Raw genomic sequence first — 72,089 nt, forward strand, 5'->3', positions numbered from 1 at the left:
GGGAAGAATAGAGCTGATCAATGAATTAACAAGATACCCTCCTTGTGTCGCTAGGGATTCCCACAGGGCCCCGCAGACGTTCCTGTTACTAAATTCCAATGAAGCAGCCCCAAAGGAGAGATTATATTGAGTGCGTAGTGGTAAATATTATTATCTGGGGTTTCACGTCTGGGGTTCAATATCTGGGGTTTAGTGGTAATAGTAGGAAATGGTCGGTATCCGGCGGTTAACGTACATGTAAGCATATGATCTCATCATTTGGTACGAATGATAATCTCCATGAATGGTGGGCAACCATACCTTGGGATCAGTCAGGAAACGGGAGGGCTGAAAGAATCGGTCGTATGCACATCGACTCATTTGCGAAAATATTAGAATAAGCAAAATAAAATTGTAATGAAAATTTACTAATTCAACAGCAATAGTGTCCTGATTAAATAAAGAGTTTTGAAACAGCGAAGGAGTCACTCCCGTGATAGTGCCCTAACGGGAGGTTCTCATGACAGATTGCTTCAAATAGAGAGGCCCAGCCGAATTCGACCAATCTAATCATGCACAATCACCTCCTTATAATATTAATACTATCTGAGGTTTAACAAGCTAAAACTACAATATGACAATGAGGCACGCCGTAGTGGAGGGCTCCGGAAATTTCGAGCACCTGGCGTTCTTTAACGTGCAGTGATATCGTACAGTACACGGGCCCCTAGCACCTTGACTCCATCGAAATGCGACCGCCGCGGCCGGGATAGAACCCGCGACCTTCGGGTCAGCAGCCAAGCACTGTGACCACTATATCACCGAGGCACATGGACTGCCCTACTAAACAGACGCGAGCGCATGGTAAGGTGTTAAGTTCAGTCGCTGATCTTGCGCTGTCAAACTCCTCTGGATATCCGCCTTTTTTCTCCTTTCGCAGCTTCTGCGATGATCCTAGACTTCTTTTGAAGTGTCAAAAACTCATGCTTTTTAAGAAGAGGCGGAATCTTTCCGAAAGGCCAAGCAGCACTGCAACTAAGAAAAGCGCGGAAGATCTCGGCGTCCACACGGAGATGCGCGCGGCAGCAAGCAGATAGGCAGTCTACAGAACGTCCGTCTGCGCGGCGCCACTTTGGTGGGTGACGTTACTTGAAACGTCATGTGCTCACTTAGTTCCCTACACAGGCGTTAGCATAAGCGTGCGCAGGGTTCCCCTTCAGGGGGGGGCGAAGGTTCGTCGCAGCGCCCCCCCTCCATATTATGTCAATGTATGCGGCTGCCTTTGCGCCCCTCTTCTCGCCCCCCCTACAATGTATAGGGCTGACTTTGCGCCCCCCCTTCTCGCCCCCTTGGCCCCCCCTGCGCACGCCTATGGGCGTTAGCAGGAAGCTGTTTTCAGCGAAAAACCGAAGACCTGTTGCTCTCGTCATCATCCTTCCGAATGTAAACAGCAATGGTCGCACCGATGCTTGTTGACGGAGACATACGAGCCCGACTTCTCGAGTGAGCGGTGCTGGAATTTTCGAACTTCTGGGTTCCCCAACTAGCTCATCGGTTTAAACAATATGTTGTGGATCAATGCCTGAAACTTTGGTTACTGCGGGAATGATTTTTAAGATCTCATGGCTGTCGAGAAGGGGAAAATGCTTTGAACTCTATAGACGTTCGCCGGGGATTGCAGATTATAAGTTGTCGCGAGAATTTCGTTCTTGAGCGCTTTCGTTATTGAAGGATTTATATGTAATTGATGTAGGAAAAATGTGGCCAGCAAATGAAAGGCCTAGTACGTGATGCAACTCATTTGGACTAAAGCTCATTTGCATTGTTCCTTGGCAGCTATGAACGAAAATGAGTCAAGTGATTGCAATGAAACAGTTGTGCCAGCTCAGTGGCCATTAGCGAGAAAAGATAAATTTACAGGAGGGAAGTGGAGCTTAAAAGCGGCAGCGACATTTCTTACTTAGTACTGCAGGTTTTATCCCGACCGCGGCGGCCGCATTTTCGGTGGAGGCGAAAACGCTAGACGCCTCTGTACTTAGATTTAGGTGCGCATTACAAATCCAGGAGGTGAAAATTTCCGGAGCCCTCCAATACTTATATACTTCGATAATCATGTATTTCTGGGGCGTAAAGCCCAAGCAGTTTTTTTTATTAGGGCCGCCGGCTCTTAAAAAGTGGTCATTTCTCTTCTTTATCCTTAGACACTTTTTTACTGCTACATCACCCGTAGTCGTACGTTCGATTCCTGGCGGGGGTACTTTTTTTTACAGCTTTTCTTTCTCATCCGTTAGCGTCCATTTTATCAACGTCATATTCGTGACGCAAATACGGCACTAAAATCTTGGTGGACCCCGTCATAAAACACTTTCGTGTTAAAAAGTGATGTACCCGAAGTGAAATTGAATCCGGTACTTCGGCGTGGCAAGCAGGTGTTTTACCACAGAGCCAGGCCAATGCCTGGAACGGCAGTGAAAGCAACTTTCATGCTTCACAAACATACGGGTCTTGTGTACAGGTGTCACATTACGAGATGTAGGGTAAGGCGCGGCAAAACGCGACAAAAATTTGAACATAGTGAATATATTTTTCTATTTCACCCGTTACCATAAATAGTCAGCAAAGGACATTTGTTTTGGGTACAAGGTATGTGCTACATAAACATGGCCATGCTGTGACGGTTCAAAATATTATTTTAAAAAGAAACAATAAATCCACCGCATGTCTCATTTTTCCCCAACCTACGGGGCAAAACGAGACGCTGCGTGAGGCAACACGAAACAGCGTGAAAAAATTTTATACTTTCAGTTCTTGCAGTAGAAGCACTTCAAGTTCACTCCGTGGTCCGTCATGCAGTCTTCATGCGCCCAGTCTTTGCACTCCACGCATTGAATCCACACAGAACCCGGCGCTGTGCTGCTCCGAATCTCCTGAAAGGCATTCAGTAATTTTTTCATGTCGTTTTCCTACCAAGAAACTCTATATGAGTCCGCACCATCCTTAACAAAAAATATCATATATAATGCCTTTTTGTCGCGTTTTGCCCCTCTCACACACCCGAATTCGAAAAAATTTCCCCTTTGGCCCACGGCACCAAATGAACTAAACTTTTGGTGGCATGTAGCAAGTAGTATAAAGTAACAACATAAATAATTACACTGTTGTACTGATGCCGGAGTAGCTTCATGTACGGATCCGAAGATTTGGCCGAGCAGAATTTTGCCCCTTTTTGGCGGGTCACGAAGACACTGACATCAGCCGCGCAATTTTTCCCGCGCGGACGCTGTGAGCAATCATCAACTTTTACACCTAAAATGTCGAAAACTACCGGCACCTATCGCTGAAATAGAGAAAGAAAGAAAATGTGCTTTTTGTATTAGATGTAGAGGGCGGCAAAGTCAAAATGTCGCATTTTGCCCCCCATCTCATTTTGCCCCGCCTTACCCTAATATCGCAGTAAACAGTGATACAGGCCTGCATCACCATCGGGCGTCACACCGTGTGAAATGCAAAACGAGTTGGTGGTTTAAACCCGGCCACCCATTACAAAAGGCACACACATTACTGTCTGCAATCCCTTACGAACACCTAGAGGGTGCATCGCAGCTTCGAAAAAGCATCACTTGCGTGATTGATGCTGGTTTAAAGCATGCCACCCATTACAAAGGGCACACAGATTAGTGCGTGCATTCTGTTACACACGTAACGGGTACACTGTTGTGATAAACGTGCTCTAGAAGAGGGCGGAAACCTTAAGTTTACTGTAGGTATGTCCTGCGTCTGTGTGTGTGTGTGTGTCTATGTGTGTATCTGCGTGTGTGTGGCTCGCTGGGCGTCTGAACATAATGACTATCGAAACAGAGGAAAATCACGATGGGGCCGGATATCGCTATCGCGCTCAACTCTTAAAGGCGGAGTTTAAGCGTACACTCACAGATGTAGAGGGAGTACTGCGAGGGGAGAGCGACTGTATTACTCTCGCCAGAGTTCTTTAACGCCGTGGGGGGTAGTGGAGAGTTAGCGGCGGAACTTACTCTTTCCTTGAAGGCAAAGTAAAAGAGACCGCGAACTCTCTGCTACTCAGACAGAGTTCCCAATCCACGGAACTCCCGCCCCGACGTAGCGTGAAAAGGGTCGGGAACTCCCTCCTAAGCAGGCGGAGTACAAACTAGCGCGAGCTTCTGGACGACGCCGCACAGCGATATATAACTGTCTCTTAACCATAATCCTCCGAGCGTAAACGCCACAGATGTCACTTTAATGTGGAAGTTAATAGGATAGCTTTCAGTAATAACAAAGGAAAGTGTTTGTGATCGTAAACCTGTGGTTTCTGAAAGGCCAAGAGAGGCATATGCTTCGAAGCCTCGAACATCGACAACTTCTGACGCATCGCCAACTTAGTTTACGACACAAACTAATTGCCACTGGAATAAGGTACACACTAAGGCATTATTGCAATAAAAGAAAGAGCCGTGAGAAAAAAACATGGCTGATCCCTCCGTCATAGGAATCGGTATAACACGAAAGTGAAACGTGTCTTCACAGAAGTAGTGCGTATTGTGTAATGATATATGAGAGCTTGTACAATGTCTATTCGTGTTTGGCAGCTATAGCACTGTTTGACGTGAATGCACCCATGTTGACAGCATGTCTCTATCGCGACGACTAACGCCCATGATCATGATTAAACCGTTGTGGTAGCTGACGGTGTGAACATATATTTGGACACAGCGAATCGTGAATCCCGCGTAAGGATGATATCAGCAAGCTCATAGTGAACACTGGTACCCGGTATGCACTTCTTCAAAGCGCCGTCAATTAAGGAGAGAAACGGCATGGTGTGCGCTTTCTAGTAATGGGTAGGCGACGCCTGTGCTCATGCATAGGTAACACACACTGCGCTTCAGCAACACGGGAGGTGGAGGTTGTAGCCTGAGCCGCAAACGCGTGCGTCCCGCAGGCCTCTGTCTCGCAGGCGCTGCTCTCGCTCCACCAAGGCACGACATTCACCCGTCGAAATCGCGTCCTTTCTGCAACGCATATTGCAGCAGTTTTGTTAGTCGGTGCTCTCGCAATTGAAGCAGTCGGCGGCGTGGTTGGTGCACGTGGAAGCTGCACTACTCCGATGAGCCGACGCACGCTAACACGAAGCCAAAGGCAAAGAACGTAACTGTGTCAAGGGTGCCTCGGCGACGCCAGCGCGCAGGGCCGTAACTAAGGGGGGGTTGAGGGGGTTCTGACACCCCCCGAAATTTTTTCATGCTTTCACTTTTCGGGCGACACTAAAATACTTTCACGCCTTCACAGCGACCACAAGTTGCTAAAGTCAGCTGTTCTGCACAAAAACACCCCCCGAAAAAGATTCCTGGGTACGGCCCTGCCAGCGCGACCAGTCTACCTCTCTGGTATCAACACGCTTTAACCATGACCTCCGATATCGCGTGCAATCTCGGAGTAAGCGCTAGTAAGTGTCGATCGTGAATCATTACTTCTTTTCACGCCTCACAGACGGCGGCACCGCCCCGCTCCGCCCGCCGCGAAAGAGAACGTGTGAAAGATATAAGGCGTGTTCGCGCCGTGTCTAGCACATCCCGAGTTAGGTTAGTCGGTAGGGCGCCGGGCGCTTGCCGTCGCGGCCGCAACGTCGTGGGTTCGATTCCAAGCGGGGTATCTTTTTCTTGGTTTTTTCTTTTTCACCCGTTGGCGTCCATTTTATAACGTCATAACCGTGACGGATGTACTTGGTGGACCCCGGCATAAAACACTTTCGTGTTAAAAAAAAACCTCCGGCAGGAGGAATCGAACCTGCCACCACCAGATCCTCAGCCGAGGTCTCTACCATTACGCCACGTCCCTTTTTTTTTGCTTTATTGCCTGCTTCCAGACATAAACCACATCACAAACACATAGAATAAATAACATCAAATGTTGTCCGTCCTACTGGACAGACATCAATTTTAAAATTCCTTGAGCACTGTCAAGGGTTCCACTGTCGATAACCACTCAGGTACAATAGATAATGAGAATGGATTGCCGTTAGACTTAATAATGTTAACCGGCCTCCACTGTCTATGGCGGGCTCGTATGGTAGGATTTCACCGCGATCCAGATGCAAGGCCCGCAAGAATGTACTTTCGAGAGTGTATGTCGAAATTTGTTGCATTACGCCACGTCCCAACGCAGCACTCTAGCGGTAAAAAAAGTAGTCAAAACAGAGCTCACCGCTCGACTTCATCTTTACGGGTCGCATACTGAACATAGACGCGATCTTCCTTTTCAAATAAAATTCGCGTCTTCATAACACACAAAACAGCTGACGACCACGAATGACATTCAATAACGTGTATTTTCTCGCGCTATCGACTTCGCGCTATCGACGATACACCCGCACAGTGCCCGTGTCAGTGTACTGATTTGCATCTGAATCAATAGGTGCAACTACATACATGACCGATCGAAAACACCAAATTGAACGTGCAAGAAAGTATGCCATCATGTTAGTTCAACAAGGCGTACTAATTGACAAGTCTGTGTCTGCGAAGTGCCGGCGAGTGCGCCCGGCGGCTTTCGGTGGCTGCCGGGGTGCGTTTGCTGAAAGCGGCGTCGTAACGATGCCCATCGCTTCTTGTACGAACACCGTACGCAAGAAGAAATGGTTCATTCAGGTTAACCGATACTAAAGCTCTGCTGTACACTCATTTTTACACGTCGGAATTGCGTATCCTTAAACCCAGAAGCGCCGACAGCATGTACACACGGACTCGGCAGGTGCGCTAGGCCTACCTTCGCTGGGAGTCGTACGGGTGGTACGGGTCATATTGAGTGCAACCGATCTCGGCGCAAGTGTCTGACGAAGGTTGAAGAATGCGCATTTCATCGTCGAAAGCTTTTCACTGTTACATTAAAATGCAACCAAGGTTGAGCGAAAGTGCGAGAATCGCCAGAGATGCGTTTGCATAGTGGTTATGTTGACCGGCGTTGTTTTTCTGGTGTACGTGCCGCGCCTGCCGCGGCACCGCATGTCCGATAGGACGCTAGACCGTAACGTCGTAAAGTATTCATCAGCCAGCCCTGGTAAAAGATCGCCGCAAGTGTATTTGTAAGCGCGCGACTACAACTCTCAGACTTGGGCATGAGGGGCTGTGGTATTGAGGCGATACCATAGAGTCCCAGGTGATATTTGGAATTTAGGAATGAAAACAGTGTTGAATATTATGCTGCTTTGTAGTAAAAGGTCGATGTGCCAACAGTATCCCAATAGATCATTAGATATTTACACGTGTTCCATGTATATTTGCTGTGTAAATACGCACAGCAAAGTGGTTGCCACTGGCACTGGAAGGGGGGCAAGACATCATGGATATATATATAGCGGTTACCGGGTGTATGGTTGTGTGCAGCGCGAGTAGTGCATATGTTCAGTGTTGCTGTGTTGTGTATGAATGAGCGTGTGGATATGAGGTCGTGTATGTGTGAGGTTAGCTTGAGGCATTTCAGCAAGATTCACTGTGAAGAAAACGTACGAAGCATTTCTTTTTTTTTCCCTTTTTTAAACGTTAGTCCTAGCAGCAAGAGTGATTCTACTCTTGGAGGGAGTTCATGCACTCTAGCCCAACCAGCATTGTAAAACTCTGTTAGGGAGTAGCGCAATGCCAGCCGAGAGTGTACGTACTCCATTTCAAAAGCGTGACTTTACTCTGGGGAGGGAGCATGTTCACTCTCGCTCAGCCAGAGTACCAGAACTCTGTCGAGAGAGTGTGCCTACTCTGTGCAGCAGAGAGTTCCCAGCACTCCTGAAAAGGGAGTGAAATACGGGACAAGCGTTTACTCTCGCAAAGAGAGTTGCTAGCACACTCTTGCCGCTGTGAGTGTACCCCAATTTTTGTCCAGTCTAATGCATTTAGTTAATTCCGCCAATGCATAAGGGGAGGACATGCGCACACTTCGGCTGACAGGACAGAAAGTCTTGAAAACAATGTATTTTATCTACGAAGAATTAGAGATATGTCTGCTAATGGGGCCGAAATAGAAGTTAAAGGCAGCTATAAAAAGTCGGGGAGCCAAACTGAAATTTTCGTCGCTAGGCAGGGGTTCACTTAAGTGCTTCAAAAGGTTTCAATACACATTAATGGAGGAAGGGAATTTTCGGGCCTAGTTTCTTTGTTTGACATAACCTTAATGAGAACCAGCAGATCAGGAAGTCAAGGAAGGAATATGGGAAGTTAACTGCACTGTTTTAGTGTATTGTAAAAATTGTGATATAGATGTGAAGAAAGTAAAGTGGCCGAAAAGACAATGTGCCGCAGGCAGGGACCGAACTTTCAGTCTTTGGATTACGCGCCGGCTCCTCTTACTGAATAAGCTACCGCGGCTTCCATGGCTTCCTTGGCTTTAGTATCTGCTTGCTTTCATGAATACACATCAGTTGTTTTACCGCTCCCTACGAGGAACTCGGAGCTTCTCCACGCGGACACCACGAAATCTCGGATCTGATGCATGGAGTGCATTGCTGTAAAAAAAGGTGAAATCCGAGTTGAAGTAATATACGTGACTACCGAGGAGGAATTTTCTACAGCAACAAGCCTAGTATTGCACTTTTTTTGCGTAGCCAGTCACCGCTTGGTATCGGTTAGCCGCTTAGTGTCTTGCTGAAAAAATGCACGCGTTAGGTTTCAACCGTATATAGATTTCTAGAAACCTTCCTGCAATCTCAGTGGCGTGGTTAACTGGGTCAACTAGCGGTTCATTACGGAACAGCGCGAAAAAGTAAAGAGAAGATGGGACATAGCAGCTTGGGATATCAGGACAGCCGAATGAGAAGTCGAGAAATCAAAACAGGAAACAGAGCTTGGTGTACAAGAAAGGACTCGCAGAAGGGTGGTCAGCGCTTAATGGTTCATTGTGGAACAGCGCCAAATAATATTAAACACCAAAGACAAGAAAAAGACGCAAACATGTGCTGGCACACAGCAGTGGGTCAATAAAATTATCTCAATACGCTAGAATCATGGATTCAGAATATTCATATGACGTTGAACGTCGAGAAACGCGCGATTCCTGCGTTCTCTTTTAAGGAGCCTGTCAACATCTCGCTGATTTGTAGTCAAGGCTCATTCCACAGGTAGATTCCCTTAAATATTTCGGCATCATATATAATAAACCATTAAACTGGCAAAGTCATAATGAAGAAGTCTACTCTAAGGCGACATGTGCGATGGGGTGGGTGCGGAAGTTTGGTAACAGTAGAACGAGATTGCGAAGAGATACGCTGGTAATGATTTATAAACTGTATTTGCGGCCTGTCTTGGAATTCGGGTGCGTTTTATTTTCTGGCAGCGCAACTTATACAATGAGACCCCTAGTACTATTGGAAAGGGAAGCTATGCGTTTGTGCCTTGGACTTCCAAGTTTGTTGCTAACAATGTCCTGTATGTGGAGGCGCAACTACCTTTTTTGTGAAATAGATTCAAATTACTTACTGTTCAAACATTCCTAAAGATATACGATTCCCCTCAGAGACGATCACTTTACGTTTTCATTAAAGAACCGAGTTTATTCTTCGAAAGACATTGGTCGCGAATACACAGCCCACAGATTATATTTGTACAAGCGTTGCTAGAACCACTGAATGCAAAAATTAAACATATTGGCTAAACAGGTATTCTTAATTCAACTGTTCACATACAATTTGACGATATTGTCCCTTCTAACGCGAAACAAATGCCATTCCGGTATCTAAATAACCAGTTGGAAGATTATGCAGCTCACCTAAAAATAAGCAATAAAATTGTGACTGATGCATCAGTATCAAAGCAAAGGCTGGGGTTGACATCTTCTCTCCTTTTCTTGACTGGTTTTTTTCCGTTAGACTTCCAGATTATACTCCTATATTCGTTGCAGAATTATTAGCAATTGTTCTAGCATTACGCAAACCTCCCGCAAGTGAATCAACAGCAGTGATAATTGCAGATTCTCTCTCAGTATGTATTGCACTTTCTGCGACAACAAATTTAACACTCATTCGTTTGTTTAGTCACCTCATACCGGGGCAAACTTACAAAAAGTTCAGTTGCTGTGGGTACCAGGCCACCGCGGATTATCTTTGAACGAAATGGCTGACTCATTAGCCACAATAGCCCTGAGTGGACCCCTCATCCCAATTTTACCAGATACGGCTTAAGCGACAGCATTAAGATTCAGAAATACTTGTTTGCAAAGCGAAATAGGCAAATTCTCATTGGATAAATTTCAAGACTTCGCAGATGTAAGATATTGCTGGAATAAACAGTGATGTTTATCTCGCCAGTTAGAAGTTTCGTACACCAGACGACGATGTAGATTTCTGTAATTTAATTATTACCTACATAAAGCTGGACTGAAGGCGTCATCGTTATGCATGTTTTGCAATGAAATTGAAACAATAGAGCATTTCTTTTTATTTTGTCGCCGCTACTCTAATCAGAGTAAAAGATACCTTGTAGCTCAATTTAGGAAGTTAGTATTAGCAATGAATGTTCCAGTAATTTTATCATTTGGCGGCACTTCGTTAGGTTATAGCCACAGGGATGTCTGCTCTGCTGTGTTCGATTACATAAATGAAACAAAATATTACCGTGTTAGTCTGTTTATCTCTGTTCATAGTCTTGATTTGAAATCTGTTATTATTTATCTTAGAAACCGAAACGATAGTCTGACCACTTGCTCCTTCAACAATTGCATTTTTTGACCTAAATTTAAAATTTTGTTTAGTATCATAGGTGTTTATTTTAAGAATCCAGCCGTCCGGTTCTAGGCCCATCCCCATTTGTGGATGAGCGCCAACAGGACGAGGACATCATCATCATCATCAATTCAGGACAGTCGGATTAGCAGTAGCGAGGTCAAAACATGAAAGAGAGCCCGATGCGCAAGAGATAAATAGAAACGTGAACAATTGGGCCAGTTGGTAATGGTTCAAGGCGGGGCAGCGCAAGAGAAGACACAAACACCGAATGTAAGAAAAGGACACAAAAACGCACTGGTACTGTACATCACAATGAGCGAAGTCAGGACAGCCGGTTTAGCAGCACAGAAGATAAGGAACTTGGAGGAAGCTTGAGCTTTGCCTTCAAGAGTAAAACGCGATAGCGTAATCAGGCCCCGTGCGCATCGCCTCCTCAACGGCTAGCCTCATATCGGTACTAGGTGCATGCGTCAACCGTGCCGCGAGGAAACGAACTCCTGTGCGCGTAACATTGGCCGTTTCAAGCTCTCCTAGAATGCCTACTGCATGTACAGTTAAGTGCCCACTACGCCACAATTATTCCTTTTGCGAATCAGCGAAGGGCCCACTACGCGCACGTATAAGGCAAAAAGCGAACCTACGCAGCTGCTCACTTTGTTGATGCTTTGCTGATGATGGTGATTAAATATGTCTGGGCGCTCTCTAATGGGTCGGCCTTTAAAACACCCACTCGTTGTGCAAGTAACGACGCCTGCAGTGATAATACGCTTCTCCCACGCAATAATACGTGCATTAAGAGACTTTTCCAAATAATATTATTCTAGATATTTATATTTAAAAATTATATTCTAGGTATTTATATTGTTTGCTTTCCAATAAAATTTCAGTTGAGAGTCAGCGCTAGTCCTGTTTGTTTCTTCTCTTTCGTCCGTCGCTTACCGTGCGCGCTGCCATTTACGCATGATGAACACTTTCCCCACTATATGCCATTGATATAGTGCTTTTTTTTTCCCGAAGCAGTTTCAAGCAATGGCGTAACGCTGTGGTAGAACACCTGCTTGCCAGGCAGAAGTACTGGGATCGATTCTCACTCGAACTGAAGATTCCTATTATTTATTTTATTGCATCTTTCTCGATTTTCAGTCACGGACAGCGCTGAATTTTTCAAAAAGAAAAACAAAACTCATAACCTACAACGCCGACACCAACACCGTTATATATGCGAAACGAGCTCTTCAATGCTATTCTGTTTAAACATGAAACAGAACCCGATGTACGAGAAATAAATCACAGAAGCGTGGTTGTGGTCTAGATGTTAACATTAACAGTGCATTACGGAACAGCGGATGGTGAGACGAAACACTAAAGGTGAGCGAAATCAGGACCGCCAGATTTTGCTCATAGTCGTGTGTCAGCGCGTCTTGCTGCGCCGTGACTTTTCATTTACTTTCAACATATCTTAATTGGCGAGTATGAATTTTACATATTTCAATATTATGCAACAAGAAATAAGCAATGTTTATAGTTTCTGGCATTAAATGGCACATGTTGTGTGAGGAACGCAAACCATCTGAAAAAGAACTTTAGTGACGTGCGGTTAGACGTAGAACTTGCACAAGTGTTGTGCAACTGCCCCCCCCCCCACCCTCAAAAATTATTTCTGCCTACGCCCCTGGCAAGTTGTGCAAATATCGTGCAGCAAATGCATTAGTTTGGCGTCAATAGCTCTCAACTAATGCACGCTCTCCGTATGGAGCCGTAGGGCTTGGTTCCTCTCAAATCCCCTACAATAAACCTTGGCGTCCAATGGATGCCCTTTCGGCACCTGAAGGTGGTGACAAAATAATAAAATTCTTCTAGACGCCCGACCTAGACCGGCATAGCTTTTAAGAGTCTTCTTGTCTGTTGTACGTTAGTGCTAGCAGGCTACTTATCCAGTCACCATGCACGACACAGTCAAACATGTGGATTGGATATTGAAGTATTTCGAACAGGTTGCCGACACTTGTATATGTAGCGATATGCGTTATATAGGCCGTTATGCAACCGTTTTGTCTGAGTAAACGAAACAGCAAAACGTGATTTTCTAGCAGCTGATGATAAGCGAGAAATCTAAGATTCGGTGACTGATAAAATAGGGTGTCTGCACATCCTTTTCCATTTCTTTTAGGTTTTACTGATCGTGCAATAAAACGCTGAGGCGTAAAATGCGATGTTGAAAAAAGGAGCAAACGCGACGTTGTGCGATGCGCGCACTACACATTCTGAGTTGCATCAAGAGTAGGAAATACAAGCAACACATACTACTCCATTAGACAACAATTTACAAGATAATTACTGTTTATTACTACTAAAATACCAACGCGTAACCTCAATCAGCCAACCATCAAGGAGTGCAAAAGCGGAACTTAGACCACCGTTTTTTTCGAGCGAACGAACCGGCGACTACCGCCTCTTCTGTCACGTCTATATGCAGCGACCGCGGCACGAAAGAAGTGTGCGTTCGACTTTCGGCTGATGTCCAGGGGTAGTGCGTGGGCGGATTGCATCGGCGACTGCTTCGGCTGACCCTTAAAATGCTGAACCATTTCCAGATGTTCAGTCGTCTCTACTTTCTCCCACAAGGACGATGTCTCCGACGTATTCTTCTCCTTCCTGATGGATGCCCAGAGCGCAACGATAACGAAGACAGTGAGGATGCCCAGTGCGACGGCCGCGACGCTAAGGGAACGCACGCTGCAAGGCACGTCCCACTCGTCCTTGTCTCCCAGGCGCTGCTGCCAGAACAACCAGCGAACCCGTTTGCCGTCGCTGGGTCTGCCGGGTCGAATCCTGTTTCCATCGGCGTCTCGGGCCACGAAGATAGGAGGCACAGCGACGGGAGCGACCGTGTAGAACACATCGACTGTGGGCTGCGCGTACAGTGCCTGCAGCGCCGGCTCTCCCGTCGGTGACGGCATCATGCCTCGGTAGAAGTACGCCATGTACCGCGGGTCCCAGTACACGGGCAGGGCCTCGTCAAGATCGAAGGTTGGTTGGTTGGTTGGTTCCTCAGTACCTTGGCTCAACCCACTGCGGGGGATAGGCCATGAAGCGGACGGTGCTTTGCTTAGGAAACTAATTCACTTCGTGAAGGAAAAAGCTGAAATGAAATGTTTAGCCTTTACATATAAACTCGCAAGATTTAAAGAAGAGAAAAAAAAAAACGCCTATATAGAAACAACAACAAGGACACCTCACTGTAGTCCGTCGCCATTTTCGGTGTCTTCTTCTTGCTCCGCCTCTTTGGAGCGGCGGAAATACCCGTAGGTGATGATGGTGACGACGAAGACGATGATAATATCCATATAACGGCGCGTATTTAACCCGGATATTGGCCATGAAGCGAGGGGTACATTTAAAATTGTGTAAAATTGATACTGGTGAATGAAAAAAAGAACGCTGGCTTTCCCGTAATCAAGAGTATATCTAAACAAGAAATGTCTACCGGCAAAGCAGATTAGTGGAAGATTGTACTAGCCGCCGTCTTGCGCATGTTCGCAAGGGCACAAATAAAAAAAAAGTCCACACTACACTGTGCACTTGTACGTATAGAGGCCATGGTTTGCTCTCAATGTGCGAGGTAAATCGTTCGCTTTGCCTAGCGTATGTGGCTGATGCGGCCACAATGCGACAGCAGGGGGGTAGGGAGGGGGGGGTATGCACTTTATTAAAACCAATTGGTATGGGAAAACAAGATCCAGGCTGAACGGAGGGAAAGACTAGGAATCAAGGGGCTGAAATTCTAGAAAACCAGGTTGGTGCACCCCACGGAGCGTGGCTTGATCTCTCGAAGAATGCGGCAACCCGCGCCGCGAGACTGTTGTCTTCAAGATTACCATAGCGCGCCGTTTACTCACCCACCGCTGGCTTTCAAAAGAGCTAGTGTATGGTGCCCTATCATTTTAAATGGGAAGTAACGTTTCAGCTTGCAGCAAGGTAAAGAAGTTAAAGCTTCAGTGACAATGTGAAGAAACAGTAATAACTGTGAAGGAATGTATTTTTGGAACTTGTTTGGACCGTATCTAGTGCATGTAATGCGGTCCTGTATGAACGGTTGACTGCCGAATGCCGCACTTTTTTAAACTTTCGGGCTGATTGCCGGGATGTCTCTTTGAGGCGTCGCCATGATATCCAGAAAGAAAAGTGGGGATATAGGGGAGTGATATGCGGGTGAGAAGGAGGGAAAGGAAGAGAAGGAAATAGGGTAGAGGGCGCCACTGCATCAGAAACGAAAGTTTATATTTAAAGACGAGAGTCTTTCTTGGGATAACCCAGGTTAGGTCTGATCGTTCCCTTTAGATTTTGATGTTACTGTTTTATATTGTTATCACATATTTCTTTGCTCACGCAATTCCTCTATAAACTACTGCGTGGCTAATCCCTCCCGTGGATATGCGGCAGTTTTTCTAGGCAACATCACTAACAATACACGTATCCGGAGGGGTATGCTGCAGCCATGGTTTAAATGCGTCGCATAGTTGTGGAACCGTACACAACGTAGACGTTTGCGGCAAATACTTTCAAAGCGAAATATATTGTTCGCAGTATATGCGTAACCTTTTAGGTGCGGAGCATTTTAAGGGCCCGGGCTGTCGTATGCTGTCGTCGCGTAGCGCGGCGCAGGGAAAACCACATATTAAAATAGAAAAAAGAGAGGAAGCAAGCGAGAAATAGAAAGAGAGAGAAAGGAAGGAAAGAAAAAAGAAAGAAAAATAGAAACAAATAGAAATAAATAGAGAAAAAGAAACAAAAAAACTAGAAAAGAGAGGAGCAAAGAAAGAGAGAACCGAAGAGAAACAAAGAAGCCTGTCCAGCTCCGCACTTTGAGGCTTGGCACCACCAGTCCGAAGCTGCCTCAACTTTTAAATGCGAATGCATTTCTTAGTCGGGCTATGTAAGGCATCCGGCGTTGTCCGCGCGCCCTCTCCCATAGCAACAGCTGCGGGCGCGCGCGCTTATCCTCGCCCCTAGCAACCGGAGCATGTGGTGCGAGAGAGTGTAGGAGAGGGTAGGTGCAGTGCTTCGCCGCTCCTTCTCTCGCCGTTTGCTCTCTCCTCCCTGCGCCCCACTCTCCCGTCCACTCGCGCCTCACTCTCGACCATCCGCTGGCTGGGCGCCTCTCAAGAACATCCGGAAATGTGTGCTCGAGACGCCGCTGTGAAACGCCAACGCCGAGACGAGAACGCTGGTGCCCCACTCTCCCGTCCGCTCGCGCCTCACTCTCGACCGTTCGCTGGCTGGGCGCCTCTCAAGGCGATGGCAGGAGTCGGTGAAGGCGAATGCCTGACGGCAACGGTACCCTCTCTCGGCGCAAGAAATGCATTCGCATTTCCTGACGATTCCCTTCGGGGAGGTGGGGACATTTTTTTAGATTACAGAACGTTAAAGAAATGTCGCAGTTTCGCCACAAGGGCAAAGCAATGAGTGTGATAGCAACAAATGTGAATGCCACATGGTGAATCGCAAGCTGCTCGAAATTTGCAGCGCGCTGCTCAAGCACAAAGAACGCACAAGAAGAACCAACAGAGGACGAACGCGAACTAACAACTATCACAGCTCCACACTTGCGGCGCTCTGCTCAAACACAAAAAATCACAGCATATCCACGGAGTGAATGATGATGAGTGGGCGAAGCTGCGGAGGTTCATCGGTAAACCGTGAATCTTCCGTGAATTCTGCCCAGTACATCATCACCGACGTGAGATCGGGCGCGTTTATACTAAAGGTTCGATGAGTTATGACGACTTGCAGCGCACTTTAATTTTACATGTACGCTGTGAATTTTCATTGTTTAGAAAACCATTGCTTAGAAAACATCTGGCGTCTTTCGTTAAGCAGCTGGCGTCTTCTCGTTTTGCTTTAGAAACATCTGGCGTTCTTTCGTTTTGCTTTTACAAAACATCTGGCGTCTTTTGTTGGTTTATTTCATCAATCAACGGCGTTTTGAACAAAATTTTTATTGTTTAATCACGCACAGGAGAAAAATTTCACCAGGCACTACCTTGGAGGTAAAGAATGGCTGCTAATGGGAATGAGAGACAGAAGAAGTCGGCTTTTAGCTAACGCTGCGAATTTTTTATTGTTCAACAACGCACAGGAAAAATCTCCCACCGGCACCACCTTGCAGGTCAAAGCGTAAGACTGGTTACATACTACGCTACGAGGGACGAACGGGTGCCGCTATAAGGAGCTTCGCCCCTAAAAAATCACAGCATATCCACGGAGTGAATGATGATGAGTGAGCGAAGCTGCGGAGGTTCATCGGTAAACCGTGAATCTTCCGTGAATTCTGCCCAGTACATCATCACCGACCTGAGATCGGGCGCGTTTATACTAAAGGTTCGATGAGTTATGACGACTTGCAGCTCACTTTAATTTTACATGTACGCTGTGAATTGTCATTGTTTAGAAAACCATTGCTTTAGAAAACATCTGGCGTCTTTCGTTGGTTTATTTCATCAATGAACGGCTGTTTTGAACAAAATTTTTCCTGTTTAATCACGCACAGGAGAAATCTCACCAGGCACTACCTTGGAGGTAAACAATGGCTGCTAATGGGAATGAGACACAGAAGAAGTCGGCTTTTAGCTAACACTTACACTTCTACTTCTACTAACGTTTCCTACTGGAACATGACAATGGCTGCTAATGGGGAATGAGAGACAGAAGAATTCGGCTTTTAGTTAACGCGCACGCTGCGAATTTTTTATTATTCTATAACGCACAGGAAAAATCTCCCACCGGCACCACCTTGGAGGTCAAGATCTGGTACTAGCGTTACGACTGGTTACGCACTACTACGAGGGACGAACGGGTGCCGCCTTAAGGAGCTTCGCCCCTAAAATGGACGAACGAAAAGAACACACAGGTATACACTGGACGAGCGCGAACTAACACTTGTCACAGTTGTTACTTCAACTTGCCCCTACTTTAGCTCTTCTAACTCACTCCTTCCGTAAACGCGGCTGCTGCAGCGAGCGAAGTGACCTTAGTGCGGTGTGTAGCTGCAACGTACATTTTGCGGCGAAATCACAAGACATACAAATCCCACCCCCTCTCTGCAAAAGGTAAGCGTGCGAGCGAGGGCGACCACGCCCTATATGTCAAAGTACAAGTCAAAGTACAAATCAAATCTCGAAAATTTTCAAGACGACGTTTACTCGCACCCTTTGCGCCATCGCGCAGGTCATAGCGAACGCGCTGAAGCGCCTCCGAGCCCTGCGTGCAGCTAGCGGTAAATGGTATCTATAAATAGCTCGCCGTTAATGTGCTGGAGGACGTATGCTGCGTGGCGAAGGTTTGCGAACGCAGCTCGCTGCGGAGCGAGGGTTTGCAGGTTCGAATCCCCGGGCACGCGCTTCGGAACATATTTGTTCCGGTTCAGGTCTGGGAGTAGGACAGACGATGCCGATGGCGACGGCAAAAACCCGGCCAGTGTGTACATATAATTGCTCTCGCCATAAATTGAACATTCATTTGTCCCTTATAATTTTGCTTTGTGTAGGTTGACAAGCGGACTGTAGAACAAGACGGGTGCTAACTGATATTTGAACAACAACAATAAGAACAAGGACGAAGATGACGATGACGCACACTTAGGTGACTATATGTGGTGTATACGTTTTAGACCGAAGCTGTCATGCTTTTTGTTATGCCGGTACGCGTTCGCAAAAACCATCATCATCATGAATTGCCTCTGCTTTTATAGCGCGTGCAACGCAATAACTCGGCCGGCGCACGTTCTCTTCGTCCTCTTCATCTTCTGCTTCTCTACGCGAATATCTGCAACCGGCGCGCGCTCACCCGCTGCGCCGATTTGTCCGGCGTGGGATGCAATAGCTCTGATAGAGGGCAGAGCGAATATATATATATATATATATATATATATATATATATATATATAGAAAGTGGAGAGAGATAAATAACATGTCAGAAACAGGAAGACAAAACAGAGGAAAAAAAGAGAATAAATAGAAAAGGGGGATGGAGAGACAGAAACAAGGAAAGAGAGAGAAAGATAGCGAAGAAAGAAAAAAGATAGCAATACAGTAAAAGAAATACACATAGAAAGATATAGGAAGAAACAGACAAGAAAGAGGTAGAAAAAAAGGAAGGAATACAGTGACAGAGAAAAAGAAGGAAGAAAGTAAGAAAAGACAGAAACAGCGACAAAAAGGTTAGAAAGAAACAGACAGAGAGAGAAAGAATAAAGTATAAAGAAACAGAGGCGATAAATAACAGAAAAAATAGACAGAAAGATACGAAGAAAGAGAAAAAAATGTCGTCTGAAGACTATAGAAGAGGCTCTGCGTGAGATATGGACGCCATCTGGCAATACGTCGGGAAACAGAGTGCTGTGTTGGGGATGGTAGTCCCCGCGCAGCAGCAGGCGAAGACGGCGGTGACCAATGCGACCGGCGGGGGACGCCAGCCAGCTCGAAGACGCGGTTTGGCGCGAAGCGCCGAAGCAGAAGAAACGTCCGCACTCAACGAGTACTCTCCACGCTTTTATTTACACGTCGCCTGAGTACAACATGAATGGCAGAGCGGCGCCCCCATGGCATTCGTACAGTGCAAACTGAACCGAAACCCGACACAAACAATGAGCTCGTGCAGAGGGCACGGAGGAAGGCGAGTTCAGCGAAGTCGCTCGCATTTTCAGCGCAGCTTAAGAAACTAGGGTCTCTAGAATTACGTATCTATGTATTTTCTATTAAAGGAACACACCACCTAATACTTAACTAGTGATGTTGCGCCTCAAATATGCGTAATGTTTGCTTTTTGATCAACAATGTACACAAGTATGAACCTAGTCAGCCGTTCAAGATGGCTGGCCTAAGGCAAGTGGTTCAACTTTGGCCGGGTGGCTGAATCGAGTGACGTGCCGACAAACAGAAAGACACACAGACCGAAGTTTCGGCGTTTAAGTTCCCCAATAAAGAGAAACAAAGAAGGCTCTTCAGCCACGCTGTGCAGTCAGGCTTGGCACCACTAACGCGCAATTGCCTCATTTTTTTTAATATTCTGACATAATTTGATTTGTATCCAGACCCGTTCTGGTACGCCTTTCATATTTAAATTTAGGCTAAAATATAAATAGTTTACACACACAACGTAATAAGTAAAGAACACAGCAGATAATTCAGGAAATTCTCTAAAGAGTAATGGTTACTAATGAAGTAGCCAGCAGAAACGACGTTCTTGTTTTTCCAAACAATAAGCAAAAAAAAACGAAAAAAACAAAATAACGGGTAATGAGCGCTTCACGGATTTGCGCCATCTATGTGTGGAGGGACAGTTCCGGAAAAACAAAACTAAAAAAAGAATTGAGAGAAAAGAAATAACGTGGACGTTGTGTTTGCCGCTCAAGGCGCGAAATGCCCGTTTACTTTATATATTTTGTTTGTAGTCTTTTAACGACGGAACTATTGGCAAAAATCCAAGCATTTGGACAAGACTGCTATTGGCAATAAATGAATATTTCGAAAAGCTAAAACATGACAAGAAATGCGGAAAATAGAGAAATATGCACACATACAGCGCTGACATGAAAATATTTTATTGCTACGCACGCAAGGCCTTTTCTGGTATGGCATCAGAGGAACAGAAAGACGATTCTTAGAATACTTGTGATGACTTTGACATTCATCGAGAGGTTGCAAAAGAGATATACAAGGAAATGTGGCAGCGCCGATAAAAACCTAAAATATGAAGCACGATGATGTTATGTACGGGAAAAGTAAAACAAATATGTATAAATATGGACTTTGTAAACTACTGAGAAACAAAACAAAGCAAAACAGCAGCAGCCAGGAAGTTCACCAACAATTTCGTTGACCATATGTGCTTGTCTATATATCTTGCTGAAGATGATGAAAAACGTTCAGTCTGTTCCGTACGCAACATATTAATAACTTATGACAGGAATAATTGGAGTCTTTCCAAATCATTACTAAATTTACTAAACCTATTGCGCAGAGAAAAGAAGGGGAAGTACTGCAGCGACACAACACGCGACACCGAGTGCTTCGTCACTTTGCTCAAAAAGTCTAACACGTCTAAGGAATTACTCCATTGCGTAGTTGTCATTTAGGATTTTGCGTACACGGAATATTTGCAAGATCACGAATGTTATGATGGATGGGTGTATACAACTTTATTGAATGTTCAGTTGGTATGGGCCTCAGTTTCAAACTTCGTCATCGTCTTTACTCTATGAGATGCCACAAATGAAGAAAACATTTGACCATGCAGTAGCTTCTATTTACAAAGGAAAAATCGTGAAAGACTCGTTTAATCAAATTTTACTGGACCTCTCTCATTTCAAATAGTCTGTCTATGAGAACCTCCTAGCTTGGATATTGTCACGGGGATGTCTTTTTCGCTGTTTGAAAATTGTTTATTGAGTCAGGACAATTTTGTTGCTAATTCGTAAATTGACATTTCAAATTTATTTTGATCATTCTAAAATTTCTCGCAAATGAGACACCTGACACGTCTTATTTTCCTCCGTTTCTTGACTAATCCCCAGGGATGGCGGCCAGCCATTCAAGGAGAATATCATTATTGTCATCTGGTGAGATCGCTTTATGCTCCGTGCGTTCCAAATATTACTAGGTTTTTTTTCACTAAATAATGTTTTACTTCGGAAGTCACGAAATAACTAAGAAAAACTAACTATTGGTTTTGCAAGCGTGAGGCTATGGAATAAGCTACCAGTTCATGTAAAATCCTCACCTACACAGTCATCATGCCAGCGAGTATTAAAAGCTAACGTGACTTCATTGTAAACTCTACCTGTTCTTTAGTTTCTTGTAAACTTTTTGACTTTCTTGGTCATTATTTCAGCGTAAACTCTACCCTTTCGGAGTATTTTTTTCTCGTCCGTGTTATGTGACAAATGTATTGTGCTACCATATGTTTCTTCTTTATTGTAAAAAAATATATCACTTTTGTATATTTTTCTGTGTTCGACCGACGCATCTTTCGTTCTGTTGTGTATTTAACCCAGAGGTGCCGCTACAGTTTTTAACTGTGAGACCTCTTTCTGTATAATTTCTTCTGTTATGGAATACTTTGATAAACAGTAAATTTGAACTTGAAACTTGAACTTGAATGTTTACATCTACATTAACCGCAAGCTTCTTGGCCATTCCCCCATAGTGGGTAGGGCCAGAGCAACAGGAACGTTTGCATAGCTGTCTGCGAGTTTCTTCGAGACACAACAAGAGTTTCTTATTAAGTTATTTCCTCTTGCAATTTGGTATTTTATAATTCTTTTCTCTAAATGATTATTTTCGATATTAAGGTACTTTTCTCACTCTATTGGCACATAACCAAAAGATTCTTATTTTATTGTCAATACTTGCTTGTAGTTCGATTAATTCAATTAATTTTGTACTAAATTCTAAATTTCCATGTAATGTTTACCACCGGTTCCATTGCCAATCCCCCTTTGTGGGTAGGAGCCAGTAGAAGAGGTTCAAGCAAGCAAGCAACCGCTTTGCTCCCCGGGCCTTCAAGGCTGGCGATATTCTCTTGTGGACCTCTAACTGAGCCTGACCTGCTACCTCCAGTGGTTGCGCATGCTTGGAAATCGCGTCTGAAAGATAAATTTCACGACTGCGTGGACAGCCTGCCTTTGCGAGCGAGCCGCCGGCGAGGCTTCACGGACAGGGTCTTGGCTCGATACAGAGACGTGAGGTGTGTTCTAGAAGCATCGCGCAAATTACGCAGCCGACGTGGGAGGGGTGGGAGGAGGCTTTGTCCAGCACAGCTCTCGAGGATCAGCGGTCTCGGGTTTCAGCTCAGTCCGACGGAGTCCCGGAATAGTGACGGACCCCATCCTCCGTAGCACTAATTGCAGTACAGGATTTTCTACACAAATGTTTTATTCATTCATTCCCCTCGTCCACCCGGAGGTAGGATGTTAGCTGTCGCATAGCACTTGTGCACGAGTCTACAGCGAACACTAGCGGATTTACACGCGTGTGATAATGATGACGCGACTTGTGCTCTCAACGCTCGTCTCTTTGCTGCGCTCCGTTCGTAGGCTTGTTTTCTCCATCTCTCAGTTCTCGCCTTTCGAGGAGAAAAAGCAGAGAGCGCGCGCACCTGCTTGCGAAGAAACAGGTTCTTGTGCACAGCGTCTGTTGCTTGTGACATCCCCCAATCTGAAAAGTGACGTCAGGATAACCGCTGGGTTAGAGGAAAGCACGCAAAGGAGCACACAAGCGTCTGTTGGTGGTTTACCTTGGCCCAGAGGGAAGACTCATAGCGAGCGCAGCTGCGGCGACCCTCCGCAGCGTATCACGTGGTGTGACTTCACGCTTGGCACGCTTGTGCTCCGGCCGTTCACGCGCCGGCGGCTCCAGTTCATTGCGACGCGATGAATGACCTTGCGAGATATGACGTAGTAGAACTTTCGTTCTACAATTATCTTTTGGTATGCGCAATGTTTTCGTTATTTTTCCAATAACCCTATATCTTCGGCAAATACCTAGGGAAAATTCTGTGGCCTGCTAGGAACCTCTGCAACAACAGCGCATCACTCAAGCTGTCCGATGCACAAAAGCCTGAGAATGGGTAAGCTACTTTTGTGCCGAGGCATGCCTAAATTTGTTGTTACATTACCTACAGAACCGTCGGCTCGTTAAAGTTGTTTATAGGGTTGATTAGGAGACGGCGGCTTGCGTGCAACATCAAGACGGGAGGGCGGGGGAAGGACAATGTGGCGAAAGCGAATCAGAGCAGCGGCAGTGACGTGGATTCTAACAAAATAAAACAGAAATATTTGAAGCCTTTCCACTACTGTGAAGATGGAAGCCAGGGAAGCTGTAACTATGGGGCGCGTGGTGTAGTGAATATTGCCATAGTAAATTTAGAGACCGGGTTTTAGGCAAATGCCTATTTTGTTCCTTGCGCTCCTATCGCGCCATTTTGATATATGAGCATGAATTAGAGGTTAAGAAGGGCTTTCATAGTGTTTTTATAGTGGCTATAAATGCGTATTTTTGGCTTTGGTGCCTAAACGCTCAGAAATGCCTATAAATGCCTATTTTCAAAACTAGGCGCTTATATGAAGGCTATTTAGCCTCACGTTTCGCTTCCGGGTGCTGTTTGAGACCGTTATTCATGTTACCACGTAAGATTGACTGTTGGGAACTATGGGGTTCAACCTAGTCCTCTAGTTCAACCAACCAGAAAACGCTAGGAGCAGTGAAGCGGGACACGCCGGCGAGCATTCGCCGCCGCGCTGACATTGCCCGAGCGGTTGGCGAATGCGAAACCGCAGAGGGCCATCAGCGGAAAGGAGAGTGAAGAGCAAGAAAAGAAAGAACTTTATATATGTTCGTGCATGCGTTTGTATGTGTGCGTGTATATACACGCACGCAAAACTGAAAAGATTCGAGGTAGGGGAGAAGGTTGACCATCGCCGGTTGCCGTTGAGAGTGGCAGCCGTTCGAGTGTTGCCTCGTCAGCTGGGAACTGCATCGTCGGCAGGTTCTCACGACCGACGAGGCAGGGGTGCAGCATGTCTCCGCTAACAATGCTGGCGTCCGGTAATGGCGGCGCTTCGGGGTCGTCTGCCAGTGCCGTCTTACGAGGCGGTGTATCGGAGTATGGGCAGAAACCGATCTCAGCTGTCATTCGTTCCAAACGAGCGCGCAGGTTTGCTTCCATGGTTGGCAGAGCGATGAAAACACTACGGCGTTCGAGGTGCACACCCAACATTACCAAACCGACGCGCAGTTTTCAAGCACGCGCGATATCGGCTCCGCTCGACGAGAACGACGCAAGCCGACCGGAAGTGGCGGCACAGACCACGTGGTTGCGCCCAGACGTCAGAGAGAAAAAAATTAAGAAAAAAGACACCGCCGGCGCTCTTGGGCGGAGCCTCGCTCCTCTGCGCTGCCTCCCTCGACTCGCTGCCTAGCTTTCCGCGCGCGCTCGCGGCGTTGAGTTGAGGGAGAAAGCTGCGGAACGTGATCTCTATAATTTGGTAACACCACTTAGACTTGACGGATTCGAAAAATTTTTGCGGCATATGACTCGTGAAGAGTCATACGTCAATGATGAGACTATTCCAATATAACTAAGAAAGGTGTTGCAGGGCCCCTTTAAGCAATAACATTTTTGTTTTCCTGTCGTAGATAGAGGCCGCGCACGTCTTCGTTTGAAATTATTTTGCAAATATGTGAACCTTTACTGTGCCTATATTTACGATTTTGGAAGCCTAAAACATCGTTTTGCCTGTCTATTTTTGGCGCCTAAAACGAGCTTTTTTAGTGCCTCAAACAAGTGAATCTATTTGCTATCATTCTTGGCTATATTGAGCAAATACGTGTATACACTCAAAGATACGCCGTTTTTCTTGCTCATAACGCACACTATCTCATCAACGCCAGCGAACAGCGGTCTCAACATCTAGTTTTTATATAAGAAAAACCGTTGTCTCGGAAGTGCAAAAAATGGCGTGAGTATCGTTTGTTGTACGTTTGGTATTGTCTTTCAGGCAAACACTACACGTCATTCTGCCATGTCCGTGAAATCATACACGTGTTTTTGTATTTACCGCTCAATCAACAGTAACTTTTTGCAGCCAAGCTGCATATGGCTAGGGCAATCCGTTTATTAGAGAATAGATGAGTATGTGCGGCATAAATTGTGGAAACCCCACCACACACCAATGGTCCTCAAAAAATGCAGAAAGAAATACAGCGGCGAAAAACACCAATTACGAACTTGCACGAAACGCGATGCGCGTGGGGCAAGCCAGACAAGACGACGCAATCCGCTGCTAAGAGACACGTGCTGCGTAAATGGACAATAGTAAAGGAGCATACGCTATATAAAAAAAGAAAAATGCTTTCTGGAGAGACATTTCATATTTAGTTGCAGGGTGTGTGATCCTATATATGGTTCGAAATTCTATGTGACCTCTGTCACGTGCTAGACAGCTTCGCTGGACATCCAGTGCACAGAGTGAAGATGGTCCACAATTCTTTTGACTTTCATTGAAAAGTGCTATGACGAATTCAGCTTGCGACAACTACGTTTTCTGAATATATTAATCAGTCTTTTTGATACGCGCATGTACTTACTTCTGTTTCAGAGGAGACGGCACTCATGTCTGACGTCACGAAGTCTTCCGAGCCAGTCTCTCTGCTTTCAAGTAAGTGCTTCCTTACTTATAAATGACGTTTTGAAAAGGTCGATAGCTAGTATCTCATGAAGAAACAATAAAAATAGTGCGGGTGCTGAATTAAATACTTAGTGCCTGATTATAAGCGTACAATGATGCCTCGTTTTGTGCTTACCCTCTGTGTAGAAATAAAGTGGCGGTGTCAGCTGCGAAGGCGTACACATTGTTAAGGGGGGTGCAATCACTATAACATATTTTGTGCAGTGTGAAACACGTTATAACTAATTACGGCTTCACAATTTGTGACGCAAGCAAGAACGGCTCAACGTAGCTTCCTATAGAGGCATTTCTTGCATCAGGCACACAAAGGGATAACGCTGCCGACAAGGTGTGCTTGCGTTGACGAACCATTATTTGCTGCAGCGAGTTCACGCACAATTGAAACGATTCTGCTCAGTAGAAGTTTATACAGTGGTACATGAATGAGGACCAAACTTGGAGATTTGGTCGAGTGAAGATCTAAGTATGCGTGCCAATGTAATACGTAGGCTATGGAGCTCGAGCGGTACAAACGTTGTGTACATGTAAACTGTTCCTTCATTGGGATAGTAATTCTATGGGCACTCCAGGGGCATTTTTGCCGTTTCAGTTGGCGTGAGGGCTGCGTTATAAATACTGGGGTGATGACATCACCCCGCATATTGTATCTTCTGTGTGAAAGTGAACACGTGCGAGGGGAACCGACAATTGTGGTTTAAGCGGAAAGGAAACGCACCGGCTGTCGTGCGCATCGCTAAAGGTCCACTAGGGATCCCGGAGAGGGACGGCGCCTGCCAGGCCACGACAGGAACCGCGTGCTTTGAACGACCGCGTACCCTACTCAGTCCCTATCTTGTCAGAGATCTGCAGACGGCTGCTACACTTCTACGTGCTCTGTTCTGGTCGCTCACTCAGCGTTTAAGCCATAGAGAGTGCGGATGTCTTTTGCTCTTGTTGCAGCGGCCGCGTTTTCTTATACCAGGTCGGATTTTATAAGAGTTAACTGCTACCTTTACTGCGAAACTAACTTTTAAAAGAACCCAGCTGTGTATTGAAAATATCAGCAGAGTTGTCTTGAAAAGTCCACCGAAAATATTAGTGTAGTAATCGGAATTCTTGAATCAAGAACTCAAACGCAGTGGCCTTCCAAAGAACATGGCTTGGATGGCTTATGTATATTAAAGAAAAACGCTGCGAACTGACGTGGACGAGATAAGAGACTGAGACGCATGCCGTTTTTCCAAGACGAAAATTTTATGAGGAGATTTCTTCAACATTCACACGGTTCAGCTGCGTGTGAACGTCAGCTGCATAATTCAGTATGTATGTATGCTGGGTCTTATGCTGTTCAACTAGAAATAAATATCCTCCAAACAAGTGATAGAATACTATATAATCATACAATATTTGCCCTGTCACTCTGCCAGAGTCGAGGGCTTTGTTGAAGAATTATCCATTGTATGTTCTTTGAAATAAAGCATACGAAGGGTAATAAAGTACCAAACCACGCTGAAATAAAGTACCAAACCACGCTGAGTGTACTTTGGTATTTTGCTTTATTTTACGCAGCATATTTGGGCATTTATGAAAGGTTTGCTTGCTTTTGTGGAACAAGAATTGGACGCTTCGTCTTTATCACCTACGTGTAGTTGAAGTCGTACAACATGCTAGGGTGAACATAGTTACGCGGTGTCAATGTGATGCTTCCTTTCTGCTTTCAGCTCCAGAATACCAGGATTCGTAACTTATTGTTTTCTCAAGTTTTTTTTTTTTTTTGTTGCCAGAAATAAAGAATCCACCCAGAATAGGCCCGCAACACTTCTCTAGAAGCGTTTTGCATGTTTAGCTTCGCTTTTATTGAGGCGTCTGTGCATTCCATACTAAACATGGTTGTCGTAGCAATGATGTTTCCATGAGTGCGGATAACAAATGTTGCCACCGCAGGCACGTAGGCCAGGGGGGCCGCAGGAGCCCCCCCCCCCCCCCGAAGCTCGTCCAGCCTTCTATATTCCCTTTGCAACTTTATTCTTTTTGTCATGGAAAGACTTTATTTAGAGCAATTAGGCCTTGCCCCCCCCCCCCCCCCGCCCCGAAAAAAAATCCTGGCTACGTGCCTGTACCACCGTATACGGTAGCTGCAGTTAATTCTAGTTAGAGTGAGTATGGCATCAAGTGCACTGGTGCTTCTTTACTGGCTTGCAAGCAACGTAAGCGCTACGAACGTACTTGAATATGATAGTGTGAAATTTAGTCGGCCTCTCAGACATGGTCGATCTGCTGTGACTTAAAAATCGGCGTAATGAAAATAAACAGTGTGCCATCTGAAATCAGAAGATATTTTTCACCATATTTTACATTTATTTGCACATAGCTTAAAAAGGGCAACAAGAAACGACGAACTTCCTATCTACTGAACAGAGGATTTCTGAAATACAGAATAAAACTATGCACAGAGTATTCGCCACATGTCGAGCACTCCCCAACATGTATGTAACGAGAACTTTGGCTAGCCTAGTTTGTGCCGTTGCTTAATGCGTATGGTCAGAAATATTTCAACGTGCTTTACTAGGCTCCCGCAATGCAATGTGGGTATCCATGAGTGCTAAACAAGCTGGCACATCATTTAATCTAAAACAATGAAATAAGCATTAGTTCATACTGAAGGTTATAGCACACAAAAAACACGGGCAAAGAAAGATGTGATACACACAGGCGCTAACATGCAACAATATTTATTTCGAAAACCTGGAACCACATATATGGGCAATATCGCTTTTCCACCATCATCCCGACACGCACTTTGCAAATTCAACTATGTATTGAACTCCGTGTATTTCCAAACCGTCGGTTGCCATCTCCTGTAAGGAGTTAGCGTATATACGTAAAGATCGTTGAATTTGCAAAGTGCGTGTAATGATGATGGTGGAAAAGCGATGTTGCCTATATATGTGTTTCCTTTTTTTCGAAATAAACATTGTTGCAAGTTAGCGCCTGTGTGTGTCACGTCTTTCTTTGCCTGTGTTTTTGTGCACTATAATTTTCAATATGAGACCCCAAGAGGCCCAAAACGCCACGTTACTAAGCATTAGTTCAGTTGTTGTGGCGCAGAAAAGTTTTCTACATTGAGCATTATACACCATCGGGAGGATACTAAGATAGCTGCCATATATAACTGACCTCAGTAGTTCATTCGACGCTGTAGCGGGAGCGCATAGGTTTTTATAATAATAGCAACTGCCCGTGCGACGTCTGCCATTACATGTTCGTAGAATTTTCACTGAGATTAATTTTAGGGATGTATACCCACGTACTTCATTATTGAGCTGACTTTCAGCATATGCCTCGGTAATAACTTATTTGTATACGTTTTACAAATAGCAATGCTGCAAATTTGTGTGTGTGTGTCAACGCACATGATCACATCTGGGTGTACAATAGCGCTGCACTTCCTTGTAAAACAGTTAAGTTATTCCTGCGGTTAGATATCTCTTTTCGCTCAATATTGTTTACATATGACCATCTGGACCTCTCGAAAGGCCAGTCAGGTTCATTGGGCAGGCCAAAAAGCAATCACACTAATTACAAAACTAAAATGAAAGCAACTCGAAAGTAATCGCTAGCGATTGGTGTCGTTATATTAGAATGATTTACGAAGTAGGGTAATATGCCAGCACTTATTTCCTACGCACACTGAGGAAGGCTCGTTAGGCGTACTAATTATACATCACTAAAAGAGCCAGTGTGCGTAGAGCTTAATACAACACAACTACAAATAACGCTCTGTGACGGCGACTTTAAGCGACAATGTATGTGGCGCTTCAGAGAACCACAACCAAGAATTGTCAGTCTGCTTTCTGCTGTGGTGACATCTCATTACTACTGCGGCGATGAGGGGGGGACGTAGTTTTATATGCGACAAGCGGTTTGTAGAAGGTGGTTGCTTTGGAGCTTCGCACGTTCATCCTCTTTCAATAGCTACAAGTAACAACGCTCAATAGCACTGAGGCCGTGCTCTGAGCACGCAGGCGAGAAATAAGTAATCATGATTACAGTGTTGATATTTAATTCACTCGTAAACTTAAATGACAAGTGAACTTACTACAATTGATATATTAATCTACATATTATTGAGTATCATTGTTTCTTCGCATTTGTTTGTTTTGGCGCACTTTTATTGCGATAACAGTTATGTGGACACTCTCGGCGGATTTTTGCCGTCGCCGTCACGTCCCGGATATGTAGATGCATGGATATATAAATAAAAGCCACAATTAAAAGTAATTCAGAAGAAAAAAATCACCGCATCTCCCTGAAGTGATTGATGATGAGTGGGCGAAGCACCTGGAAATCGTTCGGCGTTACAGTAAATCATCCGTGACTCACGTGTATTTTTCACTGCAGCGTGCATTGTGCTGTCACATGCTTGATTGATGGGCGCCTAATGTCGGATTTTTTACGGTGTTTTGTCATTTTATTTTTGTGCTTGTTCACCTTTTGTTACCCTTCAGATGTTTTGTTTTTGCGGTATTTTGTTATTTTATTTTTGTGCTTGTTCACCTTTTGTTGACCTTTCATCACAGATGTTTTCGGTTACCATTGTACACGGTGCCGTTAATATTTTTCATAGATGTTTTCGGTTTCAATTGTACACGGTGCTGCCGGTTTCGGTTTCGTGTACCGTGACCGCCGGACGCGGATGGACGGACAAACGTCGGCCAACAAGAGGAAGGAGACATCTCCTTGGCGCGATCGCTGTCGGTTTGGGTTTCATGCACCATGATGGCTGGACGCGGATGAACCTCGACCCTAAGGTGCTTCGCCCCTAAATAAGTCCTGAGCGCAAGACCGGCATTTCGAACCTGGGACTCCTCGCTCCGCTTCGCGCTGCCTTAGACAATATTGCCATGCCTCCTTCGTTCTCTGGGCTAATAACGGCACAATAAAAACAAACGCGGCGTTGGAAGAAACACATAAGATGCGACACGGGGCGAAATTCGAATTATGCGAGACGCGGGCCATGCTACACTGTTGCCCGCACTGCGTTTGCTTCGCAGCGCTAGCCACTCGCGCTAGATTTCCATTTTGGGTTGTAGCGCCACGCCACTCGTGGCCAGTCGGCCAGGGAAAAAGAAGAGCGTCCCGTGGCTCGTGGTGGCAAGAGCTAGTGGGAACGCTTTGGCTGTTGTAGGCTTATGCCACAGGAGAGATGAAACGACACGGCTGAACCAGAATGACAGTACACATGTTACACCGTAACCAGAATCCTGAGGCTAAAATTACAGCGCAAACGCACAAGACACCGACGAAGAAAAGAAACGTACGACACAAGCGCTGACTAACAACTGTTTTATTCTTTGATACGCCAATGTATATATAGACCTGAGGCAACCTTACCGCACATGCGCACACAACAATCGCACTAAACCAAAATGTATTAGAAGGATGATAGTGCATTAAACACGCGAAGCGAAGGCATGAACATATATATTAGATGGGTGCGTTGACATAGAAGTTAGGCACGTGGGCAAGGTAGGGCCCCCCTCCGAAATTCTTCCAGCTTTCTATGCTCCCCTGCAACCTTTCTTTTTGTCCTTTTGCCATGGAAAGCCTTTCTTTCAAACAATTAGGTCTTGAGCCCCCTTCCTCCTCCCCCCCAGAAAAATTATCCTGGCTACGTGCCTGAGAAGTACATAAGTAAGAAAGACAAAGAAGTGCGTTTGCGCTGTAATTTTAGCCTCAGCTGTATGTACCAACTAGACCTAAATGAAGCTTTATCTTAGAGACCAGAATCGACGCCCGCAGGGAACGCGAGCAGTTGCTTCATGTGCCACAGCCAAGCACCGTCTTCATTTTATTCTCTTGAGATCGCGCGCTCAGCGGTTTTGTTTGCCGCCCAAAGAAAGCCGCTGTAGTGTCTTGGGACAACACGAGCGCAAGAGTGGCTTGCGTTCTGCGCATGCGTCCTGGCGGCTCGCAAATTCCTTGGGCCCCCAATTCTAAAACTCTCAAGTGTTTCCCATAGTTGGGATGTGTGCCTTCGACTTGTACTTTGACATACAGGGCGTGGTCGACCGCACTCGCTCGATTGTCTCGGCAGGGGGAGTTTCGTACGTCTTGTGCTTGCACCGCAACGTTTGCGTTGAAGCTGTACACCACACGAAGGTCAGTTTTCTCCCTTGCAGCGGTCGCGTTTGAAAAAGGAGTGATCTGCTAAATAGGAGAACCCAAATAAGGGTTAGTTGAAGTACCAACAATGACAGTTCACGCTCATCCTGTGCTTACCTGTGCGTTCTTATTTGTGTTTGAGCAGCGCGCTGCAAGTGTCGAACTGCGACAGTTAACTGCGAGAGTTGTTAGTTCGCACTCGCTTTATGTGTTTTCTTTTCCTGCGTCCTTTGTGCTTGAGCAGCACGCGGCAAGTTTCTTGCTGCCTGCCGTTCTTCCTGTTATATTACAATTTCTTGCTATCGCATTCATTGCTTCACGCCTAATGCGAAACTGTGACTTTGCTCATTGAAATCATGTCCATGTTTACTAAACTTAGAACGAGGGAAGAAAGCCAAGAAATACAGAAGAGGATCGGTGAAATTCTGTGCAGTGAGCTCCAAGCTAGAGAAACAGGGCTGGCAATTATCATGTGCCTGTGCATGGTGGCCCTGGTAGGCCTCGTGGTCGTCCTCGTGATTACTGCCGGCGATTTTGGTGGGTACATATTTCTCACTCTATTTGGATAAAATGCACGCAGAAAACTAAGACGTTGAGAAAGTGAAGTAACAGTGCCTTAGTAACTCAGAAAAGAAATTCCAAATCATGAATATTGGATTCGTAAAGGATGAGCACAACTGTAGGTCTTAAAATTTATAGCAGAAAACTAATGTTCAAGAGTCTCGCAAGGGAAGAGCGCTTTTCGAGAGGTAGCGAGTTAATGGAAGTCATAAAGAAAGATTTGTAAACAGGGGGTGTGCGCGGGAGCCGACATTTCAACAAGTAGATTTGTCTTTTTTAAGGCTGGTACTGATTTCTTTAGCGCTCCTGTGTATATGCTTCGTACCTTCTCCTCCAATCCAAGCAAAGGAGGAGGAGAGAGCAACTGCAAAAGCGGGGGTTGCGGACAATGAGAGACCACCCTGAAGAATTGGGTGAATCAAAAGGAAACTCATTCCGGGGAAAAAAAGGACAGCGGCGGGTGGTTGACGTTTCGCTAAGTTACGGTTGTGAGAAGGAAGCAACGCTTAAAAACGTCAGGTTAAAAATTCCTAAGAAGGACTTAACACTGATTGGTTTGCGTCGTGTGTGTAACATATGGGATAGATTCAACCGCCCTCTATAAAACGTTATTACTTGCTGGGTGAAGTGTATTAAACTTGTTAATAAGGTATGACTGAATATTTTCTGCCTTTTGGGGACCGGAAGTTTTATTCAAAGATGTTAAATTTGAGATCATCGAAGTTGTGATGTGTTCCATTAAAATGCTGGTGCCACTCCTTTCGGTAATTTCTTCGCCATGTCAGCGCGATGCCCGTTTCATCTAAAATTAACAGGCTGACCGGTTTCGCCAATGTACCGTTTGTGAAAATATGAACATTCGTTTATGCTCCAATGTTCATACTGTCACAATTTTTTTACACGGAATACCTCTTTCCTTTTGAATCATCCAATTCGTCACGGCGGCCTCCATTGTATCCCACCCCCACCCCGCTTTCACAGTTGCCCTCTCCTCCCCCTTTGTTTAGATTGGAGTTATTTCAACTAATTGTTGGTGTTTAATGTCCCAAAACGACGATATGATTATGACGGACGCCGTAGTGGGGGGCTCCGGCAGTCTTGCCCACCTGGGGTTTTTTAACGTGCACCTAAACCTAAGCACACGAGCCTCAAGCATTTTCGCTTCCATCGAAAATGCGCACGCCTCTGGAATGGAGGAGTGTGTGCCAAGCATGTACACATGACCGCTAAGGATATGAGTAGCAGCCTTCAAAAAGACAAGTCCACTTGTGCAAACGTCGGCTCCAGCACACACAGCCTGTTTACGAATTTCTCGTCGCAAGCTTCCATCTTCCCATTCTTGCCTTTTTTGGAATTTGTAAAAGATCACGTCTACTAAAGACACGTAGTAACCGCGGAGCCGAACCATGAGAGTGAAGTAACTAGAAGATTAAGATTGAAGTGGAGCGCAATAGGCAGGCATCTTCAAATCATGAATGGTAGTTTAACACTATACTTAAAAATAAAGCTAATAAGAGCTCCGTCTCGCTGGTACTTAGCTTCGGAGCCGATACCTGGGGGCTTTCGAAAAGTTTCCGATTTATTTGAGGACGAGGCTGTGAGTCAAGGAAAGGAAGATGATAATTGTAACCTTAAGGGATAAGAAGAGAGCAGAGTGGGAATAGAACAAACGGTTGTTCAGGACATCTTAGTCGAAATAAAAAGAAATGGGCATGGGCAGGGCATGGAGCGAGAATGCAAGATAACCGCTCATCATCAAGAGTAACAGGCTGCATTCGAAGAGAAGGCGAGGGGAAGGTACAGAGTTAGGTGGGCAGTGAGATTAAAAAAGTTGCGGGGATCAGGTAGCCGCAGCAATCACAGGACCGTGCTAATTGGAGGATCTTAGTAGAAGCCTTTGCCTTGCAGTGACCGTAATCTCGCTGGTGACGTTGTACCAGTGTTGTCTGAGCTGCATTGTATATAATATAGAGCTGAGCGCAATGAAATGTCGATTTCAGCTTTGAAAATTCGGTGGTGTTTCTTCGTTTTCTTTTCGTCCATCACTTCAGTCATGAGTAAGAAAGAGTAAGTTATTGTGCCGTGTGAATCTTGAAATTTCACATTATCTATTCTCGGAATTGAATACAAGAGCTCAATTCAGAGGAGTATGATGACTTGAAGTGATGAAAAATAGCTTGAACAAGGAATGTCGGCAAAGCAAAGGATTCGAGAAGATGACTTTCCCTGACGAAGACAAATTCTCTGGTTGAAACTTTGGGTCTGTTGACTTTCTCTGTCCGAAGCATGTATGCGTGAGCACAGGCTGTTGCGGCGCAGGCATTCTTTCCCTCCCCCATTACCTCATCTCTGCCTTTGCGTTGTGAATATATGGGCCGGAGCGGCAGGGAGTCGCAAGGAGCGGAGGGATGAGGCCGCTGTGCTGAAACTTCGGCCCCTCCCCCATATAGTGATGATCACTGAGCACGCCTATGGTGCAAACTGTAGTCCTGAAAGCCGCACTAAAGGTACCAATGTGCCACATGGTTTGCGTCAATCAAGACCTAAAATGTGAATGTTACGGCGTATGGCTGATTTCTGCGTGTTGCCCTACAGTTATGGTTGAATCCGGTGTCGCCAACACGGAGGACCTCGATGGCATCGCCGGGCCCTTCCCATCTCCTCCTGCGACGAAAACTGTCCAAACAACGATATCAACAAGCCAGCAAATGGGAGGCAGCCCAAGGGTCAGGGTACAGCGGGTATCTACTGCAGCGCCCACACGTAAGTGTACCTTTTACGTGTAGCAAATAAAAAGAGTAAAGGGGCGCGAAGCACGAGCATCGGCGAAGGGCGCTCACACGGGCAGTTGCTTCCATTCCTTCGATATGGCCAGACATCCGGGTCCGACTCTCATCCTCGTCTTTTTGTTGCATTCCGAATTAAGTTACAGATATCGTAGTGATCAGAGAGTGCGGTGCCTGCCATAATATGCGAAAGGCGCATGAAGGGGTACCGGAGTGGGGCCTTCTTGGATCATGCATGCACTGCATACCCTTACCTGCTGGGCCTGGACGCCGACCATCGGAGCCGCCGTATCTTTAGAGGGAATTAGCATGCGGCTGATAACTTCGTACTTGTGTTCTCATCGCTCATTTTGCTATGGAGTGAGAGACTGAAGGCCGGTTCGCTAGCTGCAGCGACCACGTTTCCTTACGCCTGAGTTTTGTTGAGTGGAGCCGGGTTGCATGCTATTGGAGTGAGCTGCTAGCCTTACTTCGTGAAACTTTACAATTTGGAGCTATCCCGCTCATTTCTTTGCCATCGCAGCGAACTCAACTTTCTTTTCTCACGAAGACGAAGTGGATGAAGTAGAGCATAGGCATCTCTTTATATAAAAGACAGTGGACGGCATTAGAAGGCCTTAGATTGGAAGGCATAACCATTGAAGATATTTCACGTAGTAGTGAGGGTGACGAAGACTGTAGCAGAACTCGGAAATACGGAACTTTTTATTTGGCCGAACTTGTGGCCGGGAAACGGAAAGTCGAACTGCAAGCAAGGCAGGCAGTATACTAATAGCGGTGAACAGAGCATCGGCCGTCGATAATCTGATCTACAGTAAGGCGCTGCGGTATTTATACATACGGCATCGAACATTTGGGCCTCATCACTGGTGGCCGCGTTAGCGCGTTTGCGTGCTCAAACCTATAAGATTCTAAAATAACCTAGAAGGTTTTCAGACATTAGGGCGCGGCTTCCGCAAGGCAGCGGCTACGCGTGGAACGGAATGATCACATAAAAATAACAAATAGAAGCGCGCGTGCCATTGCCCCCCTGTGAATAGAAGCATCGTCCCGATGCTCGTAACAGAATATGGAAAGGGAGAGAAAGTGCATACACAAATAAAGTACAATTTTAAAGGGAAAAGCACTCCAATGGTTCGCTAACGCGTATGAAACGGCTTAAGGCGCGCGACATGGACGACTTCAGGTCGTGCGCGGCGCCGCTGAGAGTTGGTGATGCCGTCCGGGATGACCTCGTAGTCTAGGGTGCCGAGACGTCGAAGAACCTTGTATGGCCCAAGGTATTCTCGAAGAAGTTTTTAACTAAGTCCACGTCGGCGTATCGGCATCCACACCCAGGTACGGTCGGCGGGCTGGTATTGCACGAAGCGTCGTCGAAGATTCCAACGGCGGCTGTCGGTCTTCTGCTGATTTTTGATGCGTAGGTGGGCTAGTTGTCGAGTTTCTTCGGCGTGCTGAAGAACAGTCACGTCGATGTTTTCTTCGTAGGTGACGTTGGGTAGCATGGCGTCGAGCGTCATTGCCGGGTTTCATCCGTATACCAACTTGTATGGCGTCATCTGCGTCGTTTCTTGCGCGACCGTGTTGTATGCAAAAGTCACGTGCGGCAGGATGGCATCCCACGTCTTGTGTTCACAACATGACCAGAATGTCGGCGATGGTCTTATTTAGGCTTGCGGTGGGGCCATTGGTCTGGGAGTGCTAGGCTATGGTCCGGCGGTTGCTTGTTTGCCTGTATTTCAAGATCGCCTGAGTAAGGTGAGCAGTAAAAGCGATACCTCTGTCCGTGATGAGGCGCTACCGATGTCGCTCATGTAGCGAGCGACGTCGGTGGTAAGGCGCAGCCAGTAGTACTTTTCTTGTATCCTCGTAAGCGTTCGGGAAAAGCCGAGGTGGCCAGCCATCGGATCGTCGTGCCGGGCCTGCAGATTCTGCTGGTCGCTGTGCCGAAGATACAACAATAAGGTCGTTCGTCGGAGACCTTATTGTTCTTTTTCACGACTTAGTTCTTCTTCACGAGGACGTCGTTTTTGAAGACAAATGACGCCGATCCTCGCCTGAATACTTCCGGAACAACGGTGGCTCTCACCTCGAGGTATTCCACAAGGTCCCTGAGTTCCAGGTCGGCTTGATGTCGTCCAGCGACGTCGTCAGCACTTATGGTTCCCAAAAAGCAGTCGTCATCCTGGTCGACCAGTGGCGGCGGGTTGACGGGGGCACGAGACAGGCAGTCGGCGTCGCAGTGTTTTCTTCCGGACTTGTAAATGCAATATGGTCATGTAATAATTCGTGGAATATCTATGTATTGCAGACACACACAAAACACGCACACACACACACACACACACACACCACCACACACGCGCACGCGCACACACACGCACGCACAGAGAGAGAGGGAGACACCGAAACAGGAAATATGAGTTTACTAGGATGCTGTTGTTGCATTTCGCGCGCATCTATTGTAGACAGTAGACTTCTCCGATCAGCGACTATCACAGTGGTAACAATTGCCTCACGACATGACCAATACTCTGTCAATCCTTTGTATCGACGCGCGTGTATTGACTGTCTCTCCCCCTTTTCCAGGCCGGACACAGCACGGTGACCTGAGTTTTCTTTCTCGAGCAATAAAAAACAACAGCACGCATCAAATAAAAACAGGTGCGAAACCTACTGAAAAGACATCAGCAGAAAAAAATTGCCGAAGCTTGCACTAAGCCACGAAAGGCTTGAAAGAATGAAACTGTACGATTCGGAAGACTAATCTAGATGCTTGTAGGTTGTTTCTAGGCAGTACTAGGTTTTGCAGGCTGTTATAGGTTGCATCTAGGTGGTTGCTAGGCTTTAGCTAGGTGATGCTGGGTTGTTTCTACGTTCATTGTGAGCGCACTGAGGTTCGAGTTAAGCCAGACAGCCTCAGAAACGAAACAGATGTCCAAAGTCGAGAGACATAAGCTCGCACTGAAACAAAGCGTTCGCACCTCTCATAGATCTACGGGCGCATCGTCGTTGGCGTAGGTCTTCCACCAATTCGGGGTCTTCTCACAGCCGCCGTCACCTGTCACTTTACCTAGTATTCTCTCGTTGTACATACTCGGGGTCTTCGGCTCACCGCCGTCGCTTCGCAGCTCTTTGCTGTTGGACTAGCTATTGCCTTAATTTTTAGTGGACCAGTGGTGAGTAGCGGGATTCACCCAATTTCTGTGGCACACTCCCGTTTACGATGATTACAGTTGTTGCCTTTTCAATTTTAGTGGACCAGTGGTGCCTAGTGGGATTAACCGAATTTTGTGGCTCGTACCCGTTTATTCAATTTATTCAGTTTCTTTACAATGTATGAAGATGATAGTGTTTTTGTTGGACAGACAAGGAACGACTTGTTCAACAGCTTCGCTGTTAAAATATAAGCCCAAGTGTAAACCTCACTCAAGCCAAGCAAGAACCTCTAAATATTGCCTTTCGTGCATGTCGCAATGTTGCTATATAGCTGCATCAGGCATGAAGAGAAATTCGGATATACAGTATATTACTGAAGGCACTGAAGCTACTCCGGCTTTTTACACATGATAAGAATGTCATTCCAGCTGCACATCCTGCGTTATGGCGCCTTTCAGGAGAAGTGTTTAAACCATCAAATCAATGTGCACTGCTTCTCTACTAAATTTTTCGCGGCTCATTCGTTTTCAATGAGAAGTCCCAGAACGACGTCGACTACAAAAACGACAATTACTACTGCAACTTCCCCAACGACAACCACTACATCGTCGACCAGTACAATGACAACAACAACCATGAACGCGATTACAACGACAGCAGAACCCACTGGTAAGGGCGCCACTCCGAGCGCAACGCTTAATGTTTCAGCATAGACTGCAGTCATACTCGCGCTCCTAAACGCGCGCATAGCTCAAGCGCGCCTCGTGATCAGCGGCGGTTCAAACAACGCTTCAGAAAAGAATTGTCGATGCTTGCACTAAGCCGCGCAAGGCTTGAAACAGCGAAACTGGACAATGTGGAAGACTAATCAAGATGCTTGTAGGTTGTTTCTAGGCGGTAGCTAGGTGCTGCAGGCTGTTCTAGGTTGCTTCTAGGTCGTTGCTAGGCTTTACTTAGGTGATGCTGGGTTGTTTCTACGTTCATTCTCAGCGCAGAGAGGTTCGATTTAAAGCCACAGACAGTCACAGAAACGAAACGGATGTCCAAAGTCTCGAAACAGAAACTCGCGCTGAAACCAAGCGTTCGCACCTCTCATAGATCTGCGGGCGCGTCGTCGTTGTCTTAGGTCTTCCATCAAATCGGAGTCTTGTCACAGCCGCCGTCACCTTTCTCTTTACCTAGCATTCTCTTGTGGTTTTACATACTCGGGGTCTTCGGCTCACCGCCGTCGCTTCGCAGCTATTTGTTGTTGGGCTAACAATTGCTTTCATTTTTAGTAGACCAGGCGAGAGTAGTGGGAATTACCCAATTTCCGTGGCACATTCCCGTTCATGATGATGACAGTTGTTGCCTTTTCATTTTTAGTGGAGCAGTGATCCCTAGTAGGATTAAACCAATTTTAGATGCGAAGCATCTCTTGCTCGGGGGTATGTAGTGCGGCGTGGGCGTCCGCACTCACACTACATATGCGCAATTCTCCTCCTTGCCTCTCTCCAACAGCTACGCGCTACTCTCTCCCATTTCTCTCCCAGCAGCTGCTTGCGCTCGCTTGCGCCTGCGTTCTCGCATCTGCTCTCGCGGCACATGCGCTACTCTTCTTCTCCAGTCTCCTCTCCTTCAAGCGTGTAGAGCGCTGCGTGCGTTGTCCAGCGCTTGCTTTGGTTGACTCCTATGAAATGCGGGCTCGGCATGCCGAAATTCTCTTCTGCGCAACGCCGCGATGAGCGCCAGAGCATGCTTGTCCCCTCGCCCTCTCTCTCCGCTCCTACGCTGACCCCCTCTCGCGCTCCTGTAGACCGCGTTTCCCGCTCGACCTGTGAGAACTAAAGCTAGGCCAGAGGGAAGACAAGACGCGCGTAGTGTTCCTCTTCGCGTTCCACTACGCGAGGTCGGTAGCATGCCCAACGAACGCCAACGGAACGCGATCGTGCAAGTGCTCCGGCTTCGCATCGCCTCATGGTCCCCTTTAGCGGGAGATGGTGTAATTTTTTGGTGGCACATTCCCGTTGATGATGACAATTGTTGCCTTTTTCATTTTTCGAAGACCAGTGTTCCCTGGTGGTATTAGCCCAATTTTCGTGGCTCGTACCCGTTTATGATAATGATAGTTTCGATGATAACAGCTTCGATGTTATGATATAAGCCCAAGTGTAAACCTCACTCGCAAGCTAAGCAAGAACCTCTAACTATTGCCTTTGTGCATGTTGTAATGTTGCCTTGTAGTTGCATTGCGCATGAAGACAAGTTCGGTTATACATTACATCACTGTGGGCACTGAAGCTGCTCCGGCTTGTTGGACGTGTAGGGAAGTGTGCTGCACATTCTGTGTTATGGCGCCTTTAAGCAGAAGCGTTTAAACCATGAAATTAATGTGCACTGCTCGTCTACTAATTTTTTCGCAGCTCATTCGTTTTCAAAGACAAGCCTCACAACGACAACAAATTCAAGAACGACAACCACCGCAGCAACTTCCCCAATGACAACGACTACATCGGCGACCAGCACAATGACAACAACCATGAACGTGGTTACAACGACAACAGAGCCCACTGGTAAGGGCGCTTCTCCGAGCGCACCTCTTAAGCTGCAGCATAGACTGCAGTCATACTCACGCTTCGAAACGTGGGCATAGCTCAAGCGCACTTCGCGATCAGCGGTGGTTCAAACCCACGCGTCACGCAAGTCGGCCCGCGCGGTCGCTTCAAGCAGGCGGAAATTCGCATACTAGACCAAGCTCCGTCAGTTCAGCTGTTGCAGGTCAAAGCTATACCAAGTCACGTAGGATGACCCACAGGGCTAGACGAACACGAGGGCATATTCAAGTGAAGTGGACATAGGTACTATGTGGAAGATGCATCGTGCCCCTACAGATCTGTCAGGCTCGCAGCGACGCGAGCTGCACGAGCCCACACAATCTAAGAAAAAAGTGTTCATTGGCGGACACAACACCTTGGTTCTGATTGCCTATTCTCTAGACACCTTTTATGTGGTAGCATCAAAAAATAGGAGTCGATTGGCTTAGGTGTGCAGTATGACGCGGAAGGCTCTAGCATAGTTTATCAATTCTATAAATAGCAATCATGTCCATGTGACGCTCTTACCAAAAGTGTTTATCAGGTCTCGCTTCCTTATTTTGCAATATTGTCGCATCTTGTGTAGTTAGCGTTATGTTCCGTATTTGTGCCCACTTACACAGGGGGGCAGTACGCCTAGCTAAATAAAAGTCTCGCCGCAAGGGCGAAGCAATGAATGCGATAGCAAAAAAAGCGGCCCGTGATGAACGCGCTGCTACGCTACAGAAACGCAGCTACCGCGCGAGCAGAAAGCGGAAGGGCAAGGGTCTCCCTGCGCAAATATTAGAAAAAGCGAGCGAGCTGGCCGACAACATTTAAATGCGCCCGTTGCGCTGCTCACGCCATATTGCTGGTAACGAAGAAACGCTTATAAGCGCCTGCCGTCTCCGAGTCCTGACAGCGGTAAAGGGTGTGTATATAACGCTCGCCGTTAACTACCTGAAGGTTCTGCGCTTTGTGGCGTAGTGGTTAGCGCCACGCGTTGCGCACCGAGAGGTCGCTGGTTCGATTCCGCGCTTCGGAAGCATTTTTCTGAATAATTTGTCTTTGGGAGGTTCATATATATATATATATATATATATATATATATATATATATATATATATACAGTGCACGACGACGGCGACGGCAAAAACCAGCCGAGACGTCCATATAATTTCTATCGCAATAAAATAAATGAGTAGTAGATGTACGAAAGAATCATCGCGTGTTTTCTACTACCTACTCGCAGTGAAGCTGATAATCTGCACCGTGAATGAGACAGCCATCTCGGAAGACATGTACCCGCCAGACAACAAGTACTGCGACTACCTCTTCTATACCGACGTAGAAATACATGGCAGCAAAATTGAAGCGGCAGAGAACCGCCTCAGCTGGGATCTCTTCAAGAGGATGGCCCCGAAGTACAGCCTTACGCAGCTAGGAATTTCTTTCAGATGTTTGTAAGTACATTGTCAATTCTTGAAGACAGACAAATTGTCTGAAGAAAACTATGCTGCTGCAAGAGACATCTTTGAGTTAACGCGGATGAAAATATTGAGATGCTAGAGAAAAGCAGTCTGTTTATTGTCATCATCCGAGGTCAGAGTTGTATTTCTCCAGGCCGACCGTGAAGTTGGTATAGTTGGTATCTGTTTGGAAATTATTTGGTAGTTTTCCGCAGCTACGAAAGCAAACGCAAAATGAGAAGGAAAAGAGTGTGCAAGGAAAACAATTGCACGCGTGTAAACTACAAACCAACGCAAACGCGCCCGCTACCTGTTATGAAAGAAGAGCACAGCGTCTGCCATTCTGGGAACAACCGATGACGATAGGAAAGTTATAAACGTTAGAGTGGTGCATGGCACATATTCTCGCGTGGTCGTGACGTTCAACAAGGCAGCGGTCAGCGGCCTCATGACGAAAATGTTTATTCGGGCAAATGTGTGCCCAGGAAATGAAAAGTTAATGTGCAAGCAATGCACGCTGTACAGTGATAGCGGCAAGTCAGTTGTCGGTAACTTGATGAGCAGTAAAGCGCGTCGGCATTTTATCCCGGTGCCACCGGTCCGGTGCCACCGAATATTGCAGCGTTATCGTCGGTGCGCACGTTAGTTCCAGAATCAACTCTGCTGTTCTCGTCAGGTGCTCAAGCTTATCAGAAGATTCTAAAATAATCTGGAATGTTCCCAGACACTGGGGCGCGGTTTGCGCAAGGCAGTGGTTACACGCGTAAGGGACCGGTTACATAATAATATGATACGCACGCGTGGCAATATATAGTTAAATCGAGAAAAATTTTTTGCGCGCTCTCACATGCACACGAGCTATCAACCGTGCTCTCATATGCATACGATTATGAGGAATGGTTGTTATCGCTTTGAATCTGCAATGAATAAATAAATGAAGCATTCATTGCGGAATTTGTATCGTAGACTGCGGTTATTGCTAGAGAGGATTGGGCGGGTCCCTATTCCGGGAATGTCGAAGAAATTACGCTTGACGAAGGAAAAATATTAAGCGTGCACGAAGATATTTCACGTCTTGTCACGCATAAATACAACCTTGATGAAGTATCGAAAATCAGATCATGAAATGTGTCCGCGTATTCGCAAAGTGTGCTTCGGTATGTACTCTTTGTTGTCCAGGCGGCGCCGCTATGATGGGCCGATCGACAGGGGAGAGTAGAGGGGCGAAACCTTTTGTGTCCTTGCTCAGGTGAAGATAGGTGGCGTCAGGAAGGCTAGCCCTATCGAAGCCTCACTTGCTGACGCAAATGCCCTTCTCTGAGCCTTGGCGGCGTCTGCGGCCAGTGTGACTGCCCGGCGTTGGTCCTCTGTGCACACACTGAGCAGCACAGTCTTGACTAGTACTGTATGGTTATGTCAAACTTATGGTTGGTGGTCGGTATAATGGTGTTTGTTTTGCCGCGGGATATGCCGAGGTAATGTGGTGGAGGTTTGCGCGAGCCACCCCGCAAGCATTTATACACCATTGTGGTGTATAAACGGCTGGGTAGATGCGACTATACAGCGAGGGTATAGGGAATGAGCGTGCCCGTAATAGTCGCCGTGTTGTTGACTGGTGCTTGAATGCCCTGGTAAAGTTGCGGATAGCCGTCTTGCCGTCACTAATGACGCATGAGGCAGTAGTAATCGCGTAAGCTAAAGGGATGAGAGCTGCTTTCCCGTCTTGTTGTTGTATGGTGCTTAAGATGCTGTTGGTGGTTGTAGTATGATTTGGCCCCGTGCCCACAGTTACGGCCGTAGATGGCTCTTGCATTTATTCCGCTGCGTATGCGTAAGCTACGTGTGTGGCCCCCTTGTAAATGTAACTCTTGTTGGGGTGTCTGGCGCCGTCGGCAGTCCCATATACATTGTGGACATAATGCATGTGGAGCTTGAAGAGGGAATGACGAACGTTTCAACGATGTCCCTGGAAACTGGAACCTAGTATCCCGTGTACATAATGTATTGGATGACCAGATACGGGGGACGTGGCAGTGGGTGTTTGTTTCTGAGAGCCGCTCGTGAAGTGCAAAATGCGTTGGGCCTCATTTAACTCCATTGTGGTATGGAAGTCCCATTTCATTATGTTTTGAGTCTCCTTCGATTGAGGGATGTGCAAGCCTTGCTTGTGTGCTTTCTTCAGAAGGAAGTAAATTCTTTGTTTCTTGGCGTTCGAGCAGCATAAGGAGTGTGCGGCGTATGTAATTTGGCTGGTAAGAAAAGCTTGTACCAATCGTAAAATGGTGTCCTCTTTCATTCCCGTGTGTCTAGTGGTGATGCGTGCGATGAGTCTTCCTATTCGAGTAGCGTTTTTTCCGAGGCGTTGGACTGTGTCTGTTTTTACGGTTCTGTTTCATATCGAGCACCAGGACTCCCAGGCTAGGAATGCACGACACGTGGATGGCCTTCGACGCTCAGCCTGGTGGGATGCGTGCTATCCTGATTCATTCGGCGGTGCGTAAAGTGACTTAGGATAAGGGACTTAGGATTAAGGGACTTAGGGACTTAGGTAAAGGGACTTCGGTACTTAGGAGTGAGACGTGGCCGGCGAATACGAAAGTTCTCGAACCACGGGACCGCCATGATGACTACTTTTTGCACGGTCTCTTCCATTGCGCTATCACTGCCTCCAACAGCCCACAGCGTGATATCGCCCGCGCAAGGCAATGACTTTCGGATGTATTTGCAGACAGCTGTAGTCGAAGACTCAGAAGGGCGATGTTAAATAGCTCAAGGAGACATGATGGGCCCTCGTGGTTAACCCTTGATTCCTGGCTTGATAAGACCCTCCAGGTTTAGGGATGTAGACGACCCTGTGGTTCTCCACAGTGCACTGAAGGAACCCGAGTCGCAGACGATAATCACATATTCCGAAATGGTCTCTAGAGTGTAGCGGTGCGCGCTTTGTAGGGGTCTAGTGGTGATGTCGATTGGTGATTCAATTGTCCTCCGGTACTTGAGTTTGACGGCAGATTACCTCTCCCAGCGTACACTTCCACCAGAGTGATAGGGGAATCTAGGGAGGCATTATCCTGACCTGTCTAGGGACATCTGTGTTGAGTCATCTGCTCAGCGAGATATTTGTGACTGGGTTACCCAGGACCTCTTTGTCGGTGGCTTGCATTTGATGTAGGAGGTTCTGTAGTGCATTGTTGTGCAGTTTTGCTTGCTGATGCGTCTACCAGGTGCTTCAGTAGGTTGCAGATTTCGGGATATTGTGTTGCCGCCAGATGTAGCTGCATGCACATGCCATGGCTGGTAGGTTTGCTACAGCGCGCACATCTCGATGCCTCTATTCAGAATCCCAATCCGCTGGCAGAGCGTGAAGTTAAGCTTCTAGTGTCTGGTAGGGTATTCTGAGTCCCGCAAGAGACGCGAACATGTTCAGCAATTTACTGTCAATCTGATAGGCGCCTGCTCCATGCGTCATCCACTTAGTCACGGTCTCCGCGTCAGCAAGGAGGTCTCTCGTCCATGTATCGACAATCGGGCGTACACCATTCTGCAAGAGGATACATGCTATCCTGCAGGCCCTGAAAGCATCCTAGTCCTTGATGCTCAACGTTCGATCCACCTGTTTATGTGGACCTGCTACGATGAGTGTTTCCAGAAAAACCCGGCAGATCCCAGGCACTGTGAGAATCGATGTAACGTGAAGCAGCCAGTAAGGAGCTGCATACATTGCCTTCTTTGTCTTTGAGGCAAATGAAGCCATTCGTGTCATGACATCCCGTTCACCGTATAGCGCATGTTTGTCATGCATTCGTGCATGTAAAATTTTTATTATATTCAAGCCTATATTTTGGTATATGAAATGTATGACCTGTTGTTTATGTTCGTCACCCACTCATACTCATGTCATACTAATTTTGGTGTATATCCAGTTAACAAAACTGCCGGAAGCGCACCAAGACAGTGTCTGTAAATCATGCCGTACGTGATATGCATGTTATGGTTTGCGTGTTAGCACCTGTCATTTATGTTCGTTGTGATTTGCGTGTTAGCACCAGTTATTTATATTCGTCATAGAGTCATGTCACGCAATACCAGTTTTGGTGTATATCAAGCAAGGGAAACGGTCGTGAGCGCACCATGAGCGCAGCATGTAAATCATGTCCTAAACGACGTGCATGTCATAATTTGCATGTTACCACCAGTCATTCATATTCATCTTAAAGTCACGTCACCAAATACCAGTTTTGGGGTATACCAAGCTAGCGAAGCGACCGCGAACGCACCAGAAGCGGGGCGTGTAAATCATGCTCTACATGGCATGTGTGACGATTGTCACTGTTGCCACGTGTCATTTGTGTTCGTCGTACAGTCATGTCACGCAACACCAATTTTGGTTTTATCAAGCTAGCGACACGGCCGCGAGCGCACCATGAGCGTGGCTAGTAAATCATGCTCGATATGACATGCCTATCACGATTTTCATGCTAGCACCTGTGATTTATGTTCTTCATACAGCCACGCCACGCAATATCAAATATGGTACATGTCGACATAACGAAACGGCCGCAGCGGTCATGTAGGTCATGGCGTATATGACGCATGTTATGATTTTCCATGTTACCACCTGTCATTTCTGTTCGTCATACAGAAATGCTTCGTCGTACCAATTTCGGTATATATAATAATAATTAAACAGCCACGAGCACCCCGAAACCATGCTACGTAAATCATGCTGTACATGACATGCGTGTCACGATTTGCACGATAGGACCCGTCACTTATGTTTTTCACACAATCTTCTCATGACATACCACTTTTGGTTAACGAAACGGCCGCAACAGCACCAAGACCGTAGCATGTAAATCATGCCCTTCATGGCATGGATGTCGTGATTTTCATGTTACGACCTATAGTTTTTGTTCGTCATACAGTGATGTTGAACACACCAATTTCGGTATATGTCCCATTTACGAAACGGCCAGGAGAGCACAACGTCGTTGGCGGCTAGATAGGTAGACAGATAGATCGACAGACAGGTAGATAGATACGCTCAAAGTTGCAGAAGTTCGCTAAGAAAGGCTTCGCACTTAAAAATAGTGATCACTGCCGAAAGTTTTGATGGTATTGTGTCATTTGGGTAGGGAGGCTCGCTTGACGAGCGTAGAATCCGGCATGGTGTCCCTGCAGACACAGCTGCCACTGCGAGTGGGATGGGTCGGGACCGCCACTATTAAATGCGAAGCATTTCTTAGCGAAGCGAAAGCAGTTTTACGTTTCTATCTATCTATCTATCTATCTATCTATCTATCTATCTATCTATCTATCTATCTATCTATCTATCTATCTATCTATCTATCTATCTATCTATCTATCTATCTATCTATCTATCTATCAGCCTACATCTGGGCGCTCTTGTGGCCGTCTCAGAACTTGTCCCATCACAAAATTCGCATGTGCGGGCATTTGTACATGACGAACCCAATGAACAGGTTATTACGAGAATAGCGTGTGATACTTGCCGCGAACGTCATGAAACACTTCTCTTTGGTCACGTGCCGCACATACCATTATACCACGCCCCATGAGATTCGGGAATGAGCCACAGGTGATTCACGGTTTCTATGAACCGAGGAATGGCGATAGCTGACTTTTTGAAATATTAACACGATAGCGTTAAGGAGTTTGCGTCGGATAAAATACGGTTTCGGCCCTATCGGAAAACCCAGTGGCACTATCCCAGTGCCTTACCTGATCATTGGACCAGTGCGGCGCTGGGTACTGGGACGCTGGGACGCTGCACGAGGCACGCTGGACGCTGGCGCACTGCACACAGGGCCACCCGTGACGGGCTGAAATCGGGCTTTTAAATTGTTTCTAAAAGATGTGGTCATACCCAGATCGTAACTAGGGCTAATACGCGAGCACTGCGACAAAAAAAAAAAGAAAAGCCTAAAAAAGAACTCACGCACACACAAAAAATTACAGCATATCCACGGGTGAATGATGAAGAGCTTGGACGAAGCTCCTGAAGCAATCATGGTCTCGGGATTCGCTTCTCGTTGAGCCCGTTTCGCAGCGGCGTCCTTGGCGCGCACCGTCACGGAACCCGCCTGGCTGCCGCCGAGCGAGCGCCCGCCGCTGCGCATCGTCCATGCTCTGCCAACGATCCGACACGTACGGCGACGATCCAGGAGAATGAGAGAGGCGCTCGCTCCCCGCGCATCTCCGCGCAGCCCGCGCAGCAGCCAATCGGAGAGCAGCAGCACTTCCAGCGCCATCTAGTGTCGATTCACACAAGCGCCATATTGCACACAATTCTATTGGACCAACGCAATCTAGGAAATGCCACGAGAAATGGTGATGGCGACACAGATTGTGTACAGCGCCATCTAGAATATCGTCCCTGAACTGCAGTTTGTATGTAGTTCTATGAGACAGCGCCATCTATTGAATCATACGGGAGATCCGTTTACGCCGGACAACGGAGACGTGACAAGGTTAGACTAAGAGGAGCTGCGCCCCTAAAACGAGCGAGCGGTACTCTAACCCACCACCTCGACGCACCATAAATCCTGAATCTGACACGTTACCGCTGGACCACACCTGAAAGACGGGAGACGGTCCCTTATTTCTTCATGCTATAACTACTTCCGGTAGCCAGTATTTTCATTTTTCTCGTTTATAAACGCAGATTTCAGTCTATTCGTGTTCGCGAGAGCCTAAGGGAAGGTAGTTGATTTGTTTTTAAGTGCTGCCTAGAATCAGAACGTCTATCTAGCACGTTTGGCCGCAAAAGATATTAGCGTAACCGCAGATGTATTGGGGCAATCGCACTGACTCGCTAAGCAGTTCGTCATACTTATGTAAAAAACAATGCATCTGACCTGCGCAATGAATACTTTAGTTTTCGTCACCCGTTTAAACATATCTTCTGTCCTTTATGTTTATGTTCCGCGTACTATACAGCCGCAGTAGTTCGTCCTAGCCGAACCGCCCGTTAGGCATAAGGCTTTACTCAGTGCGCCACGATCGCTGTGAAGAAAGTGGATATTCAATTACGAAGAATCTAATAACCGTTCAAATGTAGTTTCGATCATACCTGACTTAAGCAAGGCCATATAATAACCTTCGACAACATGAATCAGAATCTCAAAACGCCGAGATCGAGCATTACATTGGCTCACTGTTGCGGGTGACGTGCGGCTTTCAGCGGTACGAGCCCATATGGAAGGAGTGGCTGCTAGAGTTGGTTGATGCTATTATTAGACCAATACTAATGTCATATTGTGTTGCGAATGATAAGAGCTTTCAATGCAGTTATATGAACTACATTTACGACACTTGATCACACACATCAGAGAACGCGCGCGTGGACACGCTAGACAGATGATTGTTTTAGCGTATACAAACCTCCGTCGCTTAACTAAAACTGAAGCTAGATATGTGTAGAACACAGAATGGAATATTTTCAAGTTATTCCGTAAGTCTTTCTTTCGACGTCTCGCGACCCAATACCAAATCTTATATGAATTCCACCCAGCGCCTAGTTTTTTCCAACGTGCTGCCAGTGTTTTCAGTGCGCGGGCAGACACTGTACAGCATGGCCAGTGCTTGCACGTGCGCTGTAAGACACTGTGCCACTGGGTACAGTATTCCCATCCTCTTTACGCACTGGGCGGCACTAGCCACGCTGTACAGTCTGTCCTAATGCCTCCCAGCACACTGTAGTACACTGGGACACACTGTACAGCATTTCCAGTGCCACCCAGTGCGCTGAAAGGCAGTGGGAGGCACTGACAACGCTGTTTTTTCCCGATAGGGGGCGTAGTGTTCTCGGTGACGGAGAATAGGCAAGGCCTTCCTCAAACAGGCGAGGCCTTCCGCAAGTGATCTCCCCACCCTCTTCTCTTCCAAAAAAAACTACTTGCTACGGGCCTGTGCAACATACCCATAGCTACTCAAAATGCACCACGAAGTCCGTGCAACTCACAACGCTTGACTCAATGGAGTAAAAAACTTTGGGTATAGACTACTAATCGCCTACCGCATCGAAGACATCGACTCCCAGAATACGTGGTGTCTGCCGAAATTTAAATATTGCAGTGTTTGCATATCTGTCAAAGAGCGGCGGTATTTTTTGTTGTCGCACGAGCAACCCCGTGCCGAAGCCGAAACGTTATTTTGGCCATGACCGCAGAGGAGAACGCATTGGCTAACTTATGCGCTGCGGAGTTTTTAAAATATGTGTGGGAGTTGAGGACAACTGTACATAATAAATATAAAGAGTTTTCGACGCTCTTTCTTCGAGTGTGAAAAAGTGTGGGGTTCTCCAAAAGCACGTCATGTGTTAGTACTCCGATACAGGGGCTCACTATCGTGACAACTGACAGCCACTGGTCAGTGTTTGTATGTGGCTTGCGGGCCACGTATGCTGTTAGTTATGCTCGATCATGGGCTCTCGAAATGCAATGGCGTCTGGCGGGCTGTGTGGTGTGGGAATGTGTGAGCTTTGCTGAAGTACTGCGCGTTTCTTTGAGAAACTTCGGGAGAGCCACTGCCAGACACAGTAAGTGTTAGAGCAAGTGTTCGGAGACATAGTGTTTACTAAAATTAACTGGAGGGGACTCTGGTGCTGCGATCGTTCGGCTACCATGGGAATGATGGGTAGTACACAAATTTGCCTATTCTTCGTGCTGGCGGCTTCAAACGTACTTGTGGCTTTGTTTAGCGCTGTGTTTTGGCCTTCGTTTCAGATAAAAGAATGGACCGTTGTGAACTTCGTGACCAGGTTTTATTTGGTGAGCCTAAAAAAGTTAAAGAGGTGAAGTGCATCTGCTGACTTTTGCTGAACTTTGTTTTGCGACAAAGCGGATGCAGGCGACGCGCAGCCAAACGGAGCTCAAAGAACGAAGTTTAGACAAATTTGTGTACTACCCATCGTCCCCATGCTGGCTGAAGCGTCATGCGTTGCAGCTCCCATAGATACTAGCGCCAGAGTTCCCTCTAGTAAGTATTGTAGGAAACTCTATGCTCGGAGACATCGCTAGGGGTGCGCATTCTTTGCAGAAGTTATCATCAGCTTAACCGAGTGCTCCGCAGCCTCTGTCATGCAGCGCTATGGTTTCTTGACGGACACAGAGACCTTGACGATGGTTCTGTAGACATTCCCCTTTCGTTGTTCGTATGCCTGCCTTTGCTGTCGTCGTGGAATTATACGTACGTGATGGTGCATGGTGCAGTTTTAGGAGCGGAGCTCCTTATAGCATCACCGGGTCGGTCTTCGCTCCATGCGGCGAGTCCCGGCCGTCGCGTCTCCCGCATCATTCAATAGATGGCGCTGTCCCAAAGAGATAGAAAAAAAATTTCAAATAAAAAATAAAAAATAAGAAATACAAAAATACAAAATATAAAAATATAAAATAAAAATAAATAAATAAAATAACAAAAATGAAGGGAAAAAGGAAAAATAATGAAAGCGGCGTATCGCTTTGATTACTGCTGGGCGAAACCACTGAACATTTCACGGTGTAACCATGATTGCTTGAGGAGCTTCGCCCAAGCTCTTCATTCACCCGTGGATATGCTGTAATTTTTTTCTGCGTTTCGGTGGTTTGGGGGTGGTGCCCCTTCTATCGACAACCCCCGATCGGTGGCTCCACCTCGGGCGTAAGAAGACGCTGCACTTGAATCTTTTGCTTCTGGAGCGTGTTTTCTGCCGCAAGTTCGCGAACTTCTGGTCGTAGTGCACTAAGCTCTCTCATGACCATGTGAAGGCAGTGTCCTTCTGCATTACTGTGTGTGTGGGTGGCATGGGTACTATGGGGTTATGTGGCGGGGGTGTTGGATTGGGGTGATGTTCGCGAACAACTGTACTGCGAGACCTTGAGGAGGGATGCGGGTCGAAGACACTTTTTTTTTAATATTCATTCCATAGCAATAAAACTTCAGGTATTTGTAGAAATTGTTATGCTGATTTCAAATATATAATTAGTTTTCTTGTTTGTTGCATACGTTTTGTTCTGCATCATGAAAAATGTAGAAAACATAGGCCTTGTAGCCTCCCTATTTCAATCCTTAAACTCCTTTATATTTTGACAATTGATGGTTCATATTGCTAAAACTGAACTGTAGAGTGCCGAACACTATATGGCCTGGCGGGCTGCCCAGGCGGCGCTGCGAAAACGGTGCTAAAAAGCGCCCCCTACGATAAGTTCTTTGGTTTCGAGTAGTCAGACTGGCAGCCGCAAGCAGCACTAAGCTCAGATGCGCAATGGAGCCGCCGCTGTCGGTTGTGCTGCGCTTTGGATCTCGGCCAATTTCTGGCGTGGCTGAGTTCTTCAGGCCAAGCAATCTGCGTAAACGCAAGAAGCTCGTATGTTTACGACGTATGTTTACGACGTGCAGGAGATTGAAGGAACCATTTCGGCGCGCTGCAACTCGCAAGTGCAGCGAATCTCATACGACGTTGAACTCGAGTTAAGTTTTACGAGGCATGCTCGCGCGATTAACGACAGTGCATAAACGAAAAGATTGCTGTTAAGAAAGCCGAAATGATTTGCCTTAGACGACGAAACGGAATCAAGAAAGGTCCAGTGACGATCTAGCCGTCGCTGGCCCGAATGAGCGCATTCGCGCCGTGTGCCGTTTTCTGCCGCATTCAGTCGCACACACACTTTTTCCCCATGCACGGTCGTAATTTTCAACATTTGCTTCTAGGGAATTCGTCAAATTCTGTCAGCGTGCGGTGGCGGTCGAGAAGCGACAGCGCACAATGTTTACAACCGGCCGCTGGAAGCAAAAATCGTAGGCACGTACGCAGGGTGGCTCATGGCATCGTTTTTCTCGTTTCCCACGAAATGCCGGCTGCATATCCTCGTAATCGCCGTCGGCAGCCACGGCGTGCCGTCTGGACTGCACACAGGGAATATAATATATACATGCATAAACGCGTGCACGCGCGTACGAAAAGTAATCAGCACATTACGTTGCAAACCACAATTTGCTCGCGTACTCACTTCGCGCGTCGGACGGCACGTACCCAGCGGTACCGTCGCTCCACTTCGTACGGCTTTCAGGGGAACCAGTAAAACCGCACATTAGGATCCTTACCCCCATGTTTGATGCAATTAAACACGCAACAATAACGGCGGCGACCGCGTTTCGGGACCGCGCGCTGCTCAGAGCCGTCGCCCGGACGACCTGCTTTCGGCACGGTTTGTTGAAGCAGGGATCGCTCGTCAAACATGTCAGACTCTGCTGGCATAGCGGACAAGTTCCTGCGTACGTTTTAAGCACTTTTTGAGCCTGAAAACTAGGCGCAAAATTAAGTAAAACGCTCAAAGCAACTGAGAACTGCGCAACTCGCCGGTGGGCGTCCATTTTTGACTACCCAAGCAACTACGGCGCACGCCACCAGGCTTCGCCACAGTACTCAAAACTCCAGCGCGTCAGCTCTATAGAAAATGCATATAAAATATTCACTAGACATGAAAAATTCAAACATGGGAGGTGCATTTTAGCGAGGCCCCAGTAAATGTTTACTTGCAAATTTTCTAATATACATAACATAATATTGAGATTTCGAGAAGATAACGGCACTCCTCATACATTAGAGTAAATTTAGGCAAAATTTCATGCAGATCTAAGCACCAGAAGTACCAAAAACAAGAGGGGCACGTTGAAAAAATTGCCAAAAAGTGTGTTTTGAGGAAAAAAAACTGTTTAAAGTTAGAATAAGATTTGTATTTATTAAAGAAATAACGAAATCCGATCAAAATTGCACACAAAAGGGTAAATTGTTCTTCTAGTAGCCACTACCACTAAAACGAGCCAGCGCCATAAGTTTCTCCTTCACAGCTCTTTCGAGCAGAGTAGCTATTGCGCGGGCTCCTGCTGCCGTAGGTTCTGCTTGCGATCGGTCCGTCACTCGCCGCCTCTACGCTCGCATCCTTCCTCAAAGCAACTCGCCGCAACGTATACGTCATCGAAATAATACTTTCGGGGCACTCGCTGTTCTCGCACTGCAGTTCCAGAAACGACGCCTTTGCGTTTGTAAGCTGGTTCCTGGACGTGTATTCCCAAACGGTGACACGTTGGACACACTGCACCGATCACGAGGATGTTCAATGCTGTTATGTCAGCGATCAAAGAAGACTCTTTCTACCGTGATCTTTCTTCGTCGTCGAAGAGTCCGATCTTTTCTTTGAGAGGCACTGACATGCTCGAACGCTGCGGCAAACTCGTCGGAAGCATCGCAGTCGCCGTCGCTAGGCCTCGCGGCAGCAGATGCACTTGCCGTTCGGCGAGTCTTTGGCTTCGATTTGCGCCGGCATCCTCAAAATTTGTTTACGGAGCGATTCTTCACTGGCCGGTGGCTGCGCTTGCTACGGTTCTCTTCGTCCATGATGAAAATAAGTACGCGGGAGAAACGTTCAGCTGCGCAGCTCGATGAAGCACGGACCCTGCAAGCAGGCTTCACAACACTAAAGGCATGCAGCGGCCAATGGCGGTCTCCGATTCGTACCACGTGATTTAAAAGCCAGTCGCAGCGCTCGAAAAGCGCGGCCAAAACATGCTTTCTTGAATATTTGTTGTGCTTCTGCAGCGCAGGAAACCGTGGGTTTTTGAAGATCTCCTCATGCGGTTCCCAATAGGCGAGCGGCCGCGCGTTATCGGCCGCGAGGCCATAGAAGACGTCACACTTTCGGTCAAGACAGCCACTTTGTGCTCTTTAGACGCAATTTTAACGCATTTCCAGTAGAGTCATGACTTTGAGTTTTATTTTCGGAACAGTAGAGATACCAATCTTAACAAAACCAGGTAAAAAGAAAGAATTGATAATTAAAAAAAAAACTCGCGTTTTTCGACCCGCAACTCCCCTTAATTTGAATATCGGCCCCTTTTGTGCAACCACAAAGTGCACTGTCCACAAGTACATGTCTGTCGGTGATGTGCCGCCATTGGTAATCATTTGTCAAAGTAGGCCATTAGCTGGTTTCGTTTGTTACGAACAAGTATCAGCGTAAAGATGTTTTTAGAATACGTATTCAAAACAACAATCGATTCATAATTACGAAGTACCCAAACATTTATTTCGCTTAAGCAAATCACTATCTTGCAGTGACATCTATAGGCGGCGTATCACTGACCAAACTTCGACTTGCAGCATTACCGCACCGGAGAAATTGAACGACGCCGCCCACAATCTCGACACACTGCGCAGGAAAGGCATTAGACACTACGGGCTCCTCACCGTATATTGGGTTCGAAGATGGAACAATGACGTGGTTAAGAGGGTGGTAAAGTCTATTGAGGTAGGTGTGAAAGAGGCAAAGCTCTACTTGAAGCGTTTGTCTTGCTACTTACCGCGTGCTGCACCTAGTCTTCAAGACTTGCAAACGCAGCGGTGTCTAGAAAAAGAAAACAGCACTTCTAACAGTATAAATTAGCAAAATGGCACTCGTCTCCCTTATATTCTTTTTTCATTATTCTTATTCAGCATTAGCATACGATTCAGGAGGTCCTTCAGGAGGCCCTGAAGATACAAAACTTTCATGGGGACCTCCTATTAGTATTTTGACAATTTCCGTAAATTCTACAGAAAGGCAACATACCAACTCAATTATAATGGATAAAGAAGGAATAACAAAATAAGGCAAGGCATGTAGCAACAAAAAACAATACTTATGAAAAAGAAGCGACGAAGCAAGGTGAATGCTCGTATGAAAATTATTTATAAGAAAATAACACAGAACTCTTTGTAAACAACAAAAAACTGCAAACATAGTAAACATAACGCTTTATCAATGAACACGGAGTAAAACAAAATTTCAGACAACATAATAAACATAACGCTTTATCAAAGAACATTCAGTAAATTTTATAGATGAGTACCATGGTTGCAGATTGTGAGATGCCTAACTTAAAAATGAAACATGGAGAGAAAATGGTTTACGTTATTTAATCACAATGAATCCGTAGCCAGCAACGTTGGTAGTTTGTGTTTCTTCATCTTTTCCGTAAATGTTATTCTTCTGCGGCTGGCTTTGAGTTCGAGTTGCGGTGTATTCGAAAACATATTGGCTGCAAAAACAGCTGTAAATTTCCCATAATTAGTGTTTATTCGGGGAAGTAAAATGTTGTTCTTAGATGAAAATCTAGTGTTGTTGGTGTTAGTAAGAGCAGAAGAATGAAACGTATGTATAGTGATTTCATGATTGAGTGTGTGATATCTTAGTAAAACCAATTTGAGCTGAACCATGTATCGTAACGGTAGTATGCCTAATGATGTGTAATTAAGTACCGAATGTGATATGTAGCTAGAAAAATCAATGATCCTCAAGGCCTGGTCCTGCAACAGTTGTAGATGTGTTAAATGCGTGGTATATGCGTTACTCCAGACGGAAATGCAGTAATTTAGGTGGCGATGTATGAATGCGAAATTAAGTGATGTTCTTACATGCTGTGCGAAAAACAAGCGTTTTAAAATTAGCAATATAATACGAAAAGCAATCTCTTTAGAGATCATTTCAGCATGCAGGTTAAACTTAAGATGACGATCAAGTTTGACCCCTAAAAAGATGACATTATGTGAAGGCGAAATGACATGATTATAAAGGATGAGTGGTGGTGCGGGTGGGATGACACGTTTGTTTGTAAAAAAGAGCATGAATTGAGTGTTTGATGGATTGATCCGTAGTTTGCTTCTTGTGCCCCAATCAGACAAGTTGCTTAGGTCACAGTTAAGGCGGTTTATTATGGTTTTTATGCAGTTACTAGATGTAAATATGATGGTGCCGTCAGCGTATAATATGGATGAGGTGCTGGTTAGGCAGTTGGGATGGTCGTTTATGTAAGCGAAGAAAAGGAGCGGATCTAGAAGCGAGCCATGTGGGACGCCCATCGTGACTGGTTTGATGTGCGACAAAGAACCTTCGAAATTTACAATCTGAGTTCTGTTGGATAGCTGCGTATAAGTGATAGTGCTGGGCCACGTATTCCCAGAGCTTCTAGCTTATGAGATATAATGGTATGGCAGATGGTGTGGAATGGCTTAATGAAGTCCACAAAGACTGAGCCGACAATATGGCCGTTGTCAAGGGCATGTTTCATTCTGTCAGTAAATGATAATATAGCTGTTTGAGTTGAGTAGCCTTTACACAACCCATGTTGCTCAGGAGATAGGAGATTGAATTTTGTCAAATAATTTGTTAGGCGGCTTACGAAGTAGCTTTTCGATGATCTTACTAAAAAAAGAAAGCATGCAGATTGAACGAAAGTTCGATATTGATTCTCTGTCACCTTTTTTGAATATGAGAGGTATTTTTCCATGCTTTAAATTGTCGGGAAAAACACCTGTTTTAAACATGCAGTTGACGATATGTGCGAGCACATCGGCAATATGAGGGGATATTAATTAGATTTTCGAGGGTTGTAAATCGTCGAGACCACAACCAGTAATCCTCAAACTACTTATTGCATTGGATACTTCTTTGGGTGATGTGGGGTACAAGTAAAACGAATAAGGGGCTTGACTGAGAGCCGACTCTGGTATGCTGTTGGGTGAATGGTGATGTGTAGGACAGAAAAAATCATTGAACTCATTTGCGATTTTGGTAGCTTACGTTACCACCCGTGTTTCTGTATTTAGTCTGGTGAGATTGTGGCTAGGTGAAGATAAGTGAAGGAAGGACGCAATTGATTCCCACGTTTTGCGAGTGTCATTTTTTGTTTAGCTATTAAATCCTCAAAGTAGGAGCGCTTGGCTTCATTCAAAACCTTGGGAAGTGTATTGGAATAAGCTGTGTGTCGCGACTTTAAGGTTACATTAAAAGGCTGGCGCTTTAGTCTCACGTTTACTAATACTACGTAAGAAGGCTCTCGTCACCCATGGGTTCCGCGGAACCGAGAACCAATGGGTAACTTGAGTAAGACTCGTGCATTCTGAGTACGCGGTTTTAACATTTTTATTAAATTGTTTGAACGCGTGTACTAGATCTGTTGCTGAAATAACCGAATTCCAATCGGTTTCCGCAACTTTGTTGATGACCTTTGCAGTGTTAAAGTTGGCTCTACTTACGTTTCATTGTTCTGGGTCATTGTTTATTTTAATACAGCAAACACGGGGTAGTGGTCCGTTATAGGAACAGTTACTACGCCAGCAAGTTGCTTAATGTGTAAGTTTGATAATATGTTGTCTATAAATGAACGGGTTCCGCACTGAGGACATCTAGTGGGAACGGTTATTAGCGAGTCTAGGCCATAACCTGCATAGCATGCGGTGTAGTTGGGGCAATGACTATCAGTAGGGTTGGTAATTTCTATGTTGACGTCACCGATAATGACGACATATTTGTTTTCATTTGCGATTACGCTAACGATAGCGTCTAGCTGAGAGCAAAAAAACAACCGGCATGACCACGGGGAACGATATAATGATCCAAGGGTTGTATTTTTACTGTTAGCTGAAAGAAATGACTTGTCGAATTCCACAAAAACAGATTCAACATTGCCGCACGAGAAAGAGAGATCGTGGCGACGACGGTACGACTGACAATCTTGAACCAAAATTGATGAACCGCCATACCGGGTGTTCTTACGAACGCATGCTTCAATTGTATATCCGGGAATACTGAATTACGGGATATCAGCGTTTTTCAGCCATATTTCTGAGAGGCAGATGATAGTGAAGGGGTTGCTTAGGTTAGAAAAGAAATCTATCATGCTATCATAGTTCTTTAACAGGCTACGCATATGTTAAAATGTATCAAGGATTTATGGGTGCGCTTGGTGTTATGTAGTGCACATTTCAGTTCTTCTGAAGAATAATACACTGTGATGAATGTTTCTTTCATAGGATATGATACGAGGAAGGTTGGTTGCTTACGGTGTGATTAGTGATTGGTGTGATTAGCGAAAGCTCACGAGTGCTAGAAATTATCTAGACGCAGATTCCCTCTGTCTTGCGCTTTGATGCGGCAATTATCCGTCCATAGGAATTTCCAGTGGTATTGCTTTTTTAGCTCAAGAGCTTGCGCGAACAGACGTTTCTTGTCTTGCGTCAAGTGGTCGTTGACGAAGACCTTATTCTCTGCAGAGGGAGGGAAGCCGAGTGTGGTAGTGTTCAGGCGCGCTTTTCGAGCTTTGCTGATGAACTCAGCCTTCTTAGTGCGGGAACAGAAGCGTGCTAATATATTTTTGTCCTTCTTTGCCGGGACGTGGTGAACAGTGTCTGTGTCAGTTGGCGCCATAGGACATCCAATCTTTTGTGCGATTTTTTGAAGTACAGCGACACAGCTCTCGCCCTGTGTGGACGGCATATTCTTGATTTCAACATTATATGTACGAGAGTAGTGTTCGAGGCCCGCTTGCCGTCTCACCAACTTTTCGTTTTCCTTGGTTAATGTTGTGTATTCCGCACTCACAGCATCGTACATTTCCTTGGATTCTTCATACAGCTGGTTAATCATGCGTAAGCTTTTGTGCATTCCTGCGAATTCTTGCCGTAGGGCTTCAGGATCGCGAGCAAGCTCTGCGTTACTGGGCATTGCAAGAACCACGGGTACAACTTTGGCAGCAGCAGACGTGATAATCCTTAACAGAGCTACAAGTGCCTTAATCAAGTGAGAGACTAACTTGCGAAATAAAAAAAAGATCGGTTCAGCGGCGTTCCTTGATGCCATGGCTGCTACTGCTAGATGTTATTATTACCAACAGAATTTATGTAGCTCATGGTAAAAGTATGTGAGCATTATCCGAAAGTAAAAACCAGCAAAATGGCACTCCTTTGCCTTATATTACCAACAGAAGTAAGTTTCTCAATGTAAAAGTAAGTGAACATTATTCGACAGGTTATTGTTGGCGCGTGGGAAAGCGCCGATGAGGTTCGAGGACACAGCTCAATGAATATGGAGCGGCAACAAGAGCGACCACTTGACATTTAGCATCCCAATGTTGCAAACCATACCCCCCTCCCCACTATGATAGGTACGAAGCCCTACCTCCAAGATCGCATAGCCGCGCCATGGTCCACCACCTTTGCGAATTTCGTGACCCGTACTGAATGTGTACCCGATTCGAAAAGAAAGTATACTCTCCTCCAGTCCTTGCTTTTACAGCACGGCACGGCGATTAATGCCTAAAGTAGGGCGATTACTGCTATTTCTTTTACGAAGCAACACCTTATTTAGACTGAGCGCGCTAAATAATTCTTACAAGAAAGGATCTTTTTTTGTATTCGTACAAGTGACTTGAATCCTAATGTAACTACACTAAGAAGATGTCCAAGGTTGCACGCCATACAAGAACTCCTAATGGTTGAGTGAGAATTCCGGTTAGCGTTCTCGGAACTGGTGAATGATTACTGGTAAACACAACAACAGTAAACCATCTTCATGTATTGAAAGAACTAGTGTTACTGCCATCGTCAGAGGCATTACCATGGACGTGGTTCTTTTGCTAAGCTCTTTGGGAACGCAGACGTGCATAGAACTAAAGGCTAAAGCCTCGTTAAAGGCTAGGCTACTGTCAAGGAAGGCTAAAGCCTTACTTGAAAAATATGTACCAAATTGCTCCGTAACCTCAAATAAGTCGGCACCATGGTATAACAATCTCATAAAATGCTTTTCAAATAAAAAGAAACGTCTCTACAGATCATCAAAACATTGCCCTTGTGGTAATCATTGGAACGCGCATAAACAAGTCTCAGATGAATATATCACTGTACTTCGTAGCGCTAAAGAAAACTTAAAAAAAAAAAACACCCTCCCTTCGATGCTTCAGACTGATACTAAAAATTCTGGCGCATCGTCAATCCAAGATCGATAACACTATTAGCCTCATAGATGACGCAGGAGACGTTATAGCCTCTGATCAGTGCGCATCTGTCCTTAACGATGTTCTTGTTTCCAATTTTTCTTCATTGACCAGTGTTTTACCGCCGATCACGCAGTGTCGTAATTCGTCACCAGTGCATCCGATACTAATAGATCGAAGTGGCCTAGAAGGCCTAATCAATAAATAAAGCTTTTTTCTCCCCCTGGTTGCGACACAATTAGCCCGAAGTTTCTGAAGAGCACGAGTGTTTACAGTTCTATCATACTAACCAAAATCTTTCAACAATCACTTAACACGGGTTCTATACCGGCCGAATGAAAAATAGGGAAGGTGATTCCACTTCATAAATCACGTAACAAGCATTCTCCGTTTAATTACCGACCCATTTCACTCACCCGCATTCCATGTAAACTTCTCGAGCATGTATTATTTTCTAATCTTGCCAACTATCTCGAATCGAACTCCTTTGTCACGCACTCTAGGCATGGCTTTCCAAATCTTATTCATGCGAAGCACAACTAACATCATTTACACACCATTTGCATGTCATTCTTGATCGCTGTTCTTTTGAAGACTGCATATTTCGAGATTTTTCAAAAGCATTTGATAAAGTCTCTGATAATATACTAATGCACAAACGCCACCTTAACATAGATCCCCAACTTCCCATTTGGCTTGAATCCTTCCTGTCCCGTCGTTCGCAGTATGTTTCTGCTAACAACTCTGACTCACCCTCCAGGCCTGTTTGCTCGGGCGTTCCACAAGGCTCTGTTCTGGGGCCGCTTTTATTCTTAATTTATGATATGACCCATCTTCCCGTGTTTCATCTAATATTCGTCTTTTCGCTGATGACTGCGCAATATTTAGAGTAATAACTCGTAACAATGATGCAACCATTCTTCAATCTGACCTTAACGCTCCAAATGCAAAGCAATGCGCGTTACCTGGCGTACTAACACTCCACCAGCCTATCATATCGCTAACACCCCTATAGATTGTGTTTCATCTTACAAATATCTTAGTGTCCACATTTCATCTGACCTTACCTGGAACACGCGCATTTCATACCTAACAAGAAAAGCTAACAAATCACTGGGCTATGTCCGACGAAATTTTTCACGTGCACCACAATCTCTCAAACTAGTTCTCTACAGAACACTTATTGGGCCTAAACTAGAATATGCAGCCTCAGTTTGGGACCCCAGTCAGCTTATAATAATTGATTTAGGAGCAAAGATTCAAAACGATTACACACGATTCATTTCATCTAACTATAACAGGACCGCTAGCATCAGTTTAATGAAAACTAATCTAGGATTACCATCTTTAGCCTCTCGACGTGAAAACGCGCGCCTCTCGCTCTTTCATAGGATATATCATCACCACCTTTTACGACACCAACTCCTTTCAGCACCACATTACATATCATGTCGCATTGATCACCAACACAAAGTCGGCATTCCCTCTTGCAGGTCCTCCTCTTTCCTTCACTCATTTGGACCACACACAAGTGATGAGTGGAATCACCTTCCTGCAGTTGGTGTCACCATCAAGGATACTAACCAAATTCAAGAAGTTGTACGCGATATCTGTATCTTGTTTTCTTTTCTTTTCTTTTTAAACTTGGCATCATCATTATTACTTATATCAAATGTCTATCTTCATTCATACACCGAAATTTGGCTTTAGGTAATAATTAACGTATCATGTATTCTGTTTTCTTTTTTGTGCCGCTATAATTTGTGTAACTACTTGTAACCTTTTCGAAATTTATTTATGAATTGTTCTGAGTTCTTTTTTTTCTTCTCCGATAATATTGTGTAATTTCTTGTGATCTGCTACTGAGCTATTTTCAATTTTCTGTATTTTTACCCCACCGCCCTATGTAATGCCATTGGCCCTGAGGGGTATTCTAAATAAATAAATAAACCAAACACGCAGATGTCCATAGGTCCGAGGGTGCGATAACAGTACACTTCCTTGCTTTGCAAAAGTGTCTTCCAGCCCAGCTTGGGGCTCATTGCGTTAATTAGAAACTATATTGATGTTCAGGAAATGAGACATAGACATTTTGTTCGAGATTTTCTGTCAGAATCTGCTGCACGCGCTTTAGTGTAAAACTATAATGCTCTGGTTGCAAGAAGAAAATAGTCTGATATGGGTTAGGTGGTCATGCTAAGAAAGCAGTTGTATAATTGTACAGGTATCAGCTACTAAGCGAGAACACTCGTCGTTTATATTTTTGCGGTGTTTTCGACAATGAAAAAGCTCCAAGGCACGGACCGGACCGCGAAGACAGTCATCGCTCTTGGCGCCACTGAATACGACATTTCTGTATATAACCTCATAACTACATTCCACCTTGTGGCGAAGTAAGTACCGCCCCCCCCCTCTCTCTCTGTTCGCTGTAATGGCTGAGCGCGTAACATTTTAATCAGTTTTTGTGAGAAGTTCTAAAGGCTCACTTGCGTGTCACGCTTGCGGCACCAGCGCCTTTGCGCATTTCGCGATGTTGTCCATATCCTTTCCAAAGATGCAGTCGAGGTAAGTGTCGATCAAAGGGCATACGATGAAGGCGAACATAAACGGAACCAGGTGAAAGCAAGGGTGAATGCACTTTGATTGATCTTAAATGCACATATAATGTAGATATATTATCCTAATTTATTGTGACAGATACCAAGGAATAAGGTTCACATCCGACGACGAGATGTCAATTTCATCGTCTTCGGCGTCGTCGAAAAGTCTTGGCTTTGTGGACGATCAGTTAAAAGCACTACTACCGGTTGCAGCTATAATTTTCTCCGCATAGGTGCTTACCGAGCGACCACTGGACTTACTAGTGCATAGTCGACGCTGCGATGACAGGCGGCGTTCCGCTTACGGCGAACACGCTAAACGTGGAGATCTCCATTTCTTTCTGGCCAAGTATTCGGGGTAGTCCCGTGGCCGCTCTTCCCGTTGTGGACGCAGTGCGTTGACAGCGCCACCAAGTAGTCCCATTCCGCGGTACTGGCGGTGGCGGTATGAGTCCTGAGTTGGGCGCGGAGGGGGAACGTTAGGTCGAAGTGCAGCAGCGTAACTCATCACTTGCGACCGATGCTATGGCGGCTCTGGTATGCACAGCGACTGCTGGATTTCTTCCCGAATAATATATGCAATTTTATGATGACGGAGGCTGGAGGTTGAGGCTGGAACGACGGCAAAATTCGACGCAATTCTCCTCGCAGATCGTCGGAGCAGCCTGACCGAATTTCTACGTAGCCTGGCGTCGAGCGGGAATTGAATTTTCGGGTATGAATTTCCAGCCAGTTTTAAATCGTCGTCGATCAGAGAGAAAACTGGACGGTCTGGGGTGGGTTCCTCAAAAATCCACCGAAAAGTTCCTGCTTTATTGCGCGCGTGAGAAAATGAACTATCCTTTAATCAAACGTGTGACGTTTTTAATCGAAGAGTGACGTTTTCATTGAGGAGGCGTAGACGCGTTTTAAGCAGACCTTCGGCCCTTTCTTTGCATGAAGCGCTCGTAAATGTAGCTACGTAATTGGTTAGGAAAATGTCTCTCGTTGTCAAGTTTCATTCACTCTCGGTTCTCGAGCAACGTCCCTGGAGTTTCTTCCAAGTGGAACTGTTAAAAATCTCGACTCGACCGCACGCTTCCAGCCATCTTTCCTGGCCTTCAAGTAATGATCCGCGGAACGCTGGCTGCGGCCTGGGTTGCCGGAACATCATCGATGTGGGTTGCACAGAGGCTGTCATGGCCCTGCAATCGAGGTGATGGTCTTGGACTGCCCGTTGTTTTCGGGAAGAAGGCCGTAGTGTGGCCCTAGCTCATGCTGCTTGCGGCTAGTTCGACGATTCGCGTTGCCTTTAGCGTCTTCTTCGCGGCTATGGTTTGAATTACCGCTTCGCGGGTGCGTCCGCAACATTAACGAAGCAGCACCTACACCAGATGTCAGTTGGGTCTGACTAAAGTCTCTAGATTTTCCCCTGTTAGTTCCTAAGCACCTAGAACCATTGAAGCGCCGCCGACCAGTCTCAATGGCTAACGCTTGTTTTCGGTAGCCATGTTCTTCGCTTCTGAAGCACCTGGTGAAACGCGTTCCCCGCTCACTAATGACGGAGGGTTGGCGAGAGGAGAAATGCGCGTCACGCTAGCATATTGTCCGCTAAAAAATGCGTGGCTTATATGCTTAGACGTACTACGTGGCTTCGTAAATCTTCCAAGTTGGGAAGAAAATGGCGGAAGACGCCGGCTGCGCGTTAGAGAGGGCCGGGAAAGGAGGCAGTTGTCGGTGCTTGGGTAAAAGGAAAAAATCTAGGCACTTTATTTCTGACTAAAGGTGGTAATCCAACTGTCAAAGATGGGAAAATAAGGTTGTATTCAATCTTTTAATATTGAAACACCTTATTGGGCGAATTTATGCCCACAAAGCTCAAGTACCGCTCACTGTACAACCATGTAACAGTCCAAATACGATATACCGACCGGCACGCCGCCTGCAATCTGATTGTCGGCAGAACGCATCGTCTGTTGCATTTATAATGGAAATTCACGCGTTATCGCTAGGGCTAGAGTTTGCTCCAGAATAAACTTGAGTACTTGTCCTTTTTGCGCAGTCTTTTTTTCTACAGCCATTTTATTACTGAGTATTAAATTTGATGCTAGTTCCGAGTGTACCGTAAAATATGATGCCTCTGTTCGTGGCCGTAGTTCTCTCCTCACAGTTTCATCAAGGTTGATATTCTCGTTCTAATAACTTCGGCGGGATGGCATCCCAACGAAATGTGTATCGCCTTGCCGTGAATACAGTCAAGGCCCCCAGCCAAAGCAACATCGACCTGGTGAGTTGTTTCATGGCATGTAAGATTTACGAAATTTGAACGCGATAGTTTTTATGAGTGTGTTTTGCAAAAATTTTGGTGTCACCGTAGGCTGCGTCGTCGTTGGTTATGAGGGGAAATAGTGATATGCGCAAAGAAAAATATCCAGCCAGTTCCATGTCGCGAACACTGTCAAAACAACGAAGCTTATACCCGTGCTTCATTGGGCTATATCGTACTTCTATGTTTTCAAGTCTTCCGTTCGTTGGCGCTTAGCTTCGGCCCCTCTTGCGCGAACATCGCGGTTCTCTCGCCGACGGCACGCCCGTTCTTGCGTCATCTCTCGCTCACGTCGGGCGGCTTCTTCACCGGGGGAACGAGAAATGTTCGCTATCTTGAAAGCGCTAACTCCTGAACACTGACACTGACGCGCTATTTTACACTCCACCGCTTCTCACCATCACCCTATCTTGGTGCGTTTGTCGCCCCTCGACACCCTCCGCCCTTGCCCTCGCTTCTCGAAGCACACGCAGCCCTCTCCCTCTTTCCCAGCCTCTCACTCGCCACACTGCGAGGCCACGTGGTCAGCGCTAGCAAAACCCCGGACATGAAAGCCCGACTAAGAACAGCTTCGATGTCAATAAAGAATGACCATCTTCGGCTTTTGTGGTATTGGAACAGGGGTATTGTGTGTGGCAGACAGGTATTTTATCACAAAGCTATGCCAGTAATTGAAAGTGCTTGCGAAAAGCCCTATAAAGTCTTCATGTAGTACAAAGAGTCTGGTTGTAAAAATCCCTATTGCATCGCAGAAGGGTGAAATCTGCCTTGTTCATGCCTTCTGGCACCTTGGTAGGGTTATTCTAGGGGCCGCGAGAATCGCTGCCACCAGAACGAAAGTCATCCAGATCAAGAAATGTTTTGCGACTTTGCCACTAGGGGATGGTCCAGTGTGCCGTGGCATCATGAAAAGAGACGGACTGCACCAGGAGTCCCGCCACGTTAATGGCGCAACGAGTGGGTCGCTAAAGGGTCAACTATAAGAAAGCGCTGTGGCATAATTAGTCATAATCGCCATCAACAGGATGAACAAACTGTGGAGCTGCACGGATTGCCTTACGGGGCATAATGAGTGCTTCATTGATTTCCAAGATGATAATATTGGCGTAGTGGGCACTTCGCACCTGGACTTCGAGTAATGTTATTCGCACTGACGCTTCTTTTCTAGCGGCAGCGTTGATGTGACCACTGCGAAGCGAAACCTGGCAAGTGAATAAGAAGACCATGCGAACGCGGCTCAATGAAATTATCGCGTACTACTGTTGAACACGAAGCTCAAGCGTCCTCAGGTTTTTAAATGCGAAGCATTTCTTAGAGAACTTCTGCGAGTTTGAGCGTATATCTATCTATCTAGCCACCTACGACTTTGTGCTCTCCTGGCCGTTTCGTGAATCGGATGTATACCAAAATTGGTATGGATTAACATGACCGTATTACGAACATAAATGACAGGTCATAACATGAAAATCATGACATGCATGTCAAGAACAGCATGATTTACATTCGACGGCCTTGGGGCTCTTGCGGCAATTCCGTTAATTTCATATATACCGAAACTGGTATGACGTGACAAGAGTTCATGGCGAACATAATGACAGGTCCTAACGTGCAAATCATGACACGCATGTCATGTGCGGCATGATTTACATGACATGGTCTCGGGGCGCTCGCGGCCGTTTAAATGAATGGATATATACGAAAACTGGTATGACGAGACATTTCGACATGACGAACATAACTGAACACGTGGTAACATGAAAATCATGACACGCATGTCATGCACGTCATGATTTACATGCCACGCTCATGACGCACTCGCGGCCGTTTCACTAGGTTGATATACACCAAAAGTGGTATTGCGCGATGTGACTGTATGAAGAACATGAACAACAGGTGGTAACATGAAAACTATGACATGCATGTCATGTATGTCATCATTTACACGCCACGCTCATGGTGCATTCGCGGCCGTTTCGCTGGCTTGATATACACCAAAATTGGTATTGCGCGATGTGACAGTATGAAGAACATGAATAACAGGTTGTAACATGAAAACCATGACATGCATGTCTTGGATGTCATGATTTACATGCCACGCTCATGACGCACTCGCGGCCGTTTCGCTAGGTTGATATACACCAAAATTGGTATTGCGCGACGCGACTGTATGCCGAACGTAAATTAGAGGTGGTAACGTGAAAATCATGACACGCGTGTCATGTATGGCATGATTTACATGCCACGCTCATGGTGGACTTCGCGGCCATTTCGTTCGACTGATATACACCAAAATTGGTATTGTGCGATGTGACTGTATGACGAACATGAAAACAGGTGGTAACATAAAAACCATGACATGCATGTCGTGTGTCATGATTTACATGCCACGCTCATGGTGCATTCGCGGCCGTTTCGCGGGCTCGATATACACCAAAATCGGTATTGCACGACGCGACTGTATGACGAACGTAAATTATGGATGGTAACATGAAAACCATGACATGCGTGTCATGTACGACATGATTTACATGGCACGCTCATGGTGCGCTCGCGGCCGTTTCGATAGATTGATATGCACCAAAATTGGTATTGCGCGATATGACTGTATCAAGAACATGAATAACAGGTGGTAACATGAAAACCATGACATGCATGTCATGATTTACATGCCACGCTCATGGTGCATTCGCGGACGTTTCACTAGCTTGATATACACCAAAATTGGCATTGCGTGACGCGGATGTATGCCGAACGTAAATGACAGGTGGTAACATGAAAACCATGATATGCATGTCATGTATGACATGATTTACATGTCACGCTCATGGTGGACTCGCGGCCATTTCGTTCGTTTGATATACACCAAAATTGGTATTATGCGATGTGACTGTATGACGAACATAAATGACAGGTCCTAACATCCGAATTATGTTATGCATGTCATGTACGGTCTGATTTACATGACATTGTTATGGTGCGCTTCCGGCAGTTTAGATAACTGGATATATACCAAAATTGGTATTGCATGAGAGGAGTGCGTGATGAACATAAATCACCGGTCATGCAGTGCATATACCTGAATATACGTTTCATTGGCATGGTATATACCACATTGTGCATTCCCGCGTGCATGGCAAACATGCGATATATGGTGAACTAGATGCCATGGCATGAATGATTTCATTCGACTCAAAAATAAACAAAGCGATGTATGCAGCTCTTTGCTGGCTGCTTCGCATTACATCGATTCCCACAGTGCGTGGGATCTGCCGGATTTTTTTTATGAGAACATTCCCAATACGGTCTTATTGGACCACCACATTGTCAAGTTGGCCCTTCTCCAAATTTGTTACATTGGCCAATCCCCATATTTTCAAGTGGGCTTATGCTAAAATTACCTGAATGTGCCCACCTTCAATTTTTTGTTTCTTTGAACGGGGTTACACTTACACGCCTGCTGAATGTGAATGTATCTGAATCTTAGGAGTGCGTAGTGTGGTCAGTACAAAAATAAATGAATAAATTACCAAATTGAAGATTTCTGCCGGCGCAGGTTTTACCAAGGTCACTGAGCCGTGAATTTTTTTTATTTCGCCTAATCTTCACATTTTTAAGCTAGCCCACTCATTTTTCGCCCCTGCCCCCCAAACAGTTATGTTGGCCCAGCCTCAAGTCTTTTCATGTTGAACTAGCCGTAAATTTTCGAGTTGGGGCCTCTCGCTAGTTTTTCAATTTACTTCTGGACAAAATTTCTCACGTGCTCCACAATACCTCTGGCATGATGAGCCACCACCAAATCTCAATGTGCACGAAGCTGAAAATTCGCAATCTAGCTTGTCCTGAAAATTTGATATCGGCGCACACTGAAGCGAAGAATGTGGGACACCTCCGAAAGCTTCAATTTCAAAAGCATCCATGTTTCGGACATGACCTCCGAATTTTTCATGCTGACCTGCCGAAAAAGTTCAAGTTGACTTTCCGCAATATATATGGCATATTCCCTAATTCACCGCATGTGCCGGTCCCAAAAATATTTTATTTGGCTCATATCGAACGTTCTTCGATATGGTTCAACCCAGAAAAATTTCCTCTTGGGTCACTGCAAATATTCGACCGGGCCCTACACAAAATCTTGGTTTCTCCCCGCTCCTTTACTCTTAAGATAGAGGTAGTCCCACCCGTGCTTTGGGCTCACACATGCGTTTTCTACAGGGTTTTTTGTATTCCTCTGGAGTACAAAATATCACGCTTTTTCTCGTTACTGACGTAGCTCTTGCTCTGGCATTCGAAAAGTAGTCGCCAAAGATATGAATAGCCTAAGACAGGAACACGGCATATTTTTGCATTTCAGATGTGGTTCTCGATCACTCAAGGGAAGGTTGCTGAACATAACTCAGCTTTTGCCACAAAATATCCAATACCGAATATATAGCTTTTCCACGGTGCCTTTTCGCAACGTTTAAAATTAACGGGGTTGCTGTTGAGCCGATTTGAAAAGAAGCCAGAGCTCAAGCTCAAAGTAACCAATGTAGCCATTCAAATTAATATAGTCGCCAGATTTGTAGCCAAGTGGAACAGAAACTGCAGAAACTGCATGAGTAGGGTTTTCGCTAATAAACAATCAATACTAAAATATGATGAGAAGAAACACAACAGAAATAAGAGCACGATTTCTCCCTTCTTGCCTGGTAGTCAACAGAAATTTGTGGGAAATAAATAAATAAATAAATGAAGATGAACCGCCCAGTCATTGTTGCAGCTCTGTTTTTTGTCAAGTTCACACCAATACACGCGCTGTGCATCATGATTAGAAACGCGCATAGCTCAGCATAGATGGCGAGCGCCGTGAGAAGCGTGCTAGCCATGCCTTTTTCAGCATGCAAGCAACATGGGCACTGTGCATTGGAAGGCGCGCCACGTGTTACGTTGGGGTGCCTCGATACGCACTAATCTGGGCAGGTGGTGGCCACGCAAATCTGCAGGCGAGCGCGCATCTTCTTACATGCACTAAATGATTGGAAACAGAAGTTCAGCAGCAGCCATAAAGTAGCCATGGAGCCAACCCGAGATTTTATCGCCATACCAAGTCGTAAGGTACCTAATTCGACGCACATGTCAAACCAATGGCAACCCTGAACGGTAACATTCGTCTGCATGCATTTTCACTGCTCTTTCAGGAGCACACTTGGTCCGCAATGTCTACGCAAGGCGAATACAGCAATTCTTCGATAATTACTGGCCTGTCCTTCGAAATGTCCGCGCTTTAGTATGTCATGAAGAATACCATAAAATCACTCAACGAAGGCGTTTTCGGGCCCTGCGTGTCCGTGACGAGAAAACGACAAGCAGTGAGTGTTTTTCATGTGCATATGTGTTCACTTTCTGCAGTATGTGTAATCCAAGCTGAACCCCGTAATTCCGAGGGTCTTGTCCACACACGCTGCTTCGATCTCTCAACGTATTGGTAAAACAGAAAACAAACGCACAGGCATGCATTCGCCTAACATGACTCGAAGGCAAGAGCCTGCTTTTCCTTCTCGGTTGATGTATTGATTGTCCCTTGCCCCCCTCCGAAAGTTTTCTGCATTTGACGTGATTTCGCACTGCCGTCAAATTGGAGGCATTGCAAGCCTTCTGCACCTCACCTGGCTTTGCATTGCCTTCGTGATCGGCCTACCGACGACCAAGCAACGATGTCACATGATGATGTCATCATGTGACGTCACTTCGTGTCCCGTCATGCTGCCGTCAAGTCAGAAA

Source organism: Rhipicephalus sanguineus, chromosome 8 (genome assembly GCF_013339695.2).
Source record: "Rhipicephalus sanguineus isolate Rsan-2018 chromosome 8, BIME_Rsan_1.4, whole genome shotgun sequence".
NCBI lineage: Eukaryota > Metazoa > Arthropoda > Arachnida > Ixodida > Ixodidae > Rhipicephalus > Rhipicephalus sanguineus.